This window comes from Blennius ocellaris (assembly GCF_963422515.1).
Source record: "Blennius ocellaris genome assembly, contig: SCAFFOLD_98, whole genome shotgun sequence".
Classification (NCBI taxonomy): Eukaryota; Metazoa; Chordata; class Actinopteri; order Blenniiformes; family Blenniidae; genus Blennius; species Blennius ocellaris.
Genome location: NW_027662220.1, coordinates 64,613 through 136,701, shown reverse-complemented (window position 1 = coordinate 136,701; position 72,089 = coordinate 64,613). Strand labels below are relative to the sequence as shown.

The following is a 72,089-nucleotide window of genomic DNA, read 5'->3' as shown; positions in this document are numbered from 1 at the left end:
GTGTTGTGAGGGTCTGCTGGGAACACCTGGCCGAGCACTCCGTCCACGCAGTCTTCAACTCCCACCTCTGGGAGAGCTTCTCACAGATCCCGAGGGAGGTTGGAGACATTGAGTCCGAGTGGACCATGTTCTCCACTTCCATTGTCGAAGCTGCTGCTCGGAGCTGTGGCCGCAGGGTCTCTGGCGCCTGTCGTGGCGGCAATCCCCCAACCCGGTGGTGGACACCGGAAGTAAGGGATGCCGTCAAGCTGAAGAAGGAGTCCTACCAAGCACTGTTAGCTCATAGGACTCCTGAGGCAATGGACAGGTACCGGCAGGCCAAGCGAGCCACAGCCCGGGCTGTGGTGGAGGCAAAAACTCGGGTCTGGGAGGAGTTCGGAGAGGCCATGGAGGAGGACTTTCGGTCGGCCTCGAGGAAATTCTGGCAAACCGTCTGGCGCCTAAGGCGGGGGAAGCAGTTCTCCACCAACACTGTTTACGGTGGAAGTGGGGAGCTGTTGACCTCAACTGGGGATATCGTTGGGCGGTGGAAGGAATACTTCGAGGACCTCCTCAATCCCACCACCACGTCTTTCTTTGAGGAAGCAGAGGCTGGGTTCTCAGAGGTGGACTCGTCCATTACCCAAGCTGAAGTCACCGAGGTTGTTGTGAAGCTCCTCGGTGGCAAGGCACCGGGAGTGGATGAGATTCGCCCAGAGTTCCTTAAGTCTCTGGATGTGCAGGGACTGTCGTGGCTGACTCGTCTCTGCAACATCGCGTGGCGGGCGGGGACAGTACCTCTGGACTGGCAGACCGGGGTGGTGGTCCCTCTCTTTAAGAAGGGGGATCGGAGGGTGTGTTCCAACTACAGAGGGATCACACTCCTCAGCCTCCCCGGGAAAGTCTATTCCAGGGTACTGGAGAGGAGGGTCCGGCCGTTAGTCCAACCTCGGATCCAAGAGGAACAATGTGGTTTTCGTCCTGGTCATGGAACACTGGACCAGCTCTAGACCCTCCGCCAGGTGCTCCTGATGGTGGAACACTGGACCAGCTCTATACCCTCCACCAGGTTCTCCTGATGGTGGAACACTGGACCAGCTCTAGACCCTCCACCAGGTTCTCCTGATGGTGGAACACTGGACCAGCTCTAGACCCTCCACCAGGTTCTCCTGATGGTGGAACACTGGACCAGCTCTATATCCTCCACCAGGTTCTCCTGATGGTGGAACACTGGACCAGCTCTAGACCCTCCACCAGGTTCTCCTGATGGTGGAACACTGGACCAGCTCTAGACCCTCCACCAGGTTCTCCTGATGGTGGAACACTGGACCAGCTCTAGACCCTCCACCAGGTTCTCCTGATGGTGGAACACTGGACCAGCTCTAGACCCTCCACCAGGTTCTCCTGATGGTGGAACACTGGACCAGCTCTAGACCCTCCACCAGGTTCTCCTGATGGTGGAACACTGGACCAGCTCTAGACCCTCCACCAGGTTCTCCTGATGGTGGAACACTGGACCAGCTCTATACCCTCCACCAGGTTCTCCTGATGGTGGAACACTGGACCAGCTCTAGACCCTCCACCAGGTTCTCCTGATGGTGGAACACTGGACCAGCTCTAGACCCTCCACCAGGTGCTCCTGATGGTGGAACACTGGACCAGCTCTAGACCCTCCACCAGGTTCTCCTGATGGCGGAACACTGGACCAGCTCTATACCCTCCACCAGGTTCTCCTGATGGTGGAACACTGGACCAGCTCTAGACCCTCCACCAGGTTCTCCTGATGGTGGAACACTGGACCAGCTCTAGAACCTCCACCAGGTGCTTGAGGGTTCGTGGGAGTTCGCCCAACCAGTCCACATGTGTTTTGTGGATCTGGAGAAGGCGTTCGACCGCGTCCCCCGAGATGTCCTGTGGGGGGTGCTCCGGGAGTACGGAGTCCGGGGTCCCTTGTTGAGGGCTGTTCGGTCCTTGTATTCCCGGAGCAGGAGTCTGGTTCGCATTGCCGGCAGTAAGTCGGACCTGTTCCCAGTGCACGTTGGCCTCCGGCAGGACTGTCCTTTATCACCGGTTCTGTTCATCATATATATGGACAGAATTTCTAGGCACAGCCGGGGGCCGGTGGGGGTCCAGTTTGGGGACCACAGGATCTCATCTCTGCTATTTGCAGATGATGTGGTTCTGTTGGCCCCATCAAGCCTGGATCTCCAGCGTGCACTGACACGGTTCACAGCCGAGGGTGAAGCAGCTGGGATGAAGATCAGCACCTCTAAATCCGAGGCCATGGTTCTCGACCGGAAAAAGGTGGCTTGCCCCCTCCAGGTCGGTGGAGTGCCCTTGTCACAGGTGGGGGAGTTCAAGTATCTTGGGGTCTTGTTCACGAGTGGGGGAAAGATGGAGCGTGAGATCGACAGGCGGATCGGTGCAGCGTCTGCAGTTATGTGGTCGTTGTATCGGTCCGTCGTGGTGAAGAAGGAGCTGAGCCAAAAAGCGAAGCTCTTGATTCACCGGTCGATCTTCGTTCCTACCCTCACCTATGGTCATGAACTATGGGTCATGACCGAAAGAACCAGATCCCAGATACAAGCGGCTGAAATGAGCTTCCTCCGTAGGGTGGCTGGGCGTACCCTTAGAGATAGGGTGAGGAGCTCAGTCACCCTTAGAGATAGGGTGAGGAGCTCAGTCACCCTTAGAGATAGGGGGAGGAGCTCAGTCACCCTTAGAGATAGGGTGAGGAGCTCAGTCACCCTTAGAGATAGGGTGAGGAGCTCAGTCACCCTTAGAGATAGGGTGAGGAGCTCAGTCACCCTTAGAATAGGGGGAGGAGCTCAGTCACCCTTAGAGATAGGGTGAGGAGCTCAGTCACCCTTAGAGATAGGGGGAGGAGCTCAGTCACCCTTAGAGATAGGGTGAGGAGCTCAGTCACCCTTAGAGATAGGGGGAGGAGCTCAGTCACCCTTAGAGATAGGGGGAGGAGCTCAGTCACCCTTAGAGATAGGGTGAGGAGCTCAGTCACCCTTAGAGATAGGGTGAGGAGCTCAGTCACCCTTAGAGATAGGGGGAGGAGCTCAGTCACCCTTAGAGATAGGGGAGGAGCTCAGTCACTCTTAGAGATAGGGTGAGGAGCTCAGTCACTCTTAGAGATAGGGTGAGGAGCTCAGTCACCCTTAGAGATAGGGTGAGGAGCTCAGTCACCCTTAGAGATAGGGTGAGGAGCTCAGTCACCCTTAGAGATACGGTGAGGAGCTCAGTCACCCTTAGAGATAGGGTGAGGAGCTCAGTCACCCTTAGAGATAGGGTGAGGAGCTCAGTCACCCTTAGAGATAGGGTGAGGAGCTCAGTCACCCTTAGAGATAGGGTGAGGAGCTCAGTCACTCTTAGAGATAGGGTGAGGAGCTACGTCACCCTTAGAGATAGGGTGAGGAGCTCAGTCACCCTTAGAGATAGGGTGAGGAGCTCAGTCACTCTTAGAGATAGGGGAGGAGCTCAGTCACCCTTAGAGATAGGGTGAGGAGCTCAGTCACCCTTAGAGATAGGTTGAGGAGCTCAGTCACCCTTAGAGATAGGGGGAGGAGCTCAGTCACCCTCAGAGATAGGGTGAGGAGCTCAGTCACCCTTAGAGATAGGGTGAGGAGCTCAGTCACCCTTAGAGATAGGGTGAGGAGCTCAGTCACCCTTAGAGATAGGGTGAGGAGCTCAGTCACCCTTAGAGATAGGGTGAGGAGCTCAGTCACCCTTAGAGATAGGGTGAGGAGCTCAGTCACCCTTAGAGATAGGATGAGGAGCTCAGTCACCCTTAGAGATAGGGTGAGGAGCTCAGTCACCCTTAGAGATAGGTTGAGGAGCTCAGTCACCCTTAGAGATAGGGGGAGGAGCTCAGTCACCCTCAGAGATAGGGTGAGGAGCTCAGTCACCCTTAGAGATAGGGTGAGGAGCTCAGTCACCCTTAGAGATAGGGTGAGGAGCTCAGTCACCCTTAGAGATAGGGTGAGGAGCTCAGTCACCCTTAGAGATAGGTGAGGAGCTCAGTCACCCTTAGAGATAGGGTGAGGAGCTCAGTCACCCTTAGAGATAGGGTGAGGAGCTCAGTCACCCTTAGAGATAGGGTGAGGAGCTCAGTCACCCTTAGAGATAGGGTGAGGAGCTCAGTCACCAGGGAGGAGCTCGGAGTAGAGCCGCTGCTCCTCCACATCGAGAGGAGCCAGCTGAGGTGGCTCAGGCACCTGTTTCAGATGCCCCCCGGACGCCTCCCTAGGGAGGTGTTCCATCATGTCCCTCCGGTAGGAGGCCTCAGGACAGACCCAGGACACCTGGAGGGACTATGTCTCTCGGCTGGCCTGGGAACACCTTGGGGTTCCACCAGAAGAGCTGGAGGAAGTGTCTGGGGCGAGGGAAGTCTGGGCAACTCTGCTCAGACTGCTGCCTCCGTGACCCGGCCTGGATAAGCGACAGTCAATGGATGGATGGATGGATGGATGGATGGATGGATGGATGGATCATTGATAATAAAAAACAAAAAACTGCTGAAACTGTGAGTGAACTTGTTTCAATCTATTCTACAGTCCCATGTCAGTGTTTCTCAGTCAGTGTGGAGGAGGAGGAGGTGTGAGAGGAACCTTATTTCTGTTAGGGTGAAAGCCTGACAGCCTGTGTCACCTGGTAACATGTGCTGGTCCATGTTATACCAGCAATATTTGATTTATTTCTACAACAGCATTCTTGAGTCAGTTGTAATCTCAGTCTGTATTGTGGAACATGTGTCACGCCCCACTCCTCAGAGGCCTCCTAGGGGCGTGGTTGGGTGTGTTTCTCTCTCCTCTCCTTTTGGTTTTCAGGAAGTAGAGCTGCTGAGGGAATCACCACCTAATTCAGTTCAGCTGCGACGACCGGGTGGAGCTCGTTGTCTCCTGATCAGCTACACCTCTTAAACGGTGCTCGACTCCACTCGGCACTGGATCGTAACACTCCCAGTTAGTAGACCTGCATGTGCTGTGTCCCAGTTTAGTCTTTTAACTCACGCCGGTTCCTTTTTGCTTCTCTTTAAAGACTCGCCAGCCTCAGCTTCCTTGGTGCCCTGACCCACCGTGACCAGACCAGACTCGCGCCCCAGTTGCTCCCGCCTCAGCTAGCAGTCTTGACCTCCTGCCTCTGGAGCCTGCAGCACCTTTCATTCACTCTCGTTAAGAGAATAAACTCCGCCAAATGTACTCATCTGTCTCCTGCTGGTTTCTCCACACCTGAGCCTCTGAAGTCCCACCGTAACAACATGTGATTTATAAAGTCTCAGTTGGAGGACTAGCAGGTGAACAAGCTGTAAACAAAGTCTATGACAGCTGCTATGAGTTCACTGGTGGACAGACATACAGAACAATACGTTTATATTCATAAAATCAAAACAGTAATAATGTTCCATCTTCCCTGTGAAAAGTAAACCCTGCTTTCTACAGTACATTGATTTGAACAGAAACACTCCACACGCTGCTCTGGTGTCTGGAATTGTCTGCTGCTGCAGTTTGTGTTCACCGTCTTGATCGTAGAGAGAATATACAGAGACGCCTCCTTGTCTGCTGCCTATCGGAGTTGACGCCATCTTGGATGGGTCACCCCGCGCCTCAAAGCCATTTATTTCTACTGAGGAAGGTGAAGTCCAACTACAATAATCATCACTCGCCAAATTTTCACACACCAAAAGTACGTGCTTTCATGCTGAAATAATTCGTATTATGCTTCTTCAGAAAGACCGACATGATGTGGCACATTAATAAATGTATAAATTAAGAAACTGATTGATCATTTGGAGTTGTTTCTCTCGTTCTGTCTCATACAGAACATGTAAACACCAATAACATGTCGTCATAATTGTTTTGTAGGCTGTGAATATTACATTTTCTTTTTAACCTTTTCAGGCACAAGCATGGGTGTAAACACACATCTGGTGTTTACACAATTGTAGGCTTGAGCTACATCACTGAATGGAACCACACAGTCGTAGGCCGCTACGTCACTGTGGGGAACCACATGGTTGTAGGCAGGAGCTAAGTCACTGAGAGGGCTTTTCCACCGGACAGAACCAGGTTCTGGTTCGGAGCCAGGGCCAGAGTTCTTTGTCTTTCCACCACCAAACCCGGTGCTTAACAGGGGCTAAACCAGGGCTACACTGGCTCCACTTCTTTGTTGAGCCAGAGAAGAGCTAGGCCGGGGCCAGACGTGTCATCAGGTGGGGGCGGAGTTACCCTGGAGTTAGAACTACTTACAAGGCGGAAGAGACACGAACCGGCTTTCTGAAATCTACAGCGAACACGGAGCCCCGGAGGGACTATAGAGACAAAAATAGAAATAAAGCATTGGAACGATGTAATCAGTCGTTCCCTTAAGTTAATAATAGAAGGGAACGATCACGGCGCCACGGCTCTGGAGACCGCAGTGAGCTGTAGGGTTGCGCTGTCAGCTGTGTGAGATATAGAATTTAGAAGCAGTTATTCATTGTTTTCACACTTTTCATCAGAACATCACTCTAACTAACTTCACTTCCATGTCTTGTTTCACGTTATGACCGCAGGCGGAGCCACTGAGCAAGGCAGTGTGAGGCTGCAGCGCTCCACTCTGAGAAACTCTGCTATTTTCTACCACAGAACTTTATAATGAAGCCAGACTTTTGGTTCATCAGCAACTCCTAAACAAACTACATACTGGAAATGAAAGCTGGATTTTTAACCATAAAATGAGCCTTTTAATGGCTTCATGTGAAAGAGAACTTTAATCAGTGTGTTACATAGGTTGCCATGGAAACAGCTGTAGAGCTGCATTCTATCATTCTACACCTCCATTCCTCCTGATGTTGAAGCTTTTGATTCAGACAACGTCCAGAAATATAGTGAAAGGAGAAGAAATTCACCACGTCATGCCCAAATGTTGGAAAATAGCTGTAGGCAGCTACGTCACTGAAGGGAATCACACGGTCGTGGGCTGGAGCTACGTCACTGAAGAGAACCACACAATCATAGACAGCTACGTCACTGAAGGGAACCACACAATCATAGACAGCTACGTCACTGAAGGGAACCACACAATCATAGACAGCTACGTCACTGAAGGGAACCACACAATCATAGACAGCTACGTCACTGAAGGGAACCACACAATCATAGACAGCTACGTCACTGAAGAGAACCACACAATCAAAGACAGCTACGTCACTGAAGGGAACCACAACTTCATAGGCAGAAGCTACATCTCAGTGTTTCGTTGTGGTGAAACACTGGGAACATGAAGGGAAAGCAAAGAGGCAGAAACGTGAAGCTGTAGCTGCTGGCTGCTTCTTCTGCTGCACCCATAACACATCTACGAGCTTTTATCTGGCTCAGTCTCACAAATGGATAAGGAGCTTAGCACTAACAGCCTCTTAGCATTAGCAGCCTCTTAGCATTAGCAGCCTCCTAGCATTAGCAGCCTTGGCATTATCAGCCTCCTTGCATCAGCAGCTACCTACCATTAGCAGCATCTTAGCATTTAGTAGCCTCCTAGCATTATCAAATCAAACAATTATTTATTTAGCACTTTTCATAAATACGTGCAACACAAAGGGCTTCACATAAAAGAGAAAAAATGAAATAAACTAGAAACACGCACACACCCAACCATACACACACACACCTACAGATACCCACCCGTACACACGTACACACACCCACACACCAACCCCAACTGCCCGTAACAGAATATTAAAAATATATATATAAAAAAAAACTGATATAAGAGTGATGTAAGAATGGCAAGGCATTAGCAGCCTCTTAGCATGTGCAGCCACTTAGAATTAGCAGCCACTTAGTATTTAGTAGCCTTTAGTAGGAAAATAGACTCATGTTTTTCAAATTGATAGAATTGGGTCAGATTCAAAAAGCTGTCTGAACATTTCTTACTTATTTAAACATATCGATGATGAGTCACTCTTTACATTTCTGGATTAAAATAATCTTTTATTGTGAAGGTACTCATTGGTTCCAACACACCAAATCTGAAATGTCACTCTTGTGATTAAAGGGAGTTTAACTGGAACACAGTGTGGAGGTCCTGTTGGTTCTAGATCCTGTTGGTTCTAGATCCTGTTGGTTCCAGATCCTGTTGGTTCTAGATCCTGTTGGTTCCAGATCCTGTTGGTTCTAGATCCTGTTGGTTCTAGATCCTGTTGGTTCTAAATCCTGTTGGTTGCAGATCCTGTTGGTTCTAGATCCTGTTGGTTCCAGATCCTGTTGGTTCTAGATCCTGTTGGTTCTAGATCCTGTTGGTTCTAGATCCTGTTGGTTCCAGATCCTGTTGGTTCCAGATCCTGTTGGTTTCAGGCCCTGTCCCTTCTACACCCTGTTCCTTCCAGGCCCTGTCCCTTCCAGGTCCTGTCCCTTCTAGACCCTGCCCCTTCTCGGCCCTGTTCCTTCCAGGCCCTGTCCCTTCCAGGCCCTGTCCCTTCCAGGCCCTGTCCCTTCCAGGTCCTGTCCCTTCTAGGCCCTGTTCCTTCTAGACCCTGTCCCTTCTAGGCCCTGTTGCTTCTTGGCTCTGTCCCTTCCAGGCCCTGTTCCTTCTAGACCCTGTCCCTTCCAGGCCCTGTCCCTTCCAGGCCTTGTTCCTTCCAGGCCCTGTCCCTTCCAAAGCCTGTTCCTTCCAGGCCCTGTCCCTTCCAGGCCCTGTACCTTCTCGACCCTGTCCCTTCCAGGCCCTGTTCCTTCCAGACCCTGCCCCTTCTCGGCCCTGTTCCTTCCAGGCCCTGTCCCATCTAGGCCCTGTCCCTTCCAGGCCCTGTCCCTTCCAGGCCCTGTCCATTCCAAACCCTGTCCCTTCTAGACCCTGTCCCTTCCAGGCCCTGTCCCTTCCAGGCCCTGTTCCTTCTAGCCCTGTAGCTTCCAGACCCTGTCCCTTCGCCCTGTCCCTTCCAGAACCTATCCCTTGTAGATCCTGTTGGTTGCAGGGGCCCTGTGTCTTCCTGTGGGTCAGTCCTTGGTGGTGGTCCTGCGGCTGCAGCAGCCTGGACCTCGGAAGGAGGCGACCAGCCGGCTCCTCTTGTGGGTGGAGCCCGCCGGCCGGGAGGTGTTAGTGTTTTGGCAGGCTAGCTTGGCAGCGCGGCTCGCTGTTTCCTTGATCTGCAGCTCCAGGTGCTTCTGGATGGCCAGGCCCAGCTCCTCGGGGTCTACAGACGCCCCGTACACCTCCCAGGTCATCCCCTCTGCATCCCACTTCACCTCTTTGACCGGCGACTTGGGAGCGCCACCCTGTTTCTTGTTCTGGTCACTTTTTGGGGTCTTCGCGGCAGAAGTGTCGCTCCTTCTGTCATCTGCCAGACAGACGTGAGGGAAGACGTGAGACGTTCCGGCCTGACTGGTCTGCACCCCGACGTTCCTCAGGACTGGGGTGGTTGTCATGGTTCCCTTGTCCTGGGACCAGATCGGGACTCCAGCAGGACCTCTGCAGCACTGTCTGGGCCGGGCTGGCGAGGTCAGTCCTGGAGGCGGCGGTCCTGGAGGCGGCGGTCCGGCAGGTGCCGCGCTGCTCCATGTGCAGCTGAGGTTGCAACATCGCAGCAGGTGTTTGGTATCCAGGCCCGTCTCGCTGACGGAGGACATGAGGCGGGGCAGGCTGAGGTGGGTGGAGGCAGCAGGCAGGGCCATGGCTCGCTGGGTGGTGCAGGGCGGCTCCATGCCGGCCAGGCGGGGCAGCAGCGCAGCAGGGGCTGGGAGGGGGGGGCGGGGGGCAGTATGCAGCCATAGTGTGGTAGAAATTGGTGTTGTGGACATAAGAGCCACAGAAGACAGCCTGGTCACAGGGAGGGGGGGGGCAGGGAGCCACGTACTCTGTCTTGGTGGGTGCGATGCAGCTACATCTGGGTGGAGGTGCTCCACCTTCTCCACCACTGGCTCCTCTGCACACTGTGGTGATGGCGCCGCTCTGCTGCAGCTGCAGCGGCTGCTTGCAGAACAACATGGCCGACATCTCCTGGTCACTTCCTCGCCGTGGCGTGTCGTGAACCTTCAGGTCCCGGCTGACCGGGTCCGAGGGACTCTGACCCTGTGCCTCCGGGACGGCACCTGTCCCCCCCCGAGAAGAGTCTGGACACGTACAGGGCCTGGCCGGGCTGGGTTCACCTGGCCCTGCAGTAACAGGCCCTCCGCTGCAGGTCCTGTCTTCACAGTGTTCTCCCGGCTGCTGCCGCCAGATGTTCTGCTGTCTGGTTCTGTCCTCCGCCGTCCACCACCTGCAAGGAAACAACATTTAGCTGATGTTCCATCAGCTGGACCAGAGACCGGATCAGCTGGACCAGAGACCGGATCAGCTGGACCAGAGACAGGATCAGCTGGAACAGAGACCGGATCAGTTGGACCAGAGACCGGATCAGCTGGACCAGAGACCGGATCAGCTGGACCAGAGACCGGATCAGTTGGACCAGAGACCGGATCAGCTGGACCAGAGACCGGATCAGTTGGACCAGAGACCAGATCAGCTGGACCAGAGACCGGATCAGCTGGACCAGAGACCGGATCAGTTGGACCAGAGACCGGATCAGCTGGACCAGAGACCGGATCAGCTGGACCAGAGACCGGATCAGTTGGACCAGAGACCGGATCAGCTGGACCAGAGACCGGATCAGCTGGACCAGAGACCGGATCAGTTGGACCAGAGACCGGATCAGCTGGACCAGAGACTGGATCAGCTGGACCAGAGACCGGATCAGCTGGACCAGAGACCGGATCAGCTGGACCAGAGACCAGATCAGCTGGAAAGCTGTGTGACACAGAGTTTAGTGTAGGTTTTGGTAGTTTACTGCTGCTGGTAATTTACTACTACTAGTAGTTTACTACTACTACTAGTTTACTGCTGCTGGTAGTTTACTGCTGCTTTTAGTTTACTGCTACGAGTAGTTTACTACTGCTGGTAGTTTACTGCTGCTTGTAGTTTATATCTACTGGTAGTGTGATGCTGCTACAAGTAGTTTACTGCTGCTGGTATTTTACAGCTGCTGTAATTTACTGCTACTAGTAGTTTACTGCTACTAGTAGTTGACTGCCATTGGTAGTTGACTGCCGTTGGTAGTTGACTGCTGCACTGCAGGCCGAGGCTCTGCTGCTCCCTCTGGTGGACGGAGGCTTTATGACACTTCATGTTGAGCAGTGGAAGCTCAGAGACTTAAACAACCAAACTAATCTGCTGCTTCTCGTGAACTAATCCAGATAGCCACGCTGCAGCTGCTCCTCCACCAGCAGTGTCCTGACGGAGCATGCTGACGGAGTTCCACTCTCCGTCAGGACGCTGCTGGAACGTGGAACTCCATCAGCATCCTCCGTCAGTTTCACTGGTCACTTGGTGTTAAGATCAAAGTAATCAGCTGGTTTCTGTCCTCAGTGTGAAGCTGAAGCCTCGTTTTCATTCTGTTCAGCCTCATCACTCCTCCTCACCCTGTCTGTCCTAGCATCAAACACACACAGCTCCGTCACCTCTCAGCTCCATCACCTCTCAGCTCCATCACCTCTCACAGCTCCGTCACCTCTCACAGCTCCATCACCTCTCACAGCTCCATCACCTCACAGCTCCATCACCTCTCACAGCTCCATCACCTCTCACAGTTCCATCACCTCACAGCTCCATCACCTCTCACAGCTCCATCACCTCACAGCTCCATCACCTCTCACAGCTCCATCACCTCTCACAGCTCCGTCACCTCTCACAGCTCCGTCACCTCTCAGCTCCATCACCTCTCAGCTCCATCACCTCTCACAGCTCCATCACCTCTCACAGCTCCGTCACCTCTCACAGCTCCGTCACCACCCAGCTCCATCAGCTCTCAGCTCCGTCACCTCTCACAGCTCCGTCACCTCTCACAGCTCCGTCACCACCCACCTCCATCAGCTCTCAGCTCCGTCACCTCTTACAGCTCCGTCACCACACAGCTCCGTCACCACCCAGCTCCATCAGCTCTCAGCTCCGTCAGACTCACCTGTCACAGTGAGCCGCCTCCATCTGCTCTTGGTTTGTTGTCTGAAGGTCTGCTCCTCCGAAAGCCTTCTTCCTCCTCCTCTTCCTCCTCCTCTTCCTCCTCCTCTTCCTCTGCTTCCTCTTCTCTTCCTCCCCCCTCCTCACATCCACAGGTGCCCCCTCCCCCCTTTGCTCTGTCTTTATCTCTCTACATCACTTTCATCTCTCACACAGCCTTCTTTTGTCCCGGCAGCCCCGCCCCCTCACCCAGGGTGGGGGTGGATAATCCTCCTCTACATCTGATTACAAAGTGACAAAGCAATCTTCAGTCTTCAATCTAAATCCCCGCCGCGTGACGGAGGGGGCGGGGGGGTGGGGGCGTCATTCAGTCTCAGGCAGGGGGGGTCAGGGTGTCTCCATCACTTCCTCTCTACTTCTATATATCTCTCCATCTCTACCTCTCCATCTCTACCTCTCCATCACTACATCTCTCCATCTCTACCTCTTCATCACTACATCTCTCCATCTCTACATCTCTCCATCTCTACCTCTTCATCACTACATCTCTCCATCTCTACATCTCTCCATCTCTACCTCTTCATCACTACATCTCTCCATCTCTACATCTCTCCATCTCTACCTCTCCATCACTACATCTCTCCATCTCTACCTCTTCATCTCTACATCTCTCCATCTCTACCTCTTCATCACTACATCTCTCCATCTCTACCTCTTCATCTCTACATCTCTCCATCTCTACCTCTTCATCACTACATCTCTCCATCTCTACATCTCTCCATCTCTACCTCTTCATCACTACATCTCTCCATCACTACATCTCTCCATCTCTACCTCTTCATCACTACATCTCTCCATCTTTCTATCTCTCCATCACTCACCCTCCTCTCACCAACTCCAACTCACTCTCCATCATGATCCAGGTTGCTATGGAAACAGAAACACTCAACGTGTGTGTGTGTGTGTGTGTGTGTGTGTGTGTGTGTGTGTGTGTGTGTGTGTGTGTGTGTGTGTGTGTGTGTGTGTGTGTGTGTGCTGCTCGTCACAGAAGGGGATGCTGACTCAGTGGTGTTAGAGGAAGTGGGGATTGTTCAGCAGGATCATCAGTGATGTTGAGTTTGTCTCACAATATGAATAATATTATTATTTGGTTAAAGATGGAATCTGACAAGAGCCTGGGTCGGGGGGGGGGGGCATCTGGTGCTGCTGTGGTCCAGGCTGGAACTGCCAACCTGGAGTGACAGGCTGTCAGTGTCCAGGCTCACCTGTCCTGTCTCACCCGTCGTCCTCAGGTAAATGAATGTCCAAGGTGGTGAACAGTTGTCTGGACGTCAGCTGTAAGGTTCTCTGAGACAATGACCTGACTTGACTGCACTCTCTCCCTCATTCTGTCATTTCTTTCTTCTTCCACTTCTTTACATCTGTATTTTCCACTTCAACTATTTGTCAACAGAACATTTGACCTTTGTCATCATTCATCTGAACAAAACATTGAACCCCATAGAATCTGAGCAAGAAGAAGAATGTCATCACAGTGTAGTGAAGAAGGACAGTCCCTACAACAGGGACACGTGGTTCCTTGTTCACAATGAAAAATGTAAACCTGAGAGATGAGCCAGACTCTAACGTTTTATATAAAGGATGGTTTAGCCTGGTTTAACCTACCTGGTTCATCTTTTAACATATTTTGTCAAATGTGATTCTTTCCACCTCAGACACATCCTCAATAAATTCAATCCGCTCATCCATCGTTGGTTTTCCTGGTGAGTGAAGATGGCGCCCACCGTGGTGGACGTGTTTGCTCACCACGCTCTCCAACTTGATCTTCTTTATTGTGTTTTTTGTTTTCACCACAGTGCACAACTGTTGCGCGCTGTTAGCACACCACAGGCACACTCTACTGGACATTGCAAACTCAAAATGTTTGGACTTTAGTTGGTTTTTGCCTCCGGACCTACGACCCATCGTGCGCTCCGAGGGTCACCGCCATCACCACCAGGGAGATCCAGACGCAGCGACCTGGAGGGCAGCAGCTGACCCGAGGAGAGAGCTTCAGAGAAGACCCCGTCAGGACTGTGCTGACCGACCCTCGCTGCCCAGCCTCCTGCTGTTCTCCTCTGAGTGGACGGCAGCGCTCGGTAAGCTGGAGATGCTGCCGGCCACGACCACTCCAAATGACGGTGTGTAAAAACACCCTGCATCGTGTGTACACTAACATACATGGGGCATACAGGCCCCGCCCACATTGCAGACATCCGGACCTTATGCCTCTGTTCCTATATCCAGCCTCCAGACAAGGACTGGAACATTCACCCCCGTCACCAGGCAGGTTCCGCTCTGGACCGCAGAGACTCCACACCTGCCAATGAGACGGAGGGCAAAGCTGCAAAGTAGGACTGAGCAAGGCCAAGCTGGAGGACTTGTCCTCTGCTGGATGTGGCTTGTGGCGTTACAGCACATCACTGGCTACAACACCGGCTGCAGCACCATCAGCTCCTCCGACCGCCTGCCAGACCAGACCTCCACACCTCCAACACCCGGAGGACTACAGGCCAGGAGCGTCACTCCAATCATTACAGTGATTTGAGAGGGTGGTGCTGACCCACATTCAGAGCAGTATACAGACCCCCTGCAGGGCCCCTCTCATCCCAACTGCTCCACCCTGGACCCCCTGCAGGGCCCCTCTCATCCCAACTGCTCCACCCTGGACCCCCTGCAGGGCCCCTCTCATCCCAACTGCTCCACCCTGGACCCCCTGCAGGGCCCCTCTCATCCCAACTGCTCCACCCTGGACCCCCTGCAGGGCCCCTCTCATCCCAACTGCTCCACCCTGGACCCCCTGCAGGGCCCCTCTCATCCCAACTGCTCCACCCTGGACACCATTGCGGCCCCCCTTCACCCAGCTGGAAAATAAAGACTCCTACATCAGGATGCTCTTTATTGATTCCAGCTCTGTCTTCAACACAGTCGTCCCCCACAGAGTCCAGAGGAGAGCTGCTACACCCACAGAGTCCAGAGGAGAGCAGCTGCACCCACAGAGTCCAGAGGAGAGCTGCTCCCCCACAGAGTCCAGAGGAGAGCTGCTACACCCACAGAGTCCAGAGGAGAGCTGCTCCCCCACAGAGTCCAGAGGAGACCTGCTCCCCCACAGAGTCCAGAGGAGAGCTGCTCCCCCACAGAGTCCAGAGGAGAGCTGCTACACCCACAGAGTCCAGAGGAGAGCTGCTCCCCCACAGAGTCCAGAGGAGACCTGCTCCCCCACAGAGTCCAGAGGAGAGCTGCTCCCCCACAGAGTCCAGAGGAGAGCTGCTCCCCCACAGAGTCCAGAGGAGAGCTGCTCCCCCACAGAGTCCAGAGGAGAGCTGCTCCCCCACAGAGTCCAGAGGAGACCTGCTCCCCCACAGAGTCCAGAGGAGACCTGCTCCCCCACAGAGTCCAGAGGAGAGCAGCTACACCCACAGAGTCCAGAGGAGAGCTGCTCCCCCACAGAGTCCAGAGGAGAGCTGCTCCCCCACAGAGTCCAGAGGAGAGCTGCTCCCCCACAGAGTCCAGAGGAGACCTGCTCCCCCACAGAGTCCAGAGGAGAGCTGCTCCCCCACAGAGTCCAGAGGAGAGCTGCTCCCCCACAGAGTCCAGAGGAGAGCTGCTCCCCCACAGAGTCCAGAGGAGAGCTGCTCCCCCACAGAGTCCAGAGGAGACCTGCTCCCCCACAGAGTCCAGAGGAGACCTGCTCCCCCACAGAGTCCAGAGGAGAGCAGCTACACCCACAGAGTCCAGAGGAGAGCTGCTCCCCCACAGAGTCCAGAGGAGAGCTGCTCCCCCACAGAGTCCAGAGGAGAGCTGCTCCCCCACAGAGTCCAGAGGAGAGCTGCTCCCCCACAGAGTCCAGAGGAGAGCTGCTACACCCACAGAGTCCAGAGGAGAGCTGCTCCCCCACAGAGTCCAGAGGAGAGCTGCTCCCCCACAGAGTCCAGAGGAGAGCTGCTCCCCCACAGAGTCCAGAGGAGAGCTGCTACACCCACATAGTCCAGAGGAGAGCTGCTACACCCACAGAGTCCAGAGGAGAGCAGCTACACCCACAGAGTCCAGAGGAGAGCTGCTCCCCCACAGAGTCCAGAGGAGAGCAGCTACACCCACAGAGTCCAGAGGAGAGCTGCTCCCCCATGAAGGACCCCCCCCCACACTTCTACCCTCAGACGTGTGAAATGAAGACCAGCAGACTCCAGAAGTCTTTCCTCCCTGGACTGAGGTCCAGTGGACTCTTCAGCCCCCATCCGTCTCCTTGACACTGAATTAACACACCTTGTGTACTTTAGATGTACACTTCACACGTCCTCCATCCACTGCCGACTCCCTCACACACGTCTGTACACACTGCAGTGTTGTTCTTTCCATCTTGGGTTGTAGATCTCACTGGTGTTTGTACACACTTTAATGTATAGGCTTATGTTTCTGTTGCTTAGGTTTATAGTTTAATGTTTACATGTTGTGACCTTCAGTGTGGGCAGCAAAGTAAGAATTTCATTGTGTTGGGAAACACCTTTCTTTACTGCATGGATGACAATAAACACTTTGATTCTTCCTGCTGCCGCACCAAGTATGTGAACCAGATCTGGATCTGAGATGTGATCAGGTGGCAGAGCAGGACTCCTATTGCTGATGGAACCAACAAACCCCTGGACTTCCTGCCTTGCTCCACCTTCCAGTGGAAAAGGGTTTGAAGCAACTCCATTCATTTGCATTCTTGTCCTCAGGTCATCATAAAGAGGCAGGATTTTCTAAATCAAAGAATGTGAATCCAAATTCCTCCAAATCTCTGAACTCAGAACACCAGATCACACAATCACAAGCCCTCTTCTGCCTCTAAACCAGTGGTTCTCAATTATTTTCTGTCACGCCCCCCCTAGAGGACAGAATTTTTTTCAGGGCCCCCCCCCCCGAATTGTACTACCATTGAGAACTTGATAATATGTATTTATTTATCTGTATAAACCATGTATGAGTTGCTGGCACCAGTATTCTGCATACAATCGCCTGATTATCAAAATAAATCTCTATGGTGTGAGGTTTTATGCACCTTGCGATGTGGTGGGCAACTTTGTAAGAGGCTAACAGGCTTTTTGTTTACTGATGCCGCGCTGACACAATGACCGGCTTGTTGGCCATACTCATGGAGTTTACCATGAAACAACTCCAGTGGCTTACTGACATAACGGGTGTATGGTCTCCAGGTGTATGGTCTCCAGGTGTATGGTCTCCAGGTGTATGGTCTCCAGGTGTATGGTGTATGGTCTCCAGGTGTATGGTCTCCAGGTGTATGGTGTATGGTCTCCAGGTGTATGGTCTCCAGGTGTATGGTCTCCAGGTGTATGGTGTATGGTCTCCAGGTGTATGGTGTATGGTCTCCAGGTGTATGGTCTCCAGGTGTATGGTGTATGGTCTCCAGGTGTATGGTGTATGGTCTCCAGGTGTATGGTCTCCAGGTGTATGGTCTCCAGGTGTATGGTGTATGGTCTCCAGGTGTATGGTCTCCAGGTGTATGGTGTATGGTCTCCAGGTGTATGGTCTCCAGGTGTATGGTCTCCAGGTGTATGGTGTATGGTCTCCAGGTGTATGGTGTATGGTCTCCAGGTGTATGGTCTCCAGGTGTATGGTCTCCAGGTGTATGGTGTATGGTCTCCAGGTGTATGGTGTATGGTCTCCAGGTGTATGGTCTCCAGGTGTATGGTGTATGGTCTCCAGGTGTATGGTGTATGGTCTTCAGGTGTATGGGGTATGGTCTCCAGGTGTATGGTCTCCAGGTGTATGGTGTATGGTCTCCAGGTGTATGGTGTATGGTCTCCAGGTGTATGGTCTCCAGGTGTATGGTCTCCAGGTGTATGGTGTATGGTCTCCAGGTGTATGGTGTATGGTCTCCAGGTGTATGGTCTCCAAGTGTATGGTCTCCAGGTGTATGGTGTATGGTCTCCAGGTGTATGGTGTATGGTCTCCAGGTGTATGGTCTCCAGGTGTATGGTGTATGGTCTCCAGGTGTATGGTGTATGGTCTCCAGGTGTATGGTGTATGGTCTCCAGGTGTATGGTCTCCAGGTGTATGGTGTATGGTCTCCAGGTGTATGGTCTCCAGGTGTATGGTCTCCAGGTGTATGGTGTATGGTCTCCAGGTGTATGGTGTATGGTCTCCAGGTGTATGGTCTCCAGGTGTATGGTGTATGGTCTCCAGGTGTATGGTGTATGGTCTCCAGGTGTATGGTCTCCAGGTGTATGGTGTATGGTCTCCAGGTGTATGGTCTCCAGGTGTATGGTCTCCAGGTGTATGGTGTATGGTCTCCAGGTGTATGGTGTATGGTCTCCAGGTGTATGGTGTATGGTCTCCAGGTGTATGGTCTCCAGGTGTATGGTGTATGGTCTCCAGGTGTATGGTGTATGGTCTCCAGGTGTATGGTCTCCAGGTGTATGGTCTCCAGGTGTATGGTGTATGGTCTCCAGGTGTATGGTCTCCAGGTGTATGGTGTATGGTCTCCAGGTGTATGGTGTATGGTCTCCAGGTGTATGGTCTCCAGGTGTATGGTGTATGGTCTCCAGGTGTATGGTGTATGGTCTCCAGGTGTATGGTCTTCGACAACTTCCTGTCCGTCGTGTGACCGCCGACAACTTCCTGTCCGTCGTGTGACCGCCGACAACTTCCTGTCCGTCGTGTGACTGCCGACAACTTCCTGTCCGTCGTGTGACTGCCGACAACTTCCTGTCCGCCGTGTGACTGCCGACAACTTCCTGTCCGTCGTGTGACTGCCGACAACTTCCTGTCCGCCGTGTGACTGCCGACAACTTCCTGTCCGTCGTGTGACTGCCGACAACTTCCTGTCCGCCGTGTGACTGCCGACAACTTCCTGTCCGTCGTGTGACTGCCGACAACTTCCTGTCCGCCGTGTGACTGCCGACAACTTCCTGTCCGCCGTGTGACTTTTTACATTCTGATGATGTCCTGGTTTGTCCCCGATGGACAAATCCACTGTGATTCAGTGTGTTAACCCTACCTACCCTGGCTCTTTATCCCTACCTGCCCTACCAGACCTCTTCTCCCTACCTACCTTACCCAGGCTCTTTATCCCTACCTACCCTACCCGACCCGGGCTCTAAATCCCTACCTACCCTACCCAAGCTCTTTATCCCTACCTGCCCTACCAGGCCTCTTATCCCTACCTACCTTACCCAGGCTCTTTATCCCTACCTACCCTAACCGGCCCAGATTCTTTTTCCCAATACACCCTACCCGGCCAAGGCTCTTTATACCTACTTGCCCTACCCAACCCAGGATCTTTATCCCTACCAGCCCTACCTGACCCAGGCTCTAAATCCCTACCTACCCTACCTGGCCAAGGCTCTTTATCCCTACCTACCATACCTGAACCTGGCTCTTTATCCCTACCTACCATACCTGAACCTGGCTCTTTATACCTACCTACCCTACCTAAACCAGAGTCTCCCCTCCCCTCCCCTCTATCCTCTCACCCCAACCGGTCAGCAGAATTCCTCCACCTCTGACTCTGGTTTCTGCAAAGGTTTCTTCCTGTTGGGAGTTTTTCTTTCCACAGTATAACTTTGGTTCCCTCTTTAAAAAGCAGCTGGAAATGACAGTTGCATTTGGTGCTATAAAGTGGAATTAAATCATGTGGATTATCATGACGCTGTTCTCATCATGTGACGGAGGAACATCATGAAGCTGTTCTCATCATGTGACGGAGGAACATCATGAAGCTGTTATCATGTGACGGAGGAACATCATGAAGCTGTTATCATGTGACGGAGGAACATCATGAAGCTGTTCTCATCATGTGACGGAGGAACATCATGAAGCTGTCATGTGATGTCAGTGAAGGAAACTGTCATTTTATTGGAACCTTCAGAACAAACAAGTCGTCTTAATGAAGCGCCGAGGCAGAAGGAACAAATAAAGACCAACTGCAGCAACGTGAAAACCCACGTCAACGAGACCCGGGGAGTTTTGGAATTGTAGAAATCGATAACGCCTCATTGATTTTGTTGAGGTGACACACCGAGACAGCAGCTATTCAGCTCACTGCTAATGCTAACAGCTAATCAGGCTGCAGCAGTTCACTAACTAACCTACTGCAGTGTCATCTCAACATGTAAAAGGTGTGTAGCTTCACAGGGACTGGACACATCAACGGTCTGCTACGTCAGTTTGCTCGTTCTGCCATCGCCACGGAGAAGAAGTCGTTGCGACAAACCTCTGCTGCCTGATGCCTCGCCCCCATTCAAGTGTTCTGCTGCACCAGGGAGGACCGCTGCAGGGAACCAGTAATTCCCTGAACGTTCAGTAAACTCAGGTGAGCGTTCAGGAACAAAGACAAACATTCAGGGAACCACGGAGAACGTTCAGAGAACCACTGCTTGAAATCAAACTTAAATATCAATGAATGTTGTGACTTCAGTAGTAACATCTGTCTGCGACGAAGCGACAGTCAACAACCATGATCACATGTGAACCTGTCAGCGGGGCCACGTCCTGGTGTACTGTCCAACACTCTGATCCAGTTCAGGGGGGGGGGGGGGCTTCCAATGGGCTTACCAGGGGAGGTTGGAGGGAGTAAGGAGAGGTCGGGGGGTGTTGAGGGAGGTCTGAAGAGGTAAGGGGCGGTCGGAGGAGGTAAGGGGAGGTCGGGGGAGGTTGAAGTAGTTAAGGAGAGATTGGGTGAGGTTGAGGGAGGCTAGAGGAAGTAAGGGGAGGTTGGAGGAGATAAGGGGAGGTCAGAGAGTTTAGAAGAGGTCGAAATAGGTAGGGGGATGTTGGGGAGGGAGGAGGTGGTTGGAGGTCGGCGGTGGTTGGAGGTCGGGGGAGGTGGTTGAGGTCGGGGGAGGGGGGAGGTGGTTGGAGGTCGGGGGAGGGGGAGGTGGTTGAGGTCGGGGGAGGTGGTTGAGGTCGGGGGAGGTGGTTGGAGGTCGGGGGAGGGGGTTGGAGGTCGGGGGAGGTCGGGGGAGGGGGTTGGAGGGCGGGGGAGGGGGAGGTGGTTGAGGTCGGGGGAGGGGGTTGAGGTCAGGGGAGGTGGTTGAGGTCGGGGGAGGGCGTTGAGGTCAGGGGAGGGGGTTGGAGGTCGGGGGAGGGGGTTGGAGGTCGGGGGAGGGGGTTGAGGTCGGGGGAGGGGGTTGGAGGTCGGGGGAGAGGGTTGGAGGTCGGGGGAGGGGGTTGGAGGTCGGGGGAGGGGGTTGAGGTCGGGGGAGGGGGTTGGAGGTCGGGGGAGGGGGTTGAGGTCGGGGGAGGGGGTTGGAGGTCGGGGGAGGGGGTTGAGGTCGGGGGAGGGGGTTGGAGGTTGGTGAACGTTGGAAACAAAGGAACAAATTGAAGTTAGACAACAGGAAGTCACTTCTTGCTGCGCAGCCGTTTGGATTGCCGCGGAACATCGGCGCTCTTTCTGGTGCGTTTGAGTGACGAGGCGTCCTCTGGCTCCGCCTCCGGCTCGCCCGCTGAATCCGCTCCGGTGCCGCCGCTGCTCAGCGCCGTGGCGGTGGCGGCGGGGGGAGACACGGCGGAGCCACCAGACGTGGAGGGCACGGCGGCGGCGGCGGCGCTGCTGTCCATCAGTTCGCGGAGCTTGTGCTCCAGCTCGGCCAGCCGGGCGTTCTGCTCGCCGATCACCTGCGTCTGCTCCAGGAGCTTCTGCTCCTGGTCTTGCAGCTGCTTCTGCTGCTCCAGCTGCTTCACCCGCACCTCCTGGATCTCCCGCCGCACCACCGCCATGGACGCCCCGTTCACCTTCACCTGCTGCTGCACCTTCGTCAGCTCCGACCGTGACGGTGTGTTCTTGGCCAGCAGGGACATGGTGGTCAAGGAGGTGGAGGGCCCGGCCACTGGGGGGGGGGTCAGAGGTCAGCACATTACACTATCAGGAAGTAAATAAAGCACAAACTACAAATACATAAAACACAAACCAACTATAAATAAAACACAAACAAATCGCAAATAAAACACAAACTATGAATAAATAAAAAATAACTACAAATAAAACAAAGAAACTATAAACAAAACAAACTAAGTATAAATAAAACAAACTAGAAATGACAAACAACATGAGATAAATAAACAAGCTCTCAATAAAACATAAATACAGACGCAGATTAGCAATGAGCTACAGAGTTTAGTGTGTGTGTGTGTGTGTGTGTGTGTGTGTGTGTGTGTGTGTGTGTGTGTGTGTGTGTGTGTGTGTGTGTGTGTGTGTGTGTGTGTGTGTGTCACCTGGGGCGGAGCCGATGAGGCGTCCTGACAGCTCGGCCCCCGGCAGCTTCTTCTTCAGGATGGGGACTATTTTCTCGTCGAAGTACTCCATGGCCATGGAGGAGATGTCCCGCAGCTCCTGCAGTACCTCGTGCGCCCTCTGGGGGGCTCGGGTGGAGTTGACGTAGCGCAGCACGCGGTAGATTTCATCGATCACCTGATGACACAACAGCACGAGGTCATGAGCTCAGGAAACACCGACGCCCCCTGGTGGACCCCGGTGGAACTGCAGCTGGCGTCCCACATGGAAATTACAACTCCACTTGTCACAGGACCCCCCAACCTCCACCCCCCCACCCTGGTCCCATGATGTCACGGAGACGGTCTGGGGTTGTAGGTCAAGAGGCGGGGCCATGATATTGTTTTCAGCTAATGTGCATCTAACCTGTCCACACGTCAGAGCTGAGGGTTAGCAGGGAAACCTGCAGAACCAGACTCAGACTGCAGTACAGGACGTTGCTCTTTTCAGGATACATATCTGCAGTTTGCAAGCAGGTCAGCCGAGAGCTGCTAGTACAAATGCAAACATGACCCTAGTACTAGCAAGGTACCAAGGAAGTTTATCTTAGTACTCTCAGGTGGCTTTTCAACCGGAAAGAACCAGGTTCTAGGTCAGAGCCAGAGCCCGAGCCAGGGCAGACTTGGCACCAGTTCCGTCTTTCCACCGCCATGCCTCGACCGAACAGGAGCGAAACTGGTGCTACGCTGGCTCCACATCATCGCTGGGCCACAGCGGAGTTACCTTACCTACGAGGAGGAAGAGACGCTGAGCCGGCTTTCTGAAATCTACAGTGAACACGGAGCCCCGGAGTGGTTATAGAAAACATAATAATATGAATCTGTGGGAACGAGATAAGAAGTCGTTCCCTGAAGTTAATAATACGAGGAAGGAGATCATTTGATCCATGATAATAGAGCCGCGGCTCTAAAGATGCTGCAGAGCTCCTGCTGTCACACTAAGCTGGTAGGATCGACACTTCGGCGCTTCGTTTAGAGGGGTGAATAGCCCTTCCCCTCACCCCTCCACCTCTGCGCAATAGTGAAATGGGACACCCCTCAGACTCTCTGAACGCGCATTTCAAAGGGGTAGGGGCAAGATTAAGGGCTAAGGGGGAGAATTTGGACGCAGGCTTCATGTGAAAGACAACTTTAATCGGTGTGTATAGGTTGCCATGGAAACAGCTGTAGAGCTGCATTCTATCATTCTACACCTCCATTCCTCCTGATGTTGAAGCTTTTGATTCAGACAACGTCCAGAAATATAGTGAAAGGAGAAGAAATTCACCACGTCATGCCCAAATGTTGGAAAATAAACCCTGAGCTCATTCATGTGTTATTATTATAATAATTATTATTTTCTCTCTCCAAACCACTGTTACAGTCTGTCTCCTGGTTCCTGGACCAAACCACTGTTACAGTCTGTCTCCTGGTTCCTGGACCAAACCACTGTTACAGTCTGTCTCCTGGTTCCTGGTCCAAACCACTGTTACAGTCCGTCTCCTGGTTCCTGGACCAAACCACTGTTACAGTCTGTCTCCTGGTTCCTGGACCAAACCACTGTTATAGTCCGTCTCCTGGTTCCTGGTCCAAACCACTGTTACAGTCCGTCTCCTGGTTCCTGGTCCAAACCACTGTTACAGTCTGTCTCCTGGTTCCTGGTCCAAACCACTGTTACAGTCCGTCTCCTGGTTCCTGGACCAAACCACTGTTACAGTCCGTCTCCTGGTTCCTGGACCAAACCACTGTTACAGTCTGTCTCCTGGTTCCTGGACCAAACCACTGTTACAGTCTGTCTCCTGGTTCCTGGACCAAACCACTGTTACAGTCTGTCTCCTGGTTCCTGGTCCAAACCACTGTTACAGTCTGTCTCCTGGTTCCTGGTCCAAACCACTGTTACAGTCCGTCTCCTGGTTCCTGGTCCAAACCACTGTTACAGTCCGTCTCCTGGTTCCTGGTCCAAACCACTGTTACAGTCCGTCTCCTGGTTCCTGGACCAAACCACTGTTACAGTCCGTCTCCTGGTTCCTGGTCCAAACCACTGTTACAGTCCGTCTCCTGGTTCCTGGTCCAAACCACTGTTACAGTCCGTCTCCTGGTTCCTGGTCCAAACCACTGTTACAGTCCGTCTCCTGGTTCCTGGTCCAAACCACTGTTACAGTCCGTCTCCTGGTTCCTGGTCCAAACCACTGTTACAGTCTGTCTCCTGGTTCCTGGACCAAACCACTGTTACAGTCTGTCTCCTGGTTCCTGGACCAAACCACTGTTACAGTCTGTCTCCTGGTTCCTGGTCCAAACCACTGTTACAGTCTGTCTCCTGGTTCCTGGTCCAAACCACTGTTACAGTCCGTCTCCTGGTTCCTGGTCCAAACCACTGTTACAGTCCGTCTCCTGGTTCCTGGTCCAAACCACTGTTACAGTCCGTCTCCTGGTTCCTGGACCAAACCACTGTTACAGTCCGTCTCCTGGTTCCTGGTCCAAACCACTGTTACAGTCCGTCTCCTGGTTCCTGGTCCAAACCACTGTTACAGTCCGTCTCCTGGTTCCTGGTCCAAACCACTGTTACAGTCCGTCTCCTGGTTCCTGGTCCAAACCACTGTTACAGTCCGTCTCCTGGTTCCTGGTCCAAACCACTGTTACAGTCCGTCTCCTGGTTCCTGGTCCAAACCACTGTTACAGTCCGTCTCCTGGTTCCTGGACCAAACCACTGTTACAGTCTGTCTCCTGGTTCCTGGACCAAACCACTGTTACAGTCCGTCTCCTGGTTCCTGGACCAAACCACTGTTACAGTCCGTCTCCTGGTTCCTGGTCCAAATCACCGTTACAGTCCGTCTCCTGGTTCCTGGACCAAACCACTGTTACAGTCTGTCTCCTGGTTCCTGGTCCAAACCACTGTTACAGTCCGTCTCCTGGTTCCTGGACCAAACCACTGTTACAGTCCGTCTCCTGGTTCCTGGACCAAACCACTGTAACAGTCCGTCTCCTGGTTCCTGGTCCAAACCACTGTTACAGCCCGTCTCCTGGTTCCTGGTCCAAACCACTGTTATAGTCCGTCTCCTGGTTCTTCTATGAGCACTGTCAGCACTAAATTGGTGAGATCAGTAACGTGTCATGTTTTGGAGTGACGTAATGACGTGGCTCTCACTTTGCTCCGTTAACGGTGGAAAAAGAACCAGTTCTTTGGTGGTGCTCATTTGAGAACCGGCCCTGAACTAGAACCTGGTTCTATTTGGAAAAGCCCTATCAAAGCACCTTAGACTAGGACTGGGCGATATGGCCTCAAATCAATATCAGGATCTATTGATCAGTTCACCTTAATAATGATAAATGGATGATAACGACTCCACTGCACACAAACTGTTTGTCCACCAGATGTAGCAGTTATATTGATAGTACGACTTCCTGGACCTGTTTATTACCACTTTAAAGGACTGTGAAACTACACTGTCTGAAAATACATGAAGAAAATACAAATGAAGTACTTTTACTTGTTAAGATGTATTGAAGAGATGATGAGTACACATTACTTGAAATGAGAAGGACTGAGAGCAAATTCTCCCGTGACTTCGTCTGTATTCAGGGTTCCTACATGTTTCTCTAAGTTAAATTTAAGACTTTTTTAAGACTGCTTGGAAGAAAATGTAATGTCCATCTCAAAGCATGTTCACGGTCATTGGAGCTTTTGGTGTCTGGCTTTGGTCCACAGGCCTCATGTTTGACAGAAAAAAACTCACAGCAGCTCCGTGCTGGAGAGGCTGTCACTCATTAAAGTCCCAGTGAAATGTAACACACTACTTTATTTAAAGTCCTAGTAAAATGTAACACTACTTCATTTAAAGTCCTAGTGAAATGTAACACTACTTTATTTAAAGTCCTAGTAAAATGTAACACTACTTCATTTAAAGTCCTAGTGAAATGTAACACTACTTTATTTAAAGTCCTAGTGAAATGTAACACTACTTTATTTAAAGTCCCAGTGAAATGTAACACACTACTTCATTTAAAGTCCTAGTGAAATGTAACACTACTTCATTTAAAGTCCCAGTGAAATGTAACACTACTTTATTTAAAGTCCTAGTGAAATGTAACACACTACTTTATTTAAAGTCCTAGTGAAATGTAACACTACTTTATTTAAAGTCCTAGTGAAATGTAACACACTACTTTATTTAAAGTCCTAGTGAAATGTAACACACTACTTTATTTAAAGTCCCAGTGAAATGTAACACACTACTTTATTTATAGTCCCAGTGAAATGTAACACACTACTTTATTTAAAGTCCCAGTGAAATGTAACACACTACTTTATTTAAAGTCCTAGTGAAATGTAACACACTACTTTATTTAAAGTCCTAGTGAAATGTAAAAGTACTTCATTTAAAGTCCTAGTGAAATGTAACACACTACTTTATTTAAAGTCCTAGTGAAATGTAACACACTACTTTATTTATAGTCCCAGTGAAATGTAACACACTACTTTATTTAAAGTCCTGGTGAAATGTAACACTACTTCATTTAAAGTCCTAGTGAAATGTAACACACTACTTTATTTAAAGTCCTAGTGAAATGTAACACACTACTTTATTTAAAGTCCTAGTGAAATGTAAAAGTACTTCATTTAAAGTCCTAGTGAAATGTAACACACTACTTTATTTAAAGTCCTAGTGAAATGTAACACACTACTTTATTTAAAGTCCTAGTGAAATGTAACACACTACTTTATTTAAAGTCCTAGTGAAATGTAACACACTACTTCATTTAAAGTCCTAGTGAAATGTAACACTACTTTATTTAAAGTTCTAGTGAAATGTAACACACTACTTCATTTAAAGTCCTAGTGAAATGTAACACTACTTTATTTAAAGTCCTAGTGAAATGTAACACACTACTTTATTTAAAGTCCTAGTGAAATGTAACACACTACTTTATTTAAAGTCCTAGTGAAATGTAACACACTACTTCATTTAAAGTCCTAGTGAAATGTAACACTACTTTATTTAAAGTCCTAGTGAAATGTAACACACTACTTTATTTAAAGTCCTAGTGAAATGTAACACACTACTTTATTTAAAGTCCTAGTGAAATGTAACACACTACTTCATTTAAAGTCCTAGTGAAATGTAACACTACTTTATTTAAAGTTCTAGTGAAATGTAACACACTACTTCATTTAAAGTCCCAGTGAAATGTAACACTACTTTATTTAAAGTCCTAGTGAAATGTAACACACTACTTTATTTAAAGTCCTAGTGAAATGTAACACACTACTTTATTTAAAGTCCAAGTGAAATGTAACACACTACTTCATTTAAAGTCCTAGTAAAATGTAACACTACTTTATTTAAAGTCCTAGTGAAATGTAACACACTACTTCATTTAAAGTCCTAGTGAAATGTAACACTACTTTATTTAAAGTTCTAGTGAAATGTAACACACTACTTTATTTAAAGTCCTAGTGAAATGTAACACACTACTTCATTTAAAGTCCCAGTGAAATGTAACACTACTTTATTTAAAGTCCTAGTGAAATGTAACACACTACTTTATTTAAAGTCCTAGTGAAATGTAACACACTACTTTATTTAAAGTCCTAGTGAAATGTAACACACTACTTCATTTATAGTCCCAGTGAAATGTAACACACTACTTTATTTAAAGTCCTAGTGAAATGTAACACTACTTCATTTAAAGTCCCAGTGAAATGTAACACACTACTTTGTAAAAAACGATAGTTGGGGTACTACTTGTAAGGTTCCTCCGACTCTGCCCCACCACTGTTGTCGCATAACAAAGTTACTTGAATTTTGAATCTCCATCCGAGGAAGTCGGGGGAATCCTTCTTCGTGGGCCATTGTGGGCGGAGCCTATGTGTGACATCACGAGTTGTGAAGATCTCGATCTGTTGTGTTTATATTGGCTTGTTTTACAGTGTTTTGAAGTTATAGTCTGCGTTTTATGAGCCTTGACGAAAGATTGAGCCTGGAAGAGACCAGAGAGGAGGAAAGGAGGAGAGAAACACAATATTCAATGTGGCAGGATAAAGGACAGGCTGGAGCTGAAGGTAAACTTGTCTTTTATTTCGCAACTGGCAAAAACTGAAAACCGAACAGCACAACACATCCAAAATGCATACAGTCTGTCCTCCCTCTCAGCACAGACAGTCTGTCCTCCCTCTCAGCACAGACAGTCTGTCCTCCCTCTCAGCACAGACAGTCTGTCCTCCCTCTCAGCACAGACAGTCTGTCCTCCCTCTCAGCACAGACAGTCTGTCCTCCCTCTCAGCACAGACAGTCTGTCCTCCCTCTCAGCACAGACAGGCTGCACCTCTGGAACAGGAGCTGCTTGAGAGCAGCTCACTTCTCAAGCAGGTGGACTGCTGGTCTCAGGCTGCGACAATCAAGTAACACCTGGACTCGTCTCCGGTGATTCCACAGTCTTCTAGCTCTTGGACGTGTTGGATCCAGGAAGCCGGTCGTTCTGCCAAAAGTCAGGAGCCTCAAAGCCTCAAAGGTGAAAACTGCTGAGGCGAGGAGACGAGGACGAATGGAGGACGAAGCGTCTTCTGCTTCCTCAAACATGTTCCAGACGGGGTCACCGATGGCAGAACCACCTTCTGTGTCTTCTTCATCAATCACTGGGTTTGAAATGATGATGATGATGAAATCTGGTTCAATTCAGCCTCTTCGTGGTCAAAACTCTGATCCTCCATAATGTAAACACAACTTGGGCGTGTGCACAACTCGTGATGTCACTCTATTATTGTCAGAAGCTCCGCCCAGCAGAGGAAATAGCGCCGTTTAGCGGCTATTTTCTCTCAGATCGTCGTGTGTTAACATTTTACCTTCAGCCAGTTAGCAGGAAAATGTTCTAGAAGAGACACCAGAGAGTTTTGGAGGTGGAACCTTCATTTCACTGGGACTTTAAGGTACGTTAACACTTAAAACCTCGGTGCTGGAATAATTGAGGGGTTCTTACTGAGTCTCTCGTCTAGAGTCTACTGGACATTAGTTGGAGGTTTTCAGGAAGGTGGACACTGGTTTTTTCGGCCGTCTTTTTCGAAGGTTGGTCGTCCAAATGACGCCTGGACGGCGCGCTGCATTAAACTGCAGTGAAATGGAGCTGCTGCTACTGAAACTTGTTTTCAGTACGAAGAGCTGGTGGGTTCCAGACCCAGTCTGGGACTTTGTGAAGGTGGAGACTTGCAGTGGTGGTGGATTGGCTTCAATTAAGACCTTTTTAAGACATTTTAAGGTACTAAATGCAGATGTGTAAATTCAATACTTTTAAGGCTTTAAGACCCCGGGAACCCTGGTATTGCACCTGAAAACATGGATTTCTCCACAGTGAGATGAAAAAAGACCTTGTAACCTAGTTCTCCTGACAGAAGTTCCATGTTGTGTGTGTAAAGTGACTTAGCGTCCAGCGCTACACGGCGCTCTGCCACTGATGAAGCACTGATTCCTGCAGCTCGCGTCACTCTGCCCTCTGAATCTAAATACGGAGGATTTGCTTCCATGGCTTCTAAAAGTCGTTCACTTCAGCCACCGCTACAACTTCTGAACCTCCTCTCTCCATTTTTGTTACAGACTGGAGGGGTGGAGTCACGTCTCACACGCAGTACAGCTTCTTAAAGGGACAGGCGACCTACACACTCAAAACCAACCTTTCTTTTTTCTTGTTAAACACCGAACATACCGACATGGGCAAAATGACCTCAGTCATTTTCCTACATTTTGGTATGGGTATATTTTGGGTTCATTGCTGTTGGGGCCACTCAACCTCATGGAAGGGGGGAGGGGGGACCACGTTTTGAGAACAAAGGACCACATGCCTACAACTGGAAAAGTTCGCCATCGGTCATGTGATCCCCCCCGGGACCCCCCCTTCAAGGTGCAGTATTGGAGACCAACGGCAAGAGGGAGCCAGGGAGCTCCCTCGCCAGCCGAGAGTCCCGGGCGGGCCCTCCCGCGGGATTGGTCCATATGCCTCGGAGCGCAACGGAAACCCGACACCAAAACAACCGGTATAAAATACCCCCGCGGGGGTGATTTCTTTCTCTCCAATGTTGAAACCTGCGTAAAGACGGACGCATCCGTTTCGCACGGAGACGAAGTGCCAGGTGTGCCCGCTGACCGGCCCGGAGTTCCACACCCGGCCGGACGAGCCGAGAACCACCGTGGAATGACTTTTGTTTTTCCTTTTTCCTTTTTTCTTCTTCACCGGAGTCCGAGTGTGCAGCTGGCAGCGCACCGTCCTCCCGCCTGCAGACCTGAAGCCGCTTCTTCTCCCCCCTCCTCAAAAGAAGCGCTTGATCCTCCTCGGATCATCCTGTGGACTTTTCCTGTCCACAGACCAGTTGAGCTTGTTTACCTGAGACGCCAGAGAAAACAAGCTCCAGCCGGGAAATCAACGGATTTTCCCCGCCGCCGCAGCACGTTCACCCTCGTCAAACTGAGTAAGGCTTAGAGTCTGGGCAGGCAATGAGAATAACGTGACTGTAATATTGCTGTGTGTTTATTATTGTGTTGAAGTCAGGGACGCCGATCCCTGTTTCCAACCAGTCTGTGTCTGCGCGTTGGATTTACATCAGCGCGAACCTCCGCGCTGTGCATCACTCTCTCACTCTCTCACTCACTCACTCACTCACTCAACCTGCACTAACCATTTCTAGACTTTTGTGCAGGCCGAGACAGTGTGCAGTGTCTCCCTCCCTCCTTTTTTTTCTCTCCTCTCCTCTCCACTAACCGGTGCGCGTAAAGCAGCCAGAGCTGTTCCCCATGCGCTCTGTGACCGTGTGTAGTTCACTGTCCCTGGGAAAACTCGGCCACGAGCCCCCAGGCGCGCTCCAAGCAGGCTCACGAGCCGTGCACGAGCACAGTGACGTCACGCTGTCCAGAAAGAGTGCGCCAAGCGCCTCTGGTGGCCGCGTGGGTGATTGCAATCTCTTGAAAGACCGCCACTCGGTGGACAAGTCGAGTCATTGCATTCTCCCTCCGTGCGCCGCCGCGCCCCTAGTGATCGTTCCGGTTACTACCTCGAACCAGACGCCTGCCACCATCTAGTGTCCGTTCGAGGTCATTACACCCACACACACTGACCCTCCAACGCCTGCCGCCACCTGGTGGACGTCCGTGGTCATTACATCCCCACTCAGGCTTACACACACACACACACACACACACACACACACACACACACACACACACACACACACACACACACACACACACACACACACACACACACACACACACACACACACACACACACACACACACACACACACACACACACACACACACACACACACACACACACACACACTCTTTCTTTGTACATAGTGTTTGCTGTTTAATAGATTAGATCTTCATGTTTGATTATTACTTGATTGTGTTTTAATAAATAATTTCCAAATAATTTTTGAATAAATACTTTTTGTTAAACGCATTTTAACTGAATTGATCGATTCTTGGTTATCATTGTGTATTTATTGTTGACAATTCACTGGTTTGTAACAGTCTGTGCTCGAATCTCACACCTTCCTTGTTATTTAACATTGTTATATTTACACAGAAATATTAACTTTACTTAAATAACCCTTTTTGACAAACGAGACTGAAATTTGGTATTAGCTATTTCCAGCTTAGCTGGTGGTGCCCCGATTTAATTATTATTTGATAAATAACCAATTTATGCAAATTAATAATTTTTCATTAATAAATTATTTTTGATAATTTATTAACTTTTGAATAATTACTCAATTACTCTAGGAGTTGCTGATGAGTAACTAACCGTTTACTTCATTAGTAATTCCAATTTTTCCTAAATTACTTTCAGTAATCTATTACTTTCAGTAATCCATTACTTACAGTAATTATTAATGCTAATTACCAACCATAAATCCCAACATTGCCCAGGCCTACCTCGCACACAGACCTCCATAGCTCACTGGCTCTTTGGTCAGTGGAGTGGACCGCCCACAACTAACAGGACGGGTCTCCACCTCACCTCCACCCTCTGGGCAGACGACCTCATGACGTGGTTGGTGTGTGTGAGTAGTGAAACGCTGTGGACAGAGCGGCGGAGCTCACCTTTCCTGGGATGAAGCAGCACAGGTTGGAGTCCACGTACTTCATGAAGGTCATGTTGAGCAGCGACAGGCGAGTTTCCACCGCTGCCAGGATGTCAGCGTGACGAGCCAGAGAGTGATTCCTCCGCTCTGACTCCCGCCTGCACACACACACACACACACACACACACACACACACACACACACACACACACACACACACACACACACACACACACACACACACACACACACACACACACACACACACACACACACACACACACACACACACACACACACACACACACACACACACACACACAGTTTTGTTCTGCAGTGGCAAGATGTAGTAACAGTATCAGGAAGCTGTAGTACTGTGGTATCAGGAAGGTGTAGTACTGTGGTATCAATAAGCTGTAGTACTGTGGTATCAGGAAGGTGTAGTACTGTGGTATCAATAAGCTATAGTACTGTGGTATCAGGAAGGTGTAGTACTGTGGTATCAGGAAGCTGTAGTACTGTGGTATCAGGAAGCTGTAGTACTGTGGTATCAGGAAGCTGTAGTACTGTGGTATCAGGAAGCTGTAGTACTGTGGTATCAATAAGCTGTAGTACTGTGGTAGCAGGAAGCTGTAGTACTGCAGTAGCAGGAAGCTGTAGTACTGTGGTATCATTAAGCTATAGTACTGTGGTATCAGAAAGCTGTAGTACTGCAGTACTGTAGTAGCAGGAAGCTATAGTACTGTGGTATCAGGAAGCTGTAGTACTGCAGTACTGCAGTAGCAGGAAGCTATAGTACTGTGGTATCAGGAAGCTGTAGTACTGCAGTAGCAGGAAGCTGTAGTACTGTAGTAGCAGGAAGCTATAGTACTGTGGTATCAGGAAGCTGTAGTACTGCAGTAGCAGGAAGCTATAGTACTGTGGTATCAGGAAGCTGTAGTACTGCAGTATCAGGAAGCTATAGTACTGTGGTATCAGGAAGCTGTAGTACTGCAGTATCAGGAAGCTGTAGTACTGCAGTATCAGGAAGCTATAGGACTGTAGTAGCAGGAAGCTGTAGTACTGTAGTAGCAGGAAGCTGTAGTACTGTGGTATCAGGAAGCTATAGGACTGTAGTAGCAGGAAGCTGTAGTACTGTAGTAGCAGGAAGCTATAGTACTGTGGTATCATGAAGCTGTAGTACTGCAGTACTGCAGTAGCAGGAAGCTATAGTACTGTGGGATCAGGAAGCTGTAGTACTGTAGTACTGTAGTAGCAGGAAGCTATAGTACTGTGGGATCAGGAAGCTGTAGTACTGTAGTAGCAGGAAGCTGTAGTACTGTAGTAGCAGGAAGCTGTAGTACTGCAGTAGCAGGAAGCTATAGTACTGTGGGATCAGGAAGCTGTAGTACTGTAGTACTGCAGTAGCAGGAAGCTATAGTACTGTGGGATCAGGAAGCTGTAGTACTGCAGTAGCAGGAAGCTATAGTACTGTGGGATCAGGAAGCTGTAGTACTGTAGTACTGCAGTAGCAGGAAGCTATAGTACTGTGGGATCAGGAAGCTGTAGTACTGCAGTAGCAGGAAGCTATAGCACTGTGGTATCAGGAAGCTGTAGTACTGCAGTAGCAGGAAGCTATAGCACTGTGGTATCAGGAAGCTGTAGTACTGCAGTAGCAGGAAGCTGTGGTACTGTGGGATCAGGAAGCTGTAGTACTACAGTACTGTAGTACAGGGGATGGACACCCCAGTAGCAGAGCATCCAGCCGGCTGAACGGTGGCTGTTCTGCTCAAGTTGGTTTCTCTCATAAAGGCTCAAAGGAGACTGTCACCACCAATGATACTTGGTCTGTTGCAGTATGTTTTTACGTTAAACTTTGTGTTATTCCTGCATTCTTTAGGATTCTAAGTTATTAGGATTGTGCTGTCACTTGAAGGTTCGTTAGCCAGTGACTGCTGGGTCATGTGACCAGACCCAGAAAGCATTGAGGAGCCTGCCAGTGAAGGAGGTTAGGTTCTATCTGCATACGTCTCGACTAAAGTAGCATCGTGAGTATTTCCATGTGTACTTAAAGTTTAACTACTCTTGCTACTCATTTTGGAAAGAAATGGTCAATTGTGAAGTTTATTTTGAGTTAGTGAAGAAAGTGATTCTCGTGCTCCTCAGTTCATTGAAGTTTGTCAAACAACGAGAGGTGAAAACCTGATGATACTACACAGTACAATTAATAACAATGTCATTTATTATCATGCATAAAAACCATAAGCAGTAAAATATCACCACTTATTCATATTCCTTCACAAAGACTTCAATTGTGAATGTTTGGACATTCTACTATTAGCCCTTCCAGTCCTCACCAAGAACAATGTAATGAAAAAATGTTTTGTTTTTGTTTCCTTGGGACACTAATAAAAACAATACTCTTGTTGAACAGAGCCCACAGTTTGGGAAATACTGACTTCTACCAGATGGTTGACATGTTCCTGCATGTGTGTTTTTAGAAAACTGCATACATTTATTATCTTTAACTGGAATACATACGTTTTCTATACATATATAACTCTTCCCATGAACAGGACTATGTATAAAACTGAAAATTAAAACATATTTTCAACGTGTATCCAAATACAGTGACAAAAAGAAAAGGTGGTGCTGGTCGTGGGCTGCTAGCTCCAGAGAAGCCAGATGTTGCTCGTGGTCCTCGACAGTTTCCCAACCCGGTCAAACTTCGCCTCTGTGGCTCTGAAAGCTTGAAACTCCGCGGCTAGCGAGGTGCGGTGGTCGCCAAGTAGCTTGGAGACGGAGACAGCATGCACACCGGGAGGGGAGTCTTCCTTTTTTGAAGCTTTACCACCCGGAGAGCTCATTTTAGCTTAAGTGTAGTTTAACTTGGAGTTAATAACAACGGCTGTGCCGAAGGTTGTGGCTTGATAAGGAATTAAGAGTGTTTAAAGTGTGAAATATATCGGAGCTGCTTTCAACCTACTGCTGCGCCATTCAGTCAACTAGGAAGTCCCCTTTAAGTCTTTAGTTTATTATTTCAAGTTACACAGTTGTGTTGAGTCACTATTTTTTCGTTATTTATAGCACTGTATTAAACCCCAGAGGGGAACTGAAGCAGCGAGCGGCGCTCAGGGGAGCTGGGACGGAGCCTTGCTCACTGCCAAAGGGCAGAGCACAGGTCATTTAGCTTTCCCTATGTTTTAGTTCAACCTTTCCCTTAATCGTCAATAAACCTGTGGACAACTATGCTCAGAGTCTTGATGTTGGGAAATTGTTTATCTGACTATGGAGTTATATACTGCACATACAGCAGCACTACTTTGTTTAACCTTCCCAGCAAGAAATTCAAATTGAGCATCAAGACTTGCAGTGTGAATGAAGCCTTGGATTGAAGTGTCTACTCAGGTGTAACGGTATGATCAGTCAGCGAGATATATGGTGCCATGTTAACTTATGACCAGGTGTAACGGTATGATCAATCAGCGAGATACATGGTGTCATGTTAACTTATGACCAGGTGTAACGGTATGATCAGTCAGCGAGATACATGGTGTCATGTTAACTTATGACCAGGTGTAACGGCATGATCAGTCAGCGAGATATATGGTGTCATGTGACTGAGTGTAACGGTGTGATTTGAGTGAAAGAGTTATGTGACGTGTATGAATGAATGACTGGGTGAGTGAGTGAATGGTCCCTGTGGAGGACAGGCCTCTGTGCCACACTGACCGGGGCAGCTGGGCCTTCACCTGCCGCTGACACAGGCTGTGGTAGCGCTCCACCTTGAGGAAGCCCTGGTTTAGCACCCGCTGGCAGATCATGTCCATGCGCTTGCACACCTGAAGAGAAGAAGGTGCTGTGGTCAGTGAACACCTGAAACGTGACAGGATGAATGTTGGTGGTGGAGCGGGACTCTCTCTGGAGTCTTTGAGCCCCAGAGGCGGTGCAGGCCTTCATTTCTCCTGAGAAACAGCAGACGCCAGAAAGGACTTCCTGGAAGAACCCCGAGTTCAGATCAGCATCAATCACCAATGTGCTTCACCTGCCCTGTCAAACAGTCATTCTTAATCCTAATGCATGGACTTCATTTTGAATGAGGAACAGACTGAAGAATGAAAGACAGGAATATAATTGCACTTGATGTGTTTACTAAATAGGGAAGCCTCTTGAATTCACATGAAACAATACAAATCTACTTTTCCCCTCCAAATGAACACAGGGTCCGTACAGCCCTGCCCTGCAGTTCACAGGGGATTCAAACGTGTTCCTCCGCTTATAGAGAACCTCATTACTTCAACACTGGAATGTGGCCATTTGTGGGTCTTTGTAATATCTAGATTTACAATTTGTTCATAAGACTGTATTTCCAATACTTTGTGTTTGCAGGAAATGTAAGTTATTTTATACTTTTAAATGTATTCAGTCCTTCTCATTTCAAGTCATGTGTACTCATCAGCTCTTCAATACATCTTAACAAGTAAAAGTACTTCATTTGTATTTTCTTCATGTATTTTCAGACAGTGTAGTTTCACAGTCCTTTAAAGTGGTAATAAACAGGTCCAGGGAGTCGTACTATCAATATAACTGCTACATCTGGTGGACAAACAGTTTGTGTGCAGTGGAGTCGTTATCATCCATTTATCATTATTAAGGTGAACTGATCAATAGATCCTGATATTGATTTGAGGCCATATCGCCCAGCTCTATACCGTACTATACCTTACTGTATTGCACCATTCTGTACTTACTTTACCACATTGTAGTATTTAATAGTCCACAATGCAGTATTTAACAGTCCACAATGTAGTATTTAATAGTCCACAATGTAGTATTTAACAGTCCACAGTGCAGTATTTAATAGTCCACAATGTAGTATTTAATAGTCCACAATGTAGTATTTAATAGTCCACAATGTAGTATTTAATAGTCCACAATGTAGTATTTAACAGTCCACAATGTAGTATTTAACAGTCCACAATGTAGTATTTAATAGTCCACAATGTAGTATTTAATAGTCCACAATGTAGTATTTAACAGTCCACAATGTAGTATTTAATAGTCCACAATGCAGTATTTAATAGTCCACAATGTAGTATTTAATAGTCCACAATGTAGTATTTAATAGTCCACAATGCAGTATTTAATAGTCCACAATGTAGTATTTAATAGTCCACAATGTAGTATTTAATAGTCCACAATGTAGTATTTAATAGTCCACAATGTAGTATTTAATAGTCCACAATGTAGTATTTAATAGTCCACAATGTAGTATTTAATAGTCCACAATGTAGTATTTAATAGTCCACAATGCAGTATTTAATAGTCCACAATGTAGTATTTAATAGTCCACAATGTAGTATTTAATAGTCCACAATGTGGTATTTAATAGTCCACAATGTAGTATTTAATAGTCCACAATGTAGTATTTAATAGTCCACAATGTAGTATTTAATAGTCCACAATGTAGTATTTAATAGTCCACAATGTAGTATTTAATAGTCCACAATGTAGTATTTAATAGTCCACAATGTAGTATTTAATAGTCCACAATGCAGTATTTAATAGTCCACAATGTAGTATTTAATAGTCCACAATGTGGTATTTAATAGTCCACAATGTAGTATTTAATAGTCCACAATGTGGTATTTAATAGTCCACAATGTAGTATTTAATAGTCCACAATGTAGTATTTAATAGTCCACAATGTAGTATTTAATAGTCCACAATGTAGTATTTAATAGTCCACAATGTAGTATTTAATAGTCCACAATGTAGTATTTAATAGTCCACAATGTAGTATTTAATAGTCCACAATGCAGTATTTAATAGTCCACAATGTAGTATTTAATAGTCCACAATGTGGTATTTAATAGTCCACAGTGCATTAGAATGCTGATTCTTTAAGATCTTTTCTTTCTCTTTCTATCATCTTGTCTGTTTAAGAAACGTTTAGACTTCTTAAAGTTCTCCTCACCACTTTTAGTGGTTTTCCACCCGAGGAACACTCTTGGGGCTAAAGATGCTTCCTTATCTTAGTAAGGAGGAATTCTCAGAAAACTCTTACATTTGAAGGAATTCTATCTTGAGCGTGACGTCACTCAGAGCTCCTCTTGGCTTTAGGCTGCTTCGTGACGACGGCCAGTGGAGAAGAGCAGCTCCTCCAGGCTCCAGCAGGACATTCCCACCTCCTACTTAATGTTGCAAAACTCTGGGAATCTTCAAAGTTGGAAACTTTCCATGGGAATTAAGGGGAATTTATGGGACTAAAATAGAAATGTAGAAAAGTGAAGGTGGCCCTCAACAGGGGTCCGTGCATGTTTTGGTCATTGGATTTTCCGTTCAGAGAAGGATATTAAAAAACATCAAATGAGTCATTATTTGATTTGGAAAAATCTAAACTGAAATTCAAAGCATTTTTCTTTATCAGGGTCAAGAAGGGACAAACAAAGCTTTAAAAACGGGTTGATTTTCTAATCAAATCGTTGGAGAACAGAAACAAAACACAGACGTTTTTTCATGTTGTGCGACAGGAAGTTGCTGTTTCAAAACAAGAGCACGTATGAGGACGGTGTGTTACTGACGAGATAAATAGTCTTGATGAACTCTGAGCTGGACGTGGCAAAAGCTTTAACCGAGGTAAGAACCTGACATGTCTCCCTTTTGCTGTGTGCTTTGAATAGAGGGAGGAATCAGCACCTTCAACTGACATTCATGTTCCCTTCTCATGATTATGAATATTAGTACAACTGTCAGCAGCCCAGGACAGGACAACATGGTACAATACATGATTATGAATATTAGTCCAACTCCTGTCAGCAGCCCAGGACAGGACAAGTGTGGTACAATACATGATTATGAATATTAGTACAACTGTCAGCAGCCCAGGACAGGACAAGTGTGGTACAACACACTTCACCTCCACCTGTGTGACTGATGGGAATAAATGCTGGTTTCTGTACGTGCTTTCAGTCTCCTCGATAAAAGCGCTGAGTTCACAGCTTATTAATGGTGAGTTTTTAAAAAACATATTTAAGTTACTTTACAGGCCATGTACTTCCTCTGATCCCCTGGAATCAATTACAACCAATGTGTTTGTAGGTAATATGACTTATGAGTTCAAATGTAGTGTTGTGTTAAAATATGTGCTCATGTGTCATGTCGGCCTCAACCCAGCAACCTGAGCTTGATTGAAGACTCATTTAGGACTTTCACTCTATTACTGAAAGTACGTTTCTTCTAAAGTCGTTGTTTTCAGGTTCCACGTGCATCGTCAGCTCAGTGACACTTCATTTAGAGACGCTTATTTCATTTGGAGTGTTTACAAAATTCCCCAGCTTAACTTCCCATGGAGAGTTTCTGGAAATTTACTGGACATTTTCACCCCTTTGCCACTCGAGTCCTCCTCCACGCTAAACTGCCTGAAAATAGTCCCAGTGGTTGGAGCTGCGTTGAGCTGGAAACATTGTGTTGGAGCTGCGTTACTAAAGAATTTCTCCAGGGATTAATGAAGTGATTGTGAGGTTTTACAGATAGAACTAGTTTATTATGAGATGATGACGTCACTCAGACCCCCACATTGTCCACATGGAACTAAAATACTTTGTACCGCTTCCTTTCCTCACCTTCTACTGACCTCAAGTGGTCTGTAGAGAGAAAACATGCAAACATTCCTACATTTACTACTTTACTGTAGAGAAGTTCATTACAGCCTCATATAAAATCAACAATAACAATAATCACTGTAGTGTCACCATCATCACTGTAGTCTCAACAACATCACTGTAGTGTCACCAACACTATCATCACTGTAGTGTCACCAACACCATCATCACTGTAGTGTCACCATCATCACTGTAGTGTCAACAACATCACTGTAGTGTCACCATCATCACTATAGTGTCACCATCATCACTGTAGTGTCACCAACATCACTGTAGTGTCACCATCATCACTGTAGTGTCACCAACATCACTGTAGTGTCACCAACACCATCATCACTGTAGTGTCACCATCATCACTGTAGTGTCACCAACACCATCATCACTGTAGTGTCAACAACATCACTGTAGTGTCAACAACACTATCATCACTGTAGTGTCACCAACACCATCATCACTGTAGTGTCAACAACATCACTGTAGTGTCAACAACACTATCATCACTGTAGTGTCACCAACATCACTGTAGTGTCACCAACATCACTGTAGTGTCACCAACACCATCATCACTGTAGTGTCAACAACATCACTGTAGTGTCAACAACACCAACATCACTGTAGTGTCACCATCATCACTGTAGTGTCACCAACATCACTGTAGTGTCACCAACACCATCATCACTGTAGTGTCACCAACATCACTGTAGTGTCACCATCATCACTGTAGTGTCACCAACATCACTGTAGTGTCACCAACACCATCATCACTGTAGTGTCACCATCATCACTGTAGTGTCACCAACACCATCATCACTGTAGTGTCAACAACATCACTGTAGTGTCAACAACACTATCATCACTGTAGTGTCACCAACACCATCATCACTGTAGTGTCAACAACATCACTGTAGTGTCAACAACACTATCATCACTGTAGTGTCACCAACATCACTGTAGTGTCACCAACATCACTGTAGTGTCACCAACACCATCATCACTGTAGTGTCAACAACATCACTGTAGTGTCAACAACACCATCATCACTGTAGTGTCACCAACATCACTGTAGTGTCACCATCATCACTGTAGTGTCACCATCATCACTATAGTGTCACCAACACCATCATCACTGTAGTGTCACCAACACCATCATTACTGTAGTGTCACCATCATCACTGTAGTGTCACCATCATCATTGTAGTGTCACCAACACCATCATCACTGTAGTGTCAACAACATCACTGTAGTGTCACCAACACTATCATCACTGTAGTGTCACCAACACCATCATCACTGTAGTGTCACCATCATCACTGTAGTGTCACCAACACCATCATCACTGTAGTGTCACCATCATCACTGTAGTGTCACCAACACCATCATCACTGTAGTGTCAACAACATCCCTATAGTGTCACCATCATCACTGTAGTGTCAACAATATCACTGTAGTGTCACCATCATCACTGTAGTGTCACCAACACCATCATCACTGTAGTGTCAACAACATCACTATAGTGTCACCATCATCACTGTAGTGTCACCAACATCACTGTAGTGTCACCATCATCACTGTAGTGTCACCAACACCATCATCACTGTAGTGTGACCAACATCACTGTAGTGTCACCATCATCACTGTAGTGTCACCAACACCATCATCACTGTAGTGTCACCATCATCACTGTAGTGTCACCAACACCATCATCACTGTAGTGTCACCAACATCACTGTAGTGTCAACAACATCACTGTAGTGTCACCATCACCACTGTAGTGTCACCATCATCACTGTAGTGTCACCAACACCATCATCACTGTAGTGTCACCATCATCACTGTAGTGTCACCAACACCAACATCACTGTAGTGTCACCATCATCACTGTAGTGTCACCATCATCACTGTAGTGTCACCAACACCATCATCACTGTAGTGTCAACAACATCACTGTAGTGTCACCAACACCATCATTACTGTAGTGTCAACAACATCACTGTAGTGTCACCAACACCATCATTACTGTAGTGTCACCAACACCATCATCACTGTAGTGTCACCAACACTATCATCACTGTAGTGTCACCAACACCATCATTACTGTAGTGTCACCATCATCACTGTAGTGTCACCAACACCATCATCACTGTAGTGTCACCAACACCATCATCACTGTAGTGTCACCATCATTACTGTAGTGTCACCAACACCATCATCACTGTAGTGTCACCAACACCATCATCACTGTAGTGTCACCATCATTACTGTAGTGTCACCAACACCATCATTACTGTAGTGTCACCAACACTATCATCACTGTAGTGTCACCAACACCATCATTACTGTAGTGTCACCATCATCACTGTAGTGTCACCAACACCATCATCACTGTAGTGTCACCAACACCATCATCACTGTAGTGTCACCATCATTACTGTAGTGTCACCAACACCATCATCACTGTAGTGTCACCATCATCACTGTAGTGTCACCAACACCATCATCACTGTAGTGTCAACAACATCCCTATAGTGTCACCATCATCACTGTAGTGTCACCATCATCACTGTAGTGTCACCATCATCACTGTAGTGTCACCAACACCATCATCACTGTAGTGTCAACAACATCCCTATAGTGTCACCATCATCACTGTAGTGTCACCATCATCACTGTAGTGTCACCATCATCACTGTAGTGTCACCAACACCATCATCACTGTAGTGTCAACAACATCACTGTAGTGTCAACAACACTATCATCACTGTAGTGTCACCAACACCATCATCACTGTAGTGTCAACAACATCACTGTAGTGTCAACAACACTATCATCACTGTAGTGTCACCAACACCATCATCACTGTAGTGTCAACAACATCACTATAGTGTCACCATCATCACTGTAGTGTCACCAACATCACTGTAGTGTCACCATCATCACTGTAGTGTCACCAACATCACTGTAGTGTCACCATCATCACTGTAGTGTCAACAACACCATCATCACTGTAGTGTCAACATCACTATAGTGTCACCAACATCACTGTAGTGTCAAAATCATCACTGTAGTGTCACCAACACCATCATCACTGTAGTGTCACCATCATCACTGTAGTGTCACCATCATCACTGTAGTGTCACCAACACCATCATCACTGTAGTGTCACCAACATCACTGTAGTGTCACCAACATCACTGTAGTGTCAACAACATCACTGTAGTGTCACCAACACCATCATCACTGTAGTGTCAACAACATCACTGTAGTGTCAACAACATCACTGTAGTGTCACCATCATCACTGTAGTGTCACCATCATCACTGTAGTGTCACCAACACCATCATCACTGTAGTGTCACCATCATCACTGTAGTGTCACCATCATCACTGTAGTGTCAACAACATCACTGTAGTGTCACCATCATCACTGTAGTGTCACCAACATCACTGTAGTGTCAACATCACTGTAGTGTCAACAACATCACTATTGTGTCATTAAATCACTGGTAGTGCACCTCCCGGGTGTGATCACTAACTAAACACCGCCCGGGTGTGATCACTAACTAAACACCGCCCGGGTGTGATCACTAACCAACCGGAGGGTATGTCTGTTTCCTCTCTATTCGGTTCAGTTCCGGTGCCGTACCATTAGCATTAGCGTTAGCTGCTAACCTCCTTACCGAGCGCAGCAGGCTGATTTCGTCGTACGACAGGAAGTTGAGGATCGTCTCGATGGCCACGATGGGCAGACCGAGCAGCGGGTTGTTCTGGTGCGGCTGCTCCGACAGCGGGGTGGCATGGCGCAGGCACACCGAGTCTGAGTCCAGCGACCCCACTCCTCCGTCAGACCGCTCCACCACGGCCGCCATGTTGCTTCTGAGGAGGAGGCGGAAATGACGTGGTGACATAGCACGGGCCATCTTTTAAAGTTGGAGGCGAGCTACCCACGCATTGAATAACACCTTTCAAACATTTCAAGATGCTTGAAATACATCGAAACCTTTTTTTTTTTTTTTTTTTTTTTTTAGCATTTATTGAACTTCTTTTTTTTAAAATTGTATTTATAACAGTGGGGTATGATGTCCAGATATAGACAAAACAGTGATCAACATCCTTATACACATTTTTAATCAAGATACTTTTGTGCAGTAAGAGAGAAAAGGGACACTGCAAATTGTTACATACACATGCATACAAATATACATTAAACATTTTGAAATAGACAGTGAGTGACAAAGAGAGTGACTCCATCATGGAGGAGAGTGACTCCATCATGGAGGAGAGTGACTCCATCATGGAAGAGAGTGACTCCGTCATAGAGGAGAGTGACTCCATCATGGAGGAGAGTGACTCCATCATGGAGGTCAGAGGAGAGTGACTCCATCATGGAAGAGAGTGACTCCGTCATAGAGGAGAGTGACTCCATCATAGAGGAGAGTGACTCCATCATGGAGGTCAGAGGAGAGTGACTCCATCATGGAGGAGAGTGACTCCATCATGGAAGAGAGTGACTCCGTCATGGAAGAGAGTGACTCCATCATGGAGGAGAGTGACTCCGTCATGGAAGAGAGTGACTCCATCATGGAAGAGAGTGACTCCATCATGGAGGAGAGTGACTCCATCATGGAAGAGAGTGACTCCATCATAGAGGAGAGTGACTCCGTCATGGAGGAGAGTGACTCCATCATGGAAGAGAGTGACTCCATCATAGAGGAGAGTGACTCCGTCATGGAGGAGAGTGACTCCATCATGGAAGAGAGTGACTCCATCATAGAGGAGAGTGACTCCATCATGGAAGAGAGTGACTCCATCATGGAGGTCAGAGGAGAGTGACTCCATCATAGAGGAGAGTGACTCCGTCATGGAAGAGAGTGACTCCATCATGGAAGAGAGTGACTCCATCATAGAGGTCAGAGGAGAGTGACTCCATCATAGAGGAGAGTGACTCCATCATGGAAGAGAGTGACTCCATCATAGAGGAGAGTGACTCCGTCATGGAGGAGAGTGACTCCATCATGGAAGAGAGTGACTCCATCATAGAGGAGAGTGACTCCATCATAGAGGAGAGTGACTCCATCATGGAAGAGAGTGACTCCATCATGGAAGAGAGTGACTCCATCATAGAGGAGAGTGACTCCATCATAGAGGAGAGTGACTCCGTCATGGAGGAGAGTGACTCCATCATGGAAGAGAGTGACTCCATCATGGAAGAGAGTGACTCCATCATAGAGGAGAGTGACTCCATCATAGAGGAGAGTGACTCCGTCATGGAAGAGAGTGACCCAATCATGGAGGAGAGTGACTCCATCATGGAGGAGAGTGACTCCATCATGGAAGAGAGTGACTCCATCATAGAGGAGAGTGACTCCATCATGGAGGAGAGTGACTCCATCATGGAAGAGAGTGACTCCATCATAGAGGAGAGTGACTCCATCATAGAGGAGAGTGACTCCGTCATGGAAGAGAGTGACTCCATCATGGAGGAGAGTGACTGCATCATGGAGGTCAGAGGAGAGTGACTCCATCATAGAGGAGAGTGACTCCGTCATGGAAGAGAGTGACTCCATCATGGAAGAGAGTGACTCCATCATAGAGGAGAGTGACTCCATCATAGAGGAGAGTGACTCCGTCATGGAGGAGAGTGACTCCATCATGGAAGAGAGTGACTCCATCATAGAGGAGAGTGACTCCGTCATGGAAGAGAGTGACCCAATCATAGAGGAGAGTGACTCCATCATGGAGGAGAGTGACTCCATCATGGAAGAGAGTGACTCCATCATAGAGGAGAGTGACTCCATCATAGAGGAGAGTGACTCCGTCATGGAAGAGAGTGACTCCATCATGGAGGAGAGTGACTCCATCGTGGAAGAGAGTGACTCCATCATGGAGGTCAGAGGAGAGTGACTCCATCATAGAGGAGAGTGACTCCATCATGGAGGAGAGTGACTCCATCATGGAAGAGAGTGACTCCGTCATGGAAGAGAGTGACTCCATCATGGAAGAGAGTGACTCCATCATGGAGGTCAGAGGAGAGTGACTCCGTCATGGAAGAGAGTGACTCCATCATGGAAGAGAGTGACTCCATCATGGAGGTCAGAGGAGAGTGACTCCGTCATGGAAGAGAGTGACTCCATCGTGGAGGAGAGTGACTCCGTCATGGAAGAGAGTGACTCCATCATGGAGGAGAGTGACTCCGTCATGGAAGAGAGTGACTCCATCATGGAAGAGAGTGACTCCATCATGGAGGAGAGTGACTGCATCATGGAAGAGAGTGACTCCATCATGGAAGAGAGTGACTCCATCATGGAGGTCAGAGGAGAGTGACTCCATCATGGAGGAGAGTGACTCCGTCATGGAAGAGAGTGACTCCATCATGGAGGAGAGTGACTCCATCATGGAAGAGAGTGACTCCATCATGGAAGAGAGTGACTCCATCATAGAGGAGAGTGACTCCGTCATGGAAGAGAGTGACTCCATCATAGAGGAGAGTGACTCCATCATAGAGGAGAGTGACTCCATCATGGAAGAGAGTGACTCCATAATAGAGGAGAGTGACTCCATCATAGAGGAGAGTGACTCCGTCATGGAAGAGAGTGACTCCGTCATGGAGGAGAGTGACTCCATCATGGAAGAGAGTGACTCCATCATGGAGGTCAGAGGAGAGTGACTCCATCATGGAGGAGAGTGACTCCATCATGGAAGAGAGTGACTCCATCATGGAGGTCAGAGGAGAGTGACTCCATCATGGAGGAGAGTGACTCCATCATAGAGGAGAGTGACTCCGTCATGGAAGAGAGTGACTCCATCATGGAAGAGAGTGACTCCATCATAGAGGAGAGTGACTCCATCATAGAGGAGAGTGACTCCATCGTGGAAGAGAGTGACTCCATCATGGAGGAGAGTGACTCCATCGTGGAAGAGAGTGACTCCATCATGGAGGAGAGTGACTCCATCGTGGAAGAGAGTGACTCCATCATAGAGGAGAGTGACTCCATCATAGAGGAGAGTGACTCCATCATGGAGGAGAGTGACTCCATCATGGAAGAGAGTGACTCCGTCATGGAAGAGAGTGACTCCATCATGGAGGAGAGTGACTCCATCGTGGAAGAGAGTGACTCCATCATGGAGGAGAGTGACTCCATCGTGGAAGAGAGTGACTCCATCATAGAGGAGAGTGACTCCATCATAGAGGAGAGTGACTCCATCATGGAGGAGAGTGACTCCATCATGGAAGAGAGTGACTCCGTCATGGAAGAGAGTGACTCCGTCATGGAGGAGAGTGACTCCATCATGGAAGAGAGTGACTCCATCATGGAGGTCAGAGGAGAGTGACTCCGTCATGGAAGAGAGTGACTCCATCATGGAGGAGAGTGACTCCATCATGGAAGAGAGTGACTCCATCATAGAGGAGAGTGACTCCATCATAGAGGAGAGTGACTCCGTCATGGAAGAGAGTGACTCCATCATAGAGGAGAGTGACTCCATCATAGAGGAGAGTGACTCCATCATGGAAGAGAGTGACTCCATCATAGAGGAGAGTGACTCCATCATAGAGGAGAGTGACTCCGTCATGGAAGAGAGTGACTCCGTCATGGAGGAGAGTGACTCCATCATGGAAGAGAGTGACTCCATCATGGAGGTCAGAGGAGAGTGACTCCGTCATGGAAGAGAGTGACTCCATCATGGAGGAGAGTGACTCCATCATGGAGGTCAGAGGAGAGTGACTCCGTCATGGAAGAGAGTGACTCCATCATGGAGGAGAGTGACTCCGTCATGGAGGAGAGTGACTGCATCATGGAAGAGAGTGACTCCATCATGGAAGAGAGTGACTCCATCATGGAGGTCAGAGAAGAGTGACTCCATCATGGAGGTCAGAGGAGAGTGACTCCATCATGGAGGTCAGAGGAGAGTGACTCCGTCATGGAAGAGAGTGACTCCATCATGGAGGAGAGTGACTCCGTCATGGAAGAGAGTGACTCCATCATGGAGGATAGTGACTCCATCATGGAAGAGAGTGACTCCATCATGGAAGAGAGTGACTCCATCATAGAGGAGAGTGACTCCGTCATGGAAGAGAGTGACTCCATCATAGAGGAGAGTGACTCCATCATGGAAGAGAGTGACTCCATCATAGAGGAGAGTGACTCCATCATAGAGGAGAGTGACTCCGTCATGGAGGAGAGTGACTCCATCGTGGAAGAGAGTGACTCCATCATGGAGGTCAGAGAAGAGTGACTCCATCATGGAGGTCAGAGGAGAGTGACTCCATCATGGAGGTCAGAGGAGAGTGACTCCATCATGGAAGAGAGTGACTCCATCATAGAGGAGAGTGACTCCATCATAGAGGAGAGTGACTCCATCATGGAAGAGAGTGACTCCATAATAGAGGAGAGTGACTCCATCATAGAGGAGAGTGACTCCGTCATGGAGGTCAGAGGAGAGTGACTCCATCATGGAGGAGAGTGACTCCATCATGGAAGAGAGTGACTCCGTCATGGAAGAGAGTGACTCCATCATGGAGGAGAGTGACTCCGTCATGGAAGAGAGTGACTCCATCATGGAAGAGAGTGACTCCATCATGGAGGAGAGTGACTCCATCATGGAAGAGAGTGACTCCATCATAGAGGAGAGTGACTCCGTCATGGAGGAGAGTGACTCCATCATGGAAGAGAGTGACTCCATCATAGAGGAGAGTGACTCCGTCATGGAGGAGAGTGACTCCATCATGGAAGAGAGTGACTCCATCATAGAGGAGAGTGACTCCATCATGGAAGAGAGTGACTCCATCATGGAGGTCAGAGGAGAGTGACTCCATCATAGAGGAGAGTGACTCCGTCATGGAAGAGAGTGACTCCATCATGGAAGAGAGTGACTCCATCATAGAGGTCAGAGGAGAGTGACTCCATCATAGAGGAGAGTGACTCCATCATGGAAGAGAGTGACCCCATCATAGAGGAGAGTGACTCCGTCATGGAGGAGAGTGACTCCATCATGGAAGAGAGTGACTCCATCATAGAGGAGAGTGACTCCATCATAGAGGAGAGTGACTCCATCATGGAAGAGAGTGACTCCATCATGGAAGAGAGTGACTCCATCATAGAGGAGAGTGACTCCATCATAGAGGTCAGAGGAGAGTGACTCCATCATAGAGGAGAGTGACTCCATCATGGAAGAGAGTGACTCCATCATAGAGGAGAGTGACTCCGTCATGGAGGAGAGTGACTCCATCATGGAAGAGAGTGACTCCATCATAGAGGAGAGTGACTCCGTCATGGAGGAGAGTGACTCCATCATGGAAGAGAGTGACTCCATCATAGAGGAGAGTGACTCCATCATAGAGGAGAGTGACTCCATCATGGAAGAGAGTGACTCCATCATGGAAGAGAGTGACTCCATCATAGAGGAGAGTGACTCCATCATAGAGGAGAGTGACTCCGTCATGGAGGAGAGTGACTCCATCATGGAAGAGAGTGACTCCATCATGGAAGAGAGTGACTCCATCATAGAGGAGAGTGACTCCATCATAGAGGAGAGTGACTCCGTCATGGAAGAGAGTGACCCAATCATGGAGGAGAGTGACTCCATCATGGAGGAGAGTGACTCCATCATGGAAGAGAGTGACTCCATCATAGAGGAGAGTGACTCCGTCATGGAAGAGAGTGACTCCATCATGGAGGAGAGTGACTGCATCATGGAGGTCAGAGGAGAGTGACTCCATCATAGAGGAGAGTGACTCCGTCATGGAAGAGAGTGACTCCATCATGGAAGAGAGTGACTCCATCATAGAGGAGAGTGACTCCATCATAGAGGAGAGTGACTCCGTCATGGAGGAGAGTGACTCCATCATGGAAGAGAGTGACTCCATCATAGAGGAGAGTGACTCCATCATAGAGGAGAGTGACTCCGTCATGGAAGAGAGTGACCCAATCATAGAGGAGAGTGACTCCATCATGGAGGAGAGTGACTCCATCATGGAAGAGAGTGACTCCATCATAGAGGAGAGTGACTCCATCATAGAGGAGAGTGACTCCGTCATGGAAGAGAGTGACTCCATCATGGAGGAGAGTGACTCCATCGTGGAAGAGAGTGACTCCATCATGGAGGTCAGAGGAGAGTGACTCCATCATAGAGGAGAGTGACTCCATCATGGAGGAGAGTGACTCCATCATGGAAGAGAGTGACTCCGTCATGGAAGAGAGTGACTCCATCATGGAAGAGAGTGACTCCATCATGGAGGTCAGAGGAGAGTGACTCCGTCATGGAAGAGAGTGACTCCATCATGGAAGAGAGTGACTCCATCATGGAGGTCAGAGGAGAGTGACTCCGTCATGGAAGAGAGTGACTCCATCGTGGAGGAGAGTGACTCCGTCATGGAAGAGAGTGACTCCATCATGGAGGAGAGTGACTCCGTCATGGAAGAGAGTGACTCCATCATGGAAGAGAGTGACTCCATCATGGAGGAGAGTGACTGCATCATGGAAGAGAGTGACTCCATCATGGAAGAGAGTGACTCCATCATGGAGGTCAGAGGAGAGTGACTCCATCATGGAGGAGAGTGACTCCGTCATGGAAGAGAGTGACTCCATCATGGAGGAGAGTGACTCCATCATGGAAGAGAGTGACTCCATCATGGAAGAGAGTGACTCCATCATAGAGGAGAGTGACTCCGTCATGGAAGAGAGTGACTCCATCATAGAGGAGAGTGACTCCATCATAGAGGAGAGTGACTCCATCATGGAAGAGAGTGACTCCATAATAGAGGAGAGTGACTCCATCATAGAGGAGAGTGACTCCGTCATGGAAGAGAGTGACTCCGTCATGGAGGAGAGTGACTCCATCATGGAAGAGAGTGACTCCATCATGGAGGAGAGTGACTCCATCATGGAAGAGAGTGACTCCATCATGGAGGTCAGAGGAGAGTGACTCCATCATGGAGGAGAGTGACTCCATCATAGAGGAGAGTGACTCCGTCATGGAAGAGAGTGACTCCATCATGGAAGAGAGTGACTCCATCATAGAGGAGAGTGACTCCATCATAGAGGAGAGTGACTCCGTCATGGAAGAGAGTGACTCCATCATGGAGGAGAGTGACTCCATCGTGGAAGAGAGTGACTCCATCATGGAGGAGAGTGACTCCATCGTGGAAGAGAGTGACTCCATCATGGAGGTCAGAGGAGAGTGACTCCATCATAGAGGAGAGTGACTCCATCATGGAGGAGAGTGACTCCATCATGGAAGAGAGTGACTCCGTCATGGAAGAGAGTGACTCCATCATGGAAGAGAGTGACTCCATCATGGAGGTCAGAGGAGAGTGACTCCGTCATGGAAGAGAGTGACTCCATCATGGAAGAGAGTGACTCCATCATGGAGGTCAGAGGAGAGTGACTCCGTCATGGAAGAGAGTGACTCCATCGTGGAGGAGAGTGACTCCGTCATGGAAGAGAGTGACTCCATCATGGAGGAGAGTGACTCCGTCATGGAAGAGAGTGACTCCATCATGGAAGAGAGTGACTCCATCATGGAGGAGAGTGACTGCATCATGGAAGAGAGTGACTCCATCATGGAAGAGAGTGACTCCATCATGGAGGTCAGAGGAGAGTGACTCCATCATGGAGGAGAGTGACTCCGTCATGGAAGAGAGTGACTCCATCATGGAGGAGAGTGACTCCATCATGGAAGAGAGTGACTCCATCATGGAAGAGAGTGACTCCATCATAGAGGAGAGTGACTCCGTCATGGAAGAGAGTGACTCCATCATAGAGGAGAGTGACTCCATCATAGAGGAGAGTGACTCCATCATGGAAGAGAGTGACTCCATAATAGAGGAGAGTGACTCCATCATAGAGGAGAGTGACTCCGTCATGGAAGAGAGTGACTCCGTCATGGAGGAGAGTGACTCCATCATGGAAGAGAGTGACTCCATCATGGAGGAGAGTGACTCCATCATGGAAGAGAGTGACTCCATCATGGAGGTCAGAGGAGAGTGACTCCATCATGGAGGAGAGTGACTCCATCATAGAGGAGAGTGACTCCGTCATGGAAGAGAGTGACTCCATCATGGAAGAGAGTGACTCCATCATAGAGGAGAGTGACTCCATCATAGAGGAGAGTGACTCCGTCATGGAAGAGAGTGACTCCATCATGGAGGAGAGTGACTCCATCGTGGAAGAGAGTGACTCCATCATGGAGGAGAGTGACTCCATCGTGGAAGAGAGTGACTCCATCATAGAGGAGAGTGACTCCATCATAGAGGAGAGTGACTCCATCATGGAGGAGAGTGACTCCATCATGGAAGAGAGTGACTCCGTCATGGAAGAGAGTGACTCCGTCATTGAGGAGAGTGACTCCATCATGGAAGAGAGTGACTCCATCATGGAGGTCAGAGGAGAGTGACTCCGTCATGGAAGAGAGTGACTCCATCATGGAGGAGAGTGACTCCATCATGGAAGAGAGTGACTCCATCATAGAGGAGAGTGACTCCATCATAGAGGAGAGTGACTCCGTCATGGAAGAGAGTGACTCCATCATAGAGGAGAGTGACTCCATCATAGAGGAGAGTGACTCCATCATGGAAGAGAGTGACTCCATCATAGAGGAGAGTGACTCCATCATAGAGGAGAGTGACTCCGTCATGGAAGAGAGTGACTCCGTCATGGAGGAGAGTGACTCCATCATGGAAGAGAGTGACTCCATCATGGAGGTCAGAGGAGAGTGACTCCGTCATGGAAGAGAGTGACTCCATCATGGAGGAGAGTGACTCCATCATGGAGGTCAGAGGAGAGTGACTCCGTCATGGAAGAGAGTGACTCCATCATGGAGGAGAGTGACTCCGTCATGGAGGAGAGTGACTGCATCATGGAAGAGAGTGACTCCATCATGGAAGAGAGTGACTCCATCATGGAGGTCAGAGAAGAGTGACTCCATCATGGAGGTCAGAGGAGAGTGACTCCATCATGGAGGTCAGAGGAGAGTGACTCCGTCATGGAAGAGAGTGACTCCATCATGGAGGAGAGTGACTCCGTCATGGAAGAGAGTGACTCCATCATGGAGGATAGTGACTCCATCATGGAAGAGAGTGACTCCATCATGGAAGAGAGTGACTCCATCATAGAGGAGAGTGACTCCGTCATGGAAGAGAGTGACTCCATCATAGAGGAGAGTGACTCCATCATGGAAGAGAGTGACTCCATCATAGAGGAGAGTGACTCCATCATAGAGGAGAGTGACTCCGTCATGGAGGAGAGTGACTCCGTCATGGAGGAGAGTGACTCCATCATGGAGGAGAGTGACTCCATCGTGGAAGAGAGTGACTCCATCATGGAGGTCAGAGAAGAGTGACTCCATCATGGAGGTCAGAGGAGAGTGACTCCATCATGGAGGTCAGAGGAGAGTGACTCCGTCATGGAAGAGAGTGACTCCATCATAGAGGAGAGTGACTCCATCATAGAGGAGAGTGACTCCATCATGGAAGAGAGTGACTCCATAATAGAGGAGAGTGACTCCATCATAGAGGAGAGTGACTCCGTCATGGAAGAGAGTGACTCCGTCATGGAGGAGAGTGACTCCATCATGGAAGAGAGTGACTCCATCATGGAGGTCAGAGGAGAGTGACTCCATCATGGAGGAGAGTGACTCCATCATGGAAGAGAGTGACTCCATCATGGAGGTCAGAGGAGAGTGACTCCATCATGGAGGAGAGTGACTCCATCATAGAGGAGAGTGACTCCGTCATGGAAGAGAGTGACTCCATCATGGAAGAGAGTGACTCCATCATAGAGGAGAGTGACTCCATCATAGAGGAGAGTGACTCCGTCATGGAAGAGAGTGACTCCATCATGGAGGAGAGTGACTCCATCGTGGAAGAGAGTGACTCCATCATGGAGGAGAGTGACTCCATCGTGGAAGAGAGTGACTCCATCATAGAGGAGAGTGACTCCATCATAGAGGAGAGTGACTCCATCATGGAGGAGAGTGACTCCATCATGGAAGAGAGTGACTCCGTCATGGAAGAGAGTGACTCCGTCATGGAGGAGAGTGACTCCATCATGGAAGAGAGTGACTCCATCATGGAGGTCAGAGGAGAGTGACTCCGTCATGGAAGAGAGTGACTCCATCATGGAGGAGAGTGACTCCATCATGGAAGAGAGTGACTCCATCATAGAGGAGAGTGACTCCATCATAGAGGAGAGTGACTCCGTCATGGAAGAGAGTGACTCCATCATAGAGGAGAGTGACTCCATCATAGAGGAGAGTGACTCCATCATGGAAGAGAGTGACTCCATAATAGAGGAGAGTGACTCCATCATAGAGGAGAGTGACTCCGTCATGGAAGAGAGTGACTCCGTCATGGAGGAGAGTGACTCCATCATGGAAGAGAGTGACTCCATCATGGAGGTCAGAGGAGAGTGACTCCATCATGGAGGAGAGTGACTCCATCATGGAAGAGAGTGACTCCATCATGGAGGTCAGAGGAGAGTGACTCCATCATGGAGGAGAGTGACTCCATCATAGAGGAGAGTGACTCCGTCATGGAAGAGAGTGACTCCATCATGGAAGAGAGTGACTCCATCATAGAGGAGAGTGACTCCATCATAGAGGAGAGTGACTCCATCGTGGAAGAGAGTGACTCCATCATGGAGGAGAGTGACTCCATCATGGAGGAGAGTGACTCCATCGTGGAAGAGAGTGACTCCATCATGGAGGAGAGTGACTCCATCGTGGAAGAGAGTGACTCCATCATAGAGGAGAGTGACTCCATCATAGAGGAGAGTGACTCCATCATGGAGGAGAGTGACTCCATCATGGAGGAGAGTGACTCCGTCATGGAAGAGAGTGACTCCATCATGGAAGAGAGTGACTCCATCATGGAGGAGAGTGACTGCATCATGGAAGAGAGTGACTCCATCATGGAAGAGAGTGACTCCATCATGGAGGTCAGAGGAGAGTGACTCCATCATGGAGGAGAGTGACTCCGTCATGGAAGAGAGTGACTCCATCATGGAGGAGAGTGACTCCATCATGGAAGAGAGTGACTCCATCATGGAAGAGAGTGACTCCATCATAGAGGAGAGTGACTCCGTCATGGAAGAGAGTGACTCCATCATAGAGGAGAGTGACTCCATCATAGAGGAGAGTGACTCCATCATGGAAGAGAGTGACTCCATAATAGAGGAGAGTGACTCCATCATAGAGGAGAGTGACTCCGTCATGGAAGAGAGTGACTCCGTCATGGAGGAGAGTGACTCCATCATGGAAGAGAGTGACTCCATCATGGAGGTCAGAGGAGAGTGACTCCATCATGGAGGAGAGTGACTCCATCATGGAAGAGAGTGACTCCATCATGGAGGTCAGAGGAGAGTGACTCCATCATGGAGGAGAGTGACTCCATCATAGAGGAGAGTGACTCCGTCATGGAAGAGAGTGACTCCATCATGGAAGAGAGTGACTCCATCATAGAGGAGAGTGACTCCATCATAGAGGAGAGTGACTCCATCGTGGAAGAGAGTGACTCCATCATGGAGGAGAGTGACTCCATCATGGAGGAGAGTGACTCCATCGTGGAAGAGAGTGACTCCATCATGGAGGAGAGTGACTCCATCGTGGAAGAGAGTGACTCCATCATAGAGGAGAGTGACTCCATCATAGAGGAGAGTGACTCCATCATGGAGGAGAGTGACTCCATCATGGAAGAGAGTGACTCCGTCATGGAAGAGAGTGACTCCATCATGGAGGAGAGTGACTCCATCGTGGAAGAGAGTGACTCCATCATGGAGGAGAGTGACTCCATCGTGGAAGAGAGTGACTCCATCATAGAGGAGAGTGACTCCATCATAGAGGAGAGTGACTCCATCATGGAGGAGAGTGACTCCATCATGGAAGAGAGTGACTCCGTCATGGAAGAGAGTGACTCCGTCATGGAGGAGAGTGACTCCATCATGGAAGAGAGTGACTCCATCATGGAGGTCAGAGGAGAGTGACTCCATCATGGAAGAGAGTGACTCCATCATGGAGGAGAGTGACTCCATCATGGAAGAGAGTGACTCCATCATAGAGGAGAGTGACTCCATCATAGAGGAGAGTGACTCCGTCATGGAAGAGAGTGACTCCATCATAGAGGAGAGTGACTCCATCATAGAGGAGAGTGACTCCATCATGGAAGAGAGTGACTCCATCATAGAGGAGAGTGACTCCATCATAGAGGAGAGTGACTCCGTCATGGAAGAGAGTGACTCCGTCATGGAGGAGAGTGACTCCATCATGGAAGAGAGTGACTCCATCATGGAGGTCAGAGGAGAGTGACTCCGTCATGGAAGAGAGTGACTCCATCATGGAGGAGAGTGACTCCATCATGGAGGTCAGAGGAGAGTGACTCCGTCATGGAAGAGAGTGACTCCATCATGGAGGAGAGTGACTCCGTCATGGAGGAGAGTGACTGCATCATGGAAGAGAGTGACTCCATCATGGAAGAGAGTGACTCCATCATGGAGGTCAGAGAAGAGTGACTCCATCATGGAGGTCAGAGGAGAGTGACTCCATCATGGAGGTCAGAGGAGAGTGACTCCGTCATGGAAGAGAGTGACTCCATCATGGAGGAGAGTGACTCCGTCATGGAAGAGAGTGACTCCATCATGGAGGATAGTGACTCCATCATGGAAGAGAGTGACTCCATCATGGAAGAGAGTGACTCCATCATAGAGGAGAGTGACTCCGTCATGGAAGAGAGTGACTCCATCATAGAGGAGAGTGACTCCATCATGGAAGAGAGTGACTCCATCATAGAGGAGAGTGACTCCATCATAGAGGAGAGTGACTCCGTCATGGAGGAGAGTGACTCCGTCATGGAGGAGAGTGACTCCATCATGGAGGAGAGTGACTCCATCGTGGAAGAGAGTGACTCCATCATGGAGGTCAGAGAAGAGTGACTCCATCATGGAGGTCAGAGGAGAGTGACTCCATCATGGAGGTCAGAGGAGAGTGACTCCGTCATGGAAGAGAGTGACTCCATCATAGAGGAGAGTGACTCCATCATAGAGGAGAGTGACTCCATCATGGAAGAGAGTGACTCCATAATAGAGGAGAGTGACTCCATCATAGAGGAGAGTGACTCCGTCATGGAAGAGAGTGACTCCGTCATGGAGGAGAGTGACTCCATCATGGAAGAGAGTGACTCCATCATGGAGGTCAGAGGAGAGTGACTCCATCATGGAGGAGAGTGACTCCATCATGGAAGAGAGTGACTCCATCATGGAGGTCAGAGGAGAGTGACTCCATCATGGAGGAGAGTGACTCCATCATAGAGGAGAGTGACTCCGTCATGGAAGAGAGTGACTCCATCATGGAAGAGAGTGACTCCATCATAGAGGAGAGTGACTCCATCATAGAGGAGAGTGACTCCGTCATGGAAGAGAGTGACTCCATCATGGAGGAGAGTGACTCCATCGTGGAAGAGAGTGACTCCATCATGGAGGAGAGTGACTCCATCGTGGAAGAGAGTGACTCCATCATAGAGGAGAGTGACTCCATCATAGAGGAGAGTGACTCCATCATGGAGGAGAGTGACTCCATCATGGAAGAGAGTGACTCCGTCATGGAAGAGAGTGACTCCGTCATGGAGGAGAGTGACTCCATCATGGAAGAGAGTGACTCCATCATGGAGGTCAGAGGAGAGTGACTCCGTCATGGAAGAGAGTGACTCCATCATGGAGGAGAGTGACTCCATCATGGAAGAGAGTGACTCCATCATAGAGGAGAGTGACTCCATCATAGAGGAGAGTGACTCCGTCATGGAAGAGAGTGACTCCATCATAGAGGAGAGTGACTCCATCATAGAGGAGAGTGACTCCATCATGGAAGAGAGTGACTCCATCATAGAGGAGAGTGACTCCATCATAGAGGAGAGTGACTCCGTCATGGAAGAGAGTGACTCCGTCATGGAGGAGAGTGACTCCATCATGGAAGAGAGTGACTCCATCATGGAGGTCAGAGGAGAGTGACTCCGTCATGGAAGAGAGTGACTCCATCATGGAGGAGAGTGACTCCATCATGGAGGTCAGAGGAGAGTGACTCCGTCATGGAAGAGAGTGACTCCATCATGGAGGAGAGTGACTCCGTCATGGAGGAGAGTGACTGCATCATGGAAGAGAGTGACTCCATCATGGAAGAGAGTGACTCCATCATGGAGGTCAGAGAAGAGTGACTCCATCATGGAGGTCAGAGGAGAGTGACTCCATCATGGAGGTCAGAGGAGAGTGACTCCGTCATGGAAGAGAGTGACTCCATCATGGAGGAGAGTGACTCCGTCATGGAAGAGAGTGACTCCATCATGGAGGATAGTGACTCCATCATGGAAGAGAGTGACTCCATCATGGAAGAGAGTGACTCCATCATAGAGGAGAGTGACTCCGTCATGGAAGAGAGTGACTCCATCATAGAGGAGAGTGACTCCATCATGGAAGAGAGTGACTCCATCATAGAGGAGAATGACTCCATCATAGAGGAGAGTGACTCCGTCATGGAGGAGAGTGACTCCGTCATGGAGGAGAGTGACTCCATCATGGAGGAGAGTGACTCCATCGTGGAAGAGAGTGACTCCATCATGGAGGTCAGAGAAGAGTGACTCCATCATGGAGGTCAGAGGAGAGTGACTCCATCATGGAGGTCAGAGGAGAGTGACTCCGTCATGGAAGAGAGTGACTCCGTCATGGAAGAGAGTGACTTCATCATGGAGGAGAGTGACTCCATCATGGAAGAGAGTGACTCCATCATGGAGGAGAGTGACTCCATCATGGAGGTCAGAGGAGAGTGACTCCATCATGGAGGAGAGTGACTCCATCATGGAAGAGAGTGACTCCATCATGGAGGTCAGAGGAGAGTGACTCCATCATAGAGGAGAGTGACTCCGTCATGGAAGAGAGTGACTCCATCATGGAGGAGAGTGACTCCATCATGGAAGAGAGTGACTCCATCATAGAGGAGAGTGACTCCGTCATGGAAGAGAGTGACTCCGTCATGGAGGAGAGTGACTCCATCATGGAGGTCAGAGGAGAGTGACTCCATCATGGAGGAGAGTGACTCCATCATGGAAGAGAGTGACTCCATCATGGAGGTCAGAGGAGAGTGACTCCATCATAGAGGAGAGTGACTCCGTCATGGAAGAGAGTGACTCCATCATGGAGGAGAGTGACTCCATCATGGAAGAGAGTGACTCCATCATAGAGGAGAGTGACTCCGTCATGGAAGAGAGTGACTCCATCATGGAAGAGAGTGACTCCATCATAGAGGAGAGTGACTCCATCATAGAGGAGAGTGACTCCATCATGGAGGAGAGTGACTCCATCATGGAAGAGAGTGACTCCATCATAGAGGAGAGTGACTCCATCATAGAGGAGAGTGACTCCGTCATGGAAGAGAGTGACTCCGTCATGGAAGAGAGTGACTTCATCATGGAGGAGAGTGACTCCATCATGGAAGAGAGTGACTCCATCATGGAGGAGAGTGACTCCATCATGGAGGTCAGAGGAGAGTGACTCCATCATGGAGGAGAGTGACTCCATCATGGAAGAGAGTGACTCCATCATGGAGGTCAGAGGAGAGTGACTCCATCATAGAGGAGAGTGACTCCGTCATGGAAGAGAGTGACTCCATCATGGAGGAGAGTGACTCCATCATGGAAGAGAGTGACTCCATCATAGAGGAGAGTGACTCCGTCATGGAGGAGAGTGACTCCATCATGGAAGAGAGTGACTCCATATTAGAGGAGAGTGACTCCGTCATGGAAGAGAGTGACTCCATCATGGAGGAGAGTGACTCCATCATGGAAGAGAGTGACTCCATCATAGAGGAGAGTGACTCCGTCATGGAGGAGAGTGACTCCATCATGGAAGAGAGTGACTCCATCATAGAGGAGAGTGACTCCGTCATGGAAGAGAGTGACTCCATCATGGAGGAGAGTGACTCCATCATGGAAGAGAGTGACTCCATCATAGAGGAGAGTGACTCCATCATAGAGGAGAGTGACTCCGTCATGGAGGAGAGTGACTCCATCATGGAAGAGAGTGACTCCATCATAGAGGAGAGTGACTCCATCATAGAGGAGAGTGACTCCGTCATGGAAGAGAGTGACTCCATCATAGAGGAGAGTGACTCCATCATGGAGGAGAGTGACTCCATCATGGAAGAGAGTGACTCCATCATAGAGGAGAGTGACTCCATCATAGAGGAGAGTGACTCCGTCATGGAAGAGAGTGACTCCATCATGGAGGAGAGTGACTCCATCGTGGAAGAGAGTGACTCCATCATGGAGGTCAGAGGAGAGTGACTCCATCATAGAGGAGAGTGACTCCATCATGGAGGAGAGTGACTCCATCATGGAAGAGAGTGACTCCGTCATGGAAGAGAGTGACTCCGTCATGGAGAAGAGTGACTCCGTCATGGAGGAGAGTGACTCCATCATGGAAGAGAGTGACTCCATCATGGAGGTCAGAGGAGAGTGACTCCGTCATGGAAGAGAGTGACTCCATCATGGAGGAGAGTGACTCCGTCATGGAAGAGAGTGACTCCATCATGGAAGAGAGTGACTCCATCATGGAGGAGAGTGACTGCATCATGGAAGAGAGTGACTCCATCATGGAAGAGAGTGACTCCATCATGGAGGTCAGAGGAGAGTGACTCCATCATGGAGGAGAGTGACTCCGTCATGGAAGAGAGTGACTCCATCATGGAGGAGAGTGACTCCATCATGGAAGAGAGTGACTCCATCATGGAAGAGAGTGACTCCATCATAGAGGAGAGTGACTCCGTCATGGAAGAGAGTGACTCCATCATAGAGGAGAGTGACTCCATCATAGAGGAGAGTGACTCCGTCATGGAGGAGAGTGACTCCATCATAGAGGAGAGTGACTCCATCATGGAAGAGAGTGACTCCGTCATGGAGGAGAGTGACTCCATCATAGAGGAGAGTGACTGCATCATGGAAGAGAGTGACTCCATCATGGAAGAGAGTGACTCCATCATGGAGGTCAGAGGAGAGTGACTCCATCATGGAGGAGAGTGACTCCGTCATGGAAGAGAGTGACTCCATCATGGAGGAGAGTGACTCCATCATGGAAGAGAGTGATTCCATCATGGAAGAGAGTGACTCCATCATAGAGGAGAGTGACTGCATCATGGAAGAGAGTGACTCCATCATGGAAGAGAGTGACTCCATCATGGAGGTCAGAGGAGAGTGACTCCATCATGGAGGAGAGTGACTCCGTCATGGAAGAGAGTGACTCCATCATAGAGGAGAGTGACTCCATCATAGAGGAGAGTGACTCCGTCATGGAAGAGAGTGACTCCATCATAGAGGAGAGTGTCTCCATAATAGAGGAGAGTGACTCCATCATGGAAGAGAGTGACTCCATCAAAGAGGAGAGTGACTCCATCATAGAGGAGAGTGACTCCGTCATGGAAGAGAGTGACTCCATCATGGAGGAGAGTGACTCCATCGTGGAAGAGAGTGACTCCATCATGGAGGTCAGAGAAGAGTGACTCCATCATAGAGGAGAGTGACTCCATCATTGAGGAGAGTGACTCCATCATGGAAGAGAGTGACTCCGTCATGGAAGAGAGTGACTCCGTCATGGAGGAGAGTGACTCCATCATGGAAGAGAGTGACTCCATCATGGAGGTCAGAGGAGAGTGACTCCGTCATGGAAGAGAGTGACTACATCATGGAGGAGAGTGACTCCATCATGGAGGAGAGTGACTCCGTCATGGAAGAGACTGACTCCATCATGGAAGAGAGTGACTCCATCATGGAGGTCAGAGGAGAGTGACTCCATCATAGAGGAGAGTGACTCCGTCATGGAAGAGAGTGACTCCATCATGGAGGAGAGTGACTCCGTCATGGAAGAGAGTGACTCCATCATGGAGGAGAGTGACTCCATCGTGGAAGAGAGTGACTCCGTCATGGAGGTCAGACGAGAGTGACTCCGTCATGGAGGAGAGTGACTCCATCATAGAGGAGAGTGACTCCATCATGGAGGAGAGTGACTCCATCATGGAAGAGAGTGACTCCGTCATGGAAGAGAGTGACTCCATCATGGAGGTCAGAGGAGAGTGACTCCGTCATGGAAGAGAGTGACTCCATCATAGAGGAGAGTGACTCCATCATGGAGGAGAGTGACTCCATCGTGGAAGAGAGTGACTCCGTCATGGAGGTCAGAGGAGAGTGACTCCGTCATGGAAGAGAGTGACTCCATCATAGAGGAGAGTGACTCCATCATGGAGGAGAGTGACTCCATCATGGAAGAGAGTGACTCCATCATGGAAGAGAGTGACTCCATCATGGAGGAGAGTGACTCCATCATGGAAGAGAGTGACTCCATCATGGAGGTCAGAGAAGAGTGACTCCATCATGGAGGTCAGAGGAGAGTGACTCCATCATGGAGGTCAGAGGAGAGTGACTCTGTCATGGAAGAGAGTGACTCCGTCATGTAAGAGAGTGACTTCATCATGGAGGAGAGTGACTCCATCATGGAAGAGAGTGACTCCATCATGGAGGTCAGAGGAGAGTGACTCCATCATGGAGGAGAGTGACTCCATCATGGAAGAGAGTGACTCCATCATGGAGGTCAGAGGAGAGTGACTCCATCATAGAGGAGAGTGACTCCATCATGGAAGAGAGTGACTCCATCATGGAGGTCAGAGGAGAGTGACTCCATCATAGAGGAGAGTGACTCCGTCATGGAAGAGAGTGACTCCATCATGGAGGAGAGTGACTCCATCATGGAAGAGAGTGACTCCATCATAGAGGAGAGTGACTCCATCATAGAGGAGAGTGACTCCGTCATGGAGGAGAGTGACTCCATCATGGAAGAGAGTGACTCCATCATAGAGGAGAGTGACTCCGTCATGGAAGAGAGTGACTCCATCATGGAGGAGAGTGACTCCATCATGGAAGAGAGTGACTCCATCATAGAGGAGAGTGACTCCATCATAGAGGAGAGTGACTCCATCATGGAAGAGAGTGACTCCATCATAGAGGAGAGTGACTCCATCATAGAGGAGAGTGACTCCGTCATGGAGGAGAGTGACTCCATCATGGAAGAGAGTGACTCCGTCATGGAAGAGAGTGACTCCATCATGGAGGAGAGTGACTCCGTCATGGAGGAGAGTGACTGCATCATGGAAGAGAGTGACTCCATCATGGAGGAGAGTGACTCCATCATGGAAGAGAGTGACTCCATCATGGAAGAGAGTGACTCCATCATAGAGGAGAGTGACTCCGTCATGGAAGAGAGTGACTCCATCATAGAGGAGAGTGACTCCATCATGGAAGAGAGTGACTCCATCATAGAGGAGAGTGACTCCGTCATGGAGGAGAGTGACTCCGTCATGGAAGAGAGTGACTCCATCATGGAAGAGAGTGACTCCATCGTGGAAGAGAGTGACTCCATCATGGAGGTCAGAGAAGAGTGACTCCATCATGGAGGTCAGAGGAGAGTGACTCCATCATGGAGGAGAGTGACTCCGTCATGGAAGAGAGTGACTCCATCATGGAGGAGAGTGACTCCATCATGGAAGAGAGTGACTCCATCATGGAAGAGAGTGACTCCATCATAGAGGAGAGTGACTCCGTCATGGAAGAGAGTGACTCCATCATAGAGGAGAGTGACTCCATCATGGAAGAGAGTGACTCCATCATAGAGGAGAGTGACTCCGTCATGGAGGAGAGTGACTCCGTCATGGAAGAGAGTGACTCCATCATGGAAGAGAGTGACTCCATCGTGGAAGAGAGTGACTCCATCATGGAGGTCAGAGATGAGTGACTCCATCATGGAGGTCAGAGGAGAGTGACTCCATCATGGAGGTCAGAGGAGAGTGACTCCGTCATGGAAGAGAGTGACTCCGTCATGGAAGAGAGTGACTTCATCATGGAGGAGAGTGACTCCATCATGGAAGAGAGTGACTCCATCATGGAGGAGAGTGACTCCATCATGGAGGTCAGAGGAGAGTGACTCCATCATGGAGGAGAGTGACTCCATCATGGAAGAGAGTGACTCCATCATAGAGGAGAGTGACTCCGTCATGGAAGAGAGTGACTCCATCATGGAGGAGAGTGACTCCATCATGGAAGAGAGTGACTCCATCATAGAGGAGAGTGACTCCATCATAGAGGAGAGTGACTCCGTCATGGAGGAGAGTGACTCCATCATGGAAGAGAGTGACTCCATCATAGAGGAGAGTGACTCCGTCATGGAAGAGAGTGACTCCATCATGGAGGAGAGTGACTCCATCATGGAAGAGAGTGACTCCATCATAGAGGAGAGTGACTCCATCATAGAGGAGAGTGACTCCGTCATGGAGGAGAGTGACTCCATCATGGAAGAGAGTGACTCCATCATAGAGGAGAGTGACTCCATCATAGAGGAGAGTGACTCCGTCATGTAAGAGAGTGACTCCATCATAGAGGAGAGTGACTCCATCATGGAGGAGAGTGACTCCATCATGGAAGAGAGTGACTCCATCATAGAGGAGAGTGACTCCATCATAGAGGAGAGTGACTCCGTCATGGAAGAGAGTGACTCCATCATGGAGGAGAGTGACTCCATCGTGGAAGAGAGTGACTCCATCATGGAGGTCAGAGGAGAGTGACTCCATCATAGAGGAGAGTGACTCCGTCATGGAAGAGAGTGACTCCATCATGGAGGAGAGTGACTCCATCGTGGAAGAGAGTGACTCCGTCATGGAGGTCAGACGAGAGTGACTCCGTCATGGAGGAGAGTGACTCCATCATAGAGGAGAGTGACTCCATCATGGAGGAGAGTGACTCCATCATGGAAGAGAGTGACTCCGTCATGGAAGAGAGTGACTCCATCATGGAGGTCAGAGGAGAGTGACTCCGTCATGGAAGAGAGTGACTCCATCATAGAGGAGAGTGACTCCATCATGGAGGAGAGTGACTCCATCGTGGAAGAGAGTGACTCCGTCATGGAGGTCAGAGGAGAGTGACTCCGTCATGGAAGAGAGTGACTCCATCATAGAGGAGAGTGACTCCATCATGGAGGAGAGTGACTCCATCATGGAAGAGAGTGACTCCATCATGGAAGAGAGTGACTCCATCATGGAGGAGAGTGACTCCATCGTGGAAGAGAGTGACTCCATCATGGAGGTCAGAGAAGAGTGACTCCATCATGGAGGTCAGAGGAGAGTGACTCCATCATGGAGGTCAGAGGAGAGTGACTCTGTCATGGAAGAGAGTGACTCCGTCATGTAAGAGAGTGACTTCATCATGGAGGAGAGTGACTCCATCATGGAAGAGAGTGACTCCATCATGGAGGTCAGAGGAGAGTGACTCCATCATGGAGGAGAGTGACTCCATCATGGAAGAGAGTGACTCCATCATGGAGGTCAGAGGAGAGTGACTCCATCATAGAGGAGAGTGACTCCATCATGGAAGAGAGTGACTCCATCATGGAGGTCAGAGGAGAGTGACTCCATCATAGAGGAGAGTGACTCCGTCATGGAAGAGAGTGACTCCATCATGGAGGAGAGTGACTCCATCATGGAAGAGAGTGACTCCATCATAGAGGAGAGTGACTCCATCATAGAGGAGAGTGACTCCGTCATGGAGGAGAGTGACTCCATCATGGAAGAGAGTGACTCCATCATAGAGGAGAGTGACTCCGTCATGGAAGAGAGTGACTCCATCATGGAGGAGAGTGACTCCATCATGGAAGAGAGTGACTCCATCATAGAGGAGAGTGACTCCATCATAGAGGAGAGTGACTCCATCATGGAAGAGAGTGACTCCATCATAGAGGAGAGTGACTCCATCATAGAGGAGAGTGACTCCGTCATGGAGGAGAGTGACTCCATCATGGAAGAGAGTGACTCCGTCATGGAAGAGAGTGACTCCATCATGGAGGAGAGTGACTCCGTCATGGAGGAGAGTGACTGCATCATGGAAGAGAGTGACTCCATCATGGAGGAGAGTGACTCCATCATGGAAGAGAGTGACTCCATCATGGAAGAGAGTGACTCCATCATAGAGGAGAGTGACTCCGTCATGGAAGAGAGTGACTCCATCATAGAGGAGAGTGACTCCATCATGGAAGAGAGTGACTCCATCATAGAGGAGAGTGACTCCGTCATGGAGGAGAGTGACTCCGTCATGGAAGAGAGTGACTCCATCATGGAAGAGAGTGACTCCATCGTGGAAGAGAGTGACTCCATCATGGAGGTCAGAGAAGAGTGACTCCATCATGGAGGTCAGAGGAGAGTGACTCCATCATGGAGGAGAGTGACTCCGTCATGGAAGAGAGTGACTCCATCATGGAGGAGAGTGACTCCATCATGGAAGAGAGTGACTCCATCATGGAAGAGAGTGACTCCATCATAGAGGAGAGTGACTCCGTCATGGAAGAGAGTGACTCCATCATAGAGGAGAGTGACTCCATCATGGAAGAGAGTGACTCCATCATAGAGGAGAGTGACTCCGTCATGGAGGAGAGTGACTCCGTCATGGAAGAGAGTGACTCCATCATGGAAGAGAGTGACTCCATCGTGGAAGAGAGTGACTCCATCATGGAGGTCAGAGATGAGTGACTCCATCATGGAGGTCAGAGGAGAGTGACTCCATCATGGAGGTCAGAGGAGAGTGACTCCGTCATGGAAGAGAGTGACTCCGTCATGGAAGAGAGTGACTTCATCATGGAGGAGAGTGACTCCATCATGGAAGAGAGTGACTCCATCATGGAGGAGAGTGACTCCATCATGGAGGTCAGAGGAGAGTGACTCCATCATGGAGGAGAGTGACTCCATCATGGAAGAGAGTGACTCCATCATAGAGGAGAGTGACTCCGTCATGGAAGAGAGTGACTCCATCATGGAGGAGAGTGACTCCATCATGGAAGAGAGTGACTCCATCATAGAGGAGAGTGACTCCATCATAGAGGAGAGTGACTCCGTCATGGAGGAGAGTGACTCCATCATGGAAGAGAGTGACTCCATCATAGAGGAGAGTGACTCCGTCATGGAAGAGAGTGACTCCATCATGGAGGAGAGTGACTCCATCATGGAAGAGAGTGACTCCATCATAGAGGAGAGTGACTCCATCATAGAGGAGAGTGACTCCGTCATGGAGGAGAGTGACTCCATCATGGAAGAGAGTGACTCCATCATAGAGGAGAGTGACTCCATCATAGAGGAGAGTGACTCCGTCATGTAAGAGAGTGACTCCATCATAGAGGAGAGTGACTCCATCATGGAGGAGAGTGACTCCATCATGGAAGAGAGTGACTCCATCATAGAGGAGAGTGACTCCATCATAGAGGAGAGTGACTCCGTCATGGAAGAGAGTGACTCCATCATGGAGGAGAGTGACTCCATCGTGGAAGAGAGTGACTCCATCATGGAGGTCAGAGGAGAGTGACTCCATCATAGAGGAGAGTGACTCCGTCATGGAAGAGAGTGACTCCATCATGGAGGAGAGTGACTCCATCGTGGAAGAGAGTGACTCCGTCATGGAGGTCAGACGAGAGTGACTCCGTCATGGAGGAGAGTGACTCCATCATAGAGGAGAGTGACTCCATCATGGAGGAGAGTGACTCCATCATGGAAGAGAGTGACTCCGTCATGGAAGAGAGTGACTCCATCATGGAGGTCAGAGGAGAGTGACTCCGTCATGGAAGAGAGTGACTCCATCATAGAGGAGAGTGACTCCATCATGGAGGAGAGTGACTCCATCGTGGAAGAGAGTGACTCCGTCATGGAGGTCAGAGGAGAGTGACTCCGTCATGGAAGAGAGTGACTCCATCATAGAGGAGAGTGACTCCATCATGGAGGAGAGTGACTCCATCATGGAAGAGAGTGACTCCATCATGGAAGAGAGTGACTCCATCATGGAGGAGAGTGACTCCATCGTGGAAGAGAGTGACTCCATCATGGAGGTCAGAGAAGAGTGACTCCATCATGGAGGTCAGAGGAGAGTGACTCCATCATGGAGGTCAGAGGAGAGTGACTCTGTCATGGAAGAGAGTGACTCCGTCATGTAAGAGAGTGACTTCATCATGGAGGAGAGTGACTCCATCATGGAAGAGAGTGACTCCATCATGGAGGTCAGAGGAGAGTGACTCCATCATGGAGGAGAGTGACTCCATCATGGAAGAGAGTGACTCCATCATGGAGGTCAGAGGAGAGTGACTCCATCATAGAGGAGAGTGACTCCATCATGGAAGAGAGTGACTCCATCATGGAGGTCAGAGGAGAGTGACTCCATCATAGAGGAGAGTGACTCCGTCATGGAAGAGAGTGACTCCATCATGGAGGAGAGTGACTCCATCATGGAAGAGAGTGACTCCATCATAGAGGAGAGTGACTCCATCATAGAGGAGAGTGACTCCGTCATGGAGGAGAGTGACTCCATCATGGAAGAGAGTGACTCCATCATAGAGGAGAGTGACTCCGTCATGGAAGAGAGTGACTCCATCATGGAGGAGAGTGACTCCATCATGGAAGAGAGTGACTCCATCATAGAGGAGAGTGACTCCATCATAGAGGAGAGTGACTCCATCATGGAAGAGAGTGACTCCATCATAGAGGAGAGTGACTCCATCATAGAGGAGAGTGACTCCGTCATGGAGGAGAGTGACTCCATCATGGAAGAGAGTGACTCCGTCGTGGAAGAGAGTGACTCCATCATGGAGGAGAGTGACTCCGTCATGGAGGAGAGTGACTGCATCATGGAAGAGAGTGACTCCATCATGGAAGAGAGTGACTCCATCATGGAGGTCAGAGGAGAGTGACTCCATCATGGAGGAGAGTGACTCCGTCATGGAAGAGAGTGACTCCATCATGGAGGAGAGTGACTCCATCATGGAAGAGAGTGACTCCATCATGGAAGAGAGTGACTCCATCATAGAGGAGAGTGACTCCGTCATGGAAGAGAGTGACTCCATCATAGAGGAGAGTGACTCCATCATGGAAGAGAGTGACTCCATCATAGAGGAGAGTGACTCCGTCATGGAGGAGAGTGACTCCGTCATGGAAGAGAGTGACTCCATCATGGAAGAGAGTGACTCCATCGTGGAAGAGAGTGACTCCATCATGGAGGTCAGAGAAGAGTGACTCCATCATGGAGGTCAGAGGAGAGTGACTCCATCATGGAGGTCAGAGGAGAGTGACTCCGTCATTGAAGAGAGTGACTCCGTCATGGAAGAGAGTGACTTCATCATGGAGGAGAGTGACTCCATCATGGAAGAGAGTGACTCCATCATGGAGGAGAGTGACTCCATCATGGAGGTCAGAGGAGAGTGACTCCATCATGGAGGAGAGTGACTCCATCATGGAAGAGAGTGACTCCATCATAGAGGAGAGTGACTCCGTCATGGAAGAGAGTGACTCCATCATGGAAGAGAGTGACTCCATCATAGAGGAGAGTGACTCCATCATAGAGGAGAGTGACTCCGTCATGGAGGAGAGTGACTCCATCATGGAAGAGAGTGACTCCATCATAGAGGAGAGTGACTCCGTCATGGAAGAGAGTGACTCCATCATGGAGGAGAGTGACTCCATCATGGAAGAGAGTGACTCCATCATAGAGGAGAGTGACTCCATCATAGAGGAGAGTGACTCCGTCATGGAGGAGAGTGACTCCATCATGGAAGAGAGTGACTCCGTCATGGAGGAGAGTGACTCCATCATGGAAGAGAGTGACTCCGTCATGGAAGAGAGTGACTCCATCATGGAGGAGAGTGACTCCGTCATGGAGGAGAGTGACTGCATCATGGAAGAGAGTGACTCCATCATGGAAGAGAGTGACTCCATCATGGAGGTCAGAGGAGAGTGACTCCATCATGGAGGAGAGTGACTCCGTCATGGAAGAGAGTGACTCCATCATGGAGGAGAGTGACTCCATCATGGAAGAGAGTGACTCCATCATGGAAGAGAGTGACTCCATCATAGAGGAGAGTGACTCCGTCATGGAAGAGAGTGACTCCATCATAGAGGAGAGTGACTCCATCATGGAAGAGAGTGACTCCATCATAGAGGAGAGTGACTCCGTCATGGAGGAGAGTGACTCCGTCATGGAAGAGAGTGACTCCATCATGGAAGAGAGTGACTCCATCGTGGAAGAGAGTGACTCCATCATGGAGGTCAGAGAAGAGTGACTCCATCATGGAGGTCAGAGGAGAGTGACTCCATCATGGAGGTCAGAGGAGAGTGACTCCGTCATTGAAGAGAGTGACTCCGTCATGGAAGAGAGTGACTTCATCATGGAGGAGAGTGACTCCATCATGGAAGAGAGTGACTCCATCATGGAGGAGAGTGACTCCATCATGGAGGTCAGAGGATAGTGACTCCATCATGGAGGAGAGTGACTCCATCATGGAAGAGAGTGACTCCATCATAGAGGAGAGTGACTCCGTCATGGAAGAGAGTGACTCCATCATGGAAGAGAGTGACTCCATCATAGAGGAGAGTGACTCCATCATAGAGGAGAGTGACTCCGTCATGGAGGAGAGTGACTCCATCATGGAAGAGAGTGACTCCATCATAGAGGAGAGTGACTCCGTCATGGAAGAGAGTGACTCCATCATGGAGGAGAGTGACTCCATCATGGAAGAGAGTGACTCCATCATAGAGGAGAGTGACTCCATCATAGAGGAGAGTGACTCCGTCATGGAGGAGAGTGACTCCATCATGGAAGAGAGTGACTCCATCATAGAGGAGAGTGACTCCATCATAGAGGAGAGTGACTCCGTCATGTAAGAGAGTGACTCCATCATAGAGGAGAGTGACTCCATCATGGAGGAGAGTGACTCCATCATGGAGGAGAGTGACTCCATCATGGAAGAGAGTGACTCCATCATAGAGGAGAGTGACTCCATCATAGAGGAGAGTGACTCCGTCATGGAAGAGAGTGACTCCATCATGGAGGAGAGTGACTCCATCGTGGAAGAGAGTGACTCCATCATGGAGGTCAGAGGAGAGTGACTCCATCATAGAGGAGAGTGACTCCATCATGGAGGAGAGTGACTCCATCATGGAAGAGAGTGACTCCGTCATGGAAGAGAGTGACTCCGTCATGGAGAAGAGTGACTCCGTCATGGAGGAGTGACTCCATCATGGAGGTCAGAGGAGAGTGACTCCATCATGGAAGAGAGTGACTCCATCATGGAGGAGAGTGACTCCGTCATGGAAGAGAGTGACTCCATCATGGAGGAGAGTGACTCCGTCATGGAAGAGAGTGACTCCATCATGGAAGAGAGTGACTCCATCATGGAGGAGAGTGACTGCATCATGGAAGAGAGTGACTCCATCATGGAAGAGAGTGACTCCATCATGGAGGTCAGAGGAGAGTGACTCCATCATGGAGGAGAGTGACTCCGTCATGGAAGAGAGTGACTCCATCATGGAGGAGAGTGACTCCATCATGGAAGAGAGTGACTCCATCATGGAAGAGAGTGACTCCATCATAGAGGAGAGTGACTCCATCATAGAGGAGAGTGACTCCGTCATGGAAGAGAGTGACTCCATCATGGAGGTCAGAGGAGAGTGACTCCGTCATGGAAGAGAGTGACTCCATCATGGAGGAGAGTGACTCCGTCATGGAAGAGAGTGACTCCATCATGGAGGAGAGTGACTGCATCATGGAAGAGAGTGACTCCATCATGGAAGAGAGTGACTCCATCATGGAGGTCAGAGGAGAGTGACTCCATCATGGAGGAGAGTGACTCCGTCATGGAAGAGAGTGACTCCATCATGGAGGAGAGTGACTCCATCATGGAAGAGAGTGACTCCATCATGGAAGAGAGTGACTCCATCATAGAGGAGAGTGACTCCGTCATGGAAGAGAGTGACTCCATCATAGAGGAGAGTGACTCCATCATAGAGGAGAGTGACTCCGTCATGGAGGAGAGTGACTCCATCATAGAGGAGAGTGACTCCATCATGGAAGAGAGTGACTCCGTCATGGAGGAGAGTGACTCCATCATAGAGGAGAGTGACTGCATCATGGAAGAGAGTGACTCCATCATGGAAGAGAGTGACTCCATCATGGAGGTCAGAGGAGAGTGACTCCATCATGGAGGAGAGTGACTCCGTCATGGAAGAGAGTGACTCCATCATGGAGGAGAGTGACTCCATCATGGA

At 49.3% G+C, this 72,089-nt stretch overlaps 1 protein-coding gene across 1 annotated transcript; it reads right to left on the bottom strand.

Moving 5' to 3' along the window:
* Nucleotides 1-21,219: 21,219 nt before the first annotated feature.
* Nucleotides 21,220-43,822, bottom strand: fbxo28 (F-box protein 28; the record flags this gene model as incomplete). Its single annotated transcript, XM_080521502.1, has 5 exons — nucleotides 21,220-21,821; nucleotides 22,207-22,402; nucleotides 32,334-32,472; nucleotides 36,026-36,135; nucleotides 43,634-43,822. 5 exons carry the CDS (start codon nucleotides 43,820-43,822, stop codon nucleotides 21,334-21,336), a joined length of 1,122 nt encoding a protein of 373 aa, XP_080377628.1. The 3' UTR covers nucleotides 21,220-21,333.
* Between the last annotated feature and the right edge of the window lie 28,267 nt (nucleotides 43,823-72,089).